The 72,089-nt window shown below is 39.5% G+C and overlaps 2 protein-coding genes across 6 annotated transcripts; both read right to left on the bottom strand.

The window, feature by feature from the left end:
* Positions 1–24,654: 24,654 nt before the first annotated feature.
* Positions 24,655–26,725, bottom strand: ppp1r3cb (protein phosphatase 1, regulatory subunit 3Cb). Of its 2 annotated transcripts, XM_059530695.1 has the most exons (3): positions 26,511–26,725; positions 25,153–25,663; positions 24,655–24,981 (listed from the first exon to the last, which is right to left on the bottom strand). In XM_059530695.1, the coding sequence occupies exons 1-3, from the start codon at positions 26,522–26,524 to the stop codon at positions 24,724–24,726; spliced, it is 783 nt and encodes a 260-aa protein (XP_059386678.1). In that variant the 5' UTR covers positions 26,525–26,725; the 3' UTR covers positions 24,655–24,723. The 2 variants fall into 2 exon arrangements, with proteins under 2 accessions (XP_059386678.1, XP_059386677.1); XM_059530694.1 differs by having other exon boundaries at positions 24,655–25,663; positions 26,511–26,724.
* A 5,613-nt stretch (positions 26,726–32,338) lies between these two features.
* On the bottom strand, positions 32,339–60,017 carry mpp3b (MAGUK p55 scaffold protein 3b). 4 transcript variants are annotated; one of them, XR_009426262.1, is made up of 21 exons: positions 59,868–60,017; positions 55,816–55,925; positions 55,351–55,469; positions 55,188–55,265; positions 54,576–54,656; positions 53,912–54,049; positions 53,700–53,781; positions 51,210–51,295; positions 51,030–51,104; positions 50,726–50,922; positions 50,097–50,161; positions 48,321–48,341; positions 41,012–41,053; positions 35,483–35,548; positions 35,009–35,170; positions 34,842–34,922; positions 34,538–34,631; positions 34,138–34,246; positions 33,805–33,933; positions 32,729–33,680; positions 32,339–32,698 (listed from the first exon to the last, which is right to left on the bottom strand). XR_009426262.1 is itself a non-coding variant. In XM_059530691.1 (20 exons), the coding sequence occupies exons 2-20, from the start codon at positions 55,838–55,840 to the stop codon at positions 33,501–33,503; spliced, it is 1,830 nt and encodes a 609-aa protein (XP_059386674.1). In that variant the 5' UTR covers positions 55,841–55,925; positions 59,868–60,017; the 3' UTR covers positions 32,722–33,500. The 4 variants fall into 4 exon arrangements, 1 of the variants encoding a protein (XP_059386674.1); XR_009426263.1 differs by lacking the exon at positions 35,483–35,548 and having other exon boundaries at positions 59,868–60,016; XM_059530691.1 differs by lacking the exon at positions 32,339–32,698 and having other exon boundaries at positions 32,722–33,680.
* Positions 60,018–72,089: the final 12,072 nt, after the last annotated feature.

Raw genomic sequence — 72,089 nt, 5'->3', positions numbered from 1 at the left:
TATAACGTTACACTTAATAAGGGGAAGTCGTGTTTAAGGGGAAGTCGTGGCCTAATGGTTAGAGATTTAAACTCATAATCCAAAGGATGCAAGTTCAAGTCTCAGGTCGGCAGGAATTGTAGGTGGGGGGAGTGAATGTACAGCGCTCTCTCCCACCTTCAATACCATGACTGAGGTGCCCTTGAGCAAGGCACTGAACCCCCAACTTCTCCCTGGGCGCCACAGCATAAATGGCTGGCCACTGCTCTGGGTGTGTGTTCACAGTGTGTGTGTGTGTTCACTGCTCTGTGTGTGGACTTTGAATGAGTAAAATGCAGAGCACAAATACTGAGTATGGGTCACCATAATTGGCTGTATGTCATGTCATTTTCACTTAATATATGCAATCTTATCTAAATTTATTATAAAAGCTGAGGATTGTTATTTACCAAAAAGTTAAATTTTAGATGGTGTCAATGATCAAATGTTGAATTTGGTTAGACTCAGCCCATTGCTTTACTTAAAGATATTATGTTTTCATTTTAAAGCTGCAGACTGAGGAAGTTCCTGAAACACACCAGCAAACCCTAAAACAGACAAGTTTACAAATGTTTTTTTATTGGCAGCAGAACTATGACTAATTTATTTTTTAATACTTTTATTACTTAATTACTTAATAATTTAAAATTGAAACAATTTTAAATTGGTTTTGTACATTTTACATTTTGTTTAATGTTATTAATAAAAAGAATGTTGTTAAATTGGAATGTTTTTGTGTTTTGCTTTGTTATCGAAAATGGTACAGAGAACCATGGATTTTCACTGGTATTGGTACAGAATACTGAAATGTTGGTACTGTGATAACACTATGGAGGACTATAATATGATAAGAGCTTGCTCAAGTACTGAGGTGCTAAACCATTCAGGGCTTTATAAGTAATTAGCAGGATTTTAAAATCTATACAATGTTTTAATAGGGAGCCAGTGCAGTTTGACAGAACCGGGCTAATATGATCATACTTCCTGGTTCTAGTAAGAACTCTAGCTGCTGCATTTTGGAACAAACTGGAGTTTGTTTATTAAGCATGCAGAACAACCACCCAATAAAGCATTACAATAATATAACCTTAAGGCCATGAACACATGAATTAGCATTTCTGCATTTGACAGAGAGCATAAGTCACAATTGAGTTATATTTTTTAGATGGAAAAATGTATTTTTACAAATGCTAAAAACGTGGATTTTGAAGGAAAGATTGCTATCAAATAACACACATAAGTGCCTAAATGATGATGAATAATTGACAGAGTAGCCATTAAGTGCTGTATAGTGTTCTAGGTTATTACATGCAGAGGTTTTAGGTTCATTAATTAACACCTCTGTTGTTGTTTTTTTTCTTCAGAATTTAGCAGTAAGAAATTACTTGTCATCTAGCTTTTTATATCGATTATGCTTTCTGTTAGTTTTTCATACTGGTATGTTTCGCTGGGCCACAAAGAAATATTGAGCTGAGTGTCATCAGCATAACAGTGAAAACTAACACAGTGTTTCCCATGATATCTCTTAAGGGTAACATGTAAAGCGTGGAAAGTAATGACCATAGTACTGAGCCTTGAGGTACTCTATACTGCACTTGTGATCGATATGAGACCCCTCCATTCACTGCTACGAATTGATGGTGGACAGATAAGTATGATTTGAATAATGAATATGCTCTTCCACTAATGCTAACAAAGTTTTCTTGTCAATTCAAAGAATGTTGTGGTTAATGGTGTAGAACGCAGCACTTAGATCCAGTAGCACTAAAAGAGAGATATAACCATGATCAGATGATAAGAGGAGGTTATTTGTAACGCTCAAGAGAGCAGTCTTGGTACTATGATATGGTCTAACTATTGACTAGAGATCCTCACAGATACCATTTGTCTATAAGAAGGAACATAATTGTGTGGATACTACCTTTTCTAGTATATTTGACAGAAATGGGAGGTTCGAGATCGGTCTGTAATTAACTAGATATTCGGGGTCAAGTTGTGTTTTTTTAACGAAAGGCTTAACAACATCCAGTTTAAAGGTTTTGGGGACATATCCATGACATGGATGAATTAATAATAGTCAGAAGAGGATCTATGACTTGTGGAAACACCTCTTCTAGGAGCTTAGATGGAATAGGGTCTAGCATACATGTTGTTGTTAAGAAGTTTTTAAAATTCTTCCTCTCCTATAGTAGAGAATGTGTGGAATTGTTCCTCTGGGGATCTATAGTGCACTGTCTGATGCAATACTGTAGCTGACGGTTGCATGGTTACAATTTTATCTCTAATAGTATCGATCTAGGAACGGATGGTGTATTGTTATTAATTGGGATGTGAGCCATACTCCTGTAATTAAACCATATATTTACTGTACATTAAGGCACCTTAATAATCTATAAACCTACCCCTTATTTATGTGCATTATAAGGAAACTATTATTATTCCATCTTGTGACAGAGGTTTAATGATTTTTCATCAGGGGATTCAGCTGCTCTGGTTTAATGGCTGAAATTTGGTTTGATGTGATGCTTCTAGGAGCCATGTACTGTATACTGCCATTCTCGTGTTCTTTTTCTTCTGAAACACAATTTGAATTACAGCATCACTTTCATTACCCTAAACACAATACCATGACTGTGAAATAATGCTTTGCTTATACAGCTCTGCAACATTTTTTTTTTTTGATTCCAAGAATGATAATATAATTGACAATAATACTCATCAGAGTGTGTACTGCCTGACATCACAGATTTTGCTGTGGGGGTTAATAAAGGCCTCCTGAAGTGAATCGATGTGTGTTTGTAAGAAAAATGTCCATATTTAAAACTCTATAAACCAGTGGTCGGCAACAGGCTCGCCAGCAATAATATCTGGCCCACGCCAACAGCCAGATTATTTTGATAGCAGTTGGTTCTGAAATAGATCTGTCATGACAGCAACAGTTACTTACAATCAGAGAATGTGAGTGGAGCGGTGTGATTTTGACTGGAGCGAGGAGCAGAGCGCCGTGGTATTCACTCACTCCCAGAGATGGGACCAAGTCACACATGTGCAAGTCTCAAGTAAGTCTCAAGTCTTAACCTTCAAGTCTCAAGTAAGTCCCAAGTATTTTTATCTTGGGCAAGTCAAGTCAAGTCAAGTCAAGTCACAAGCTATGTCAAGTCAAGTCAAGTCAAGTCAAGTCAAGTCCTGTAGTAAGTCAAGTCCAAGTCAAGTCACCTTAATATTGTTATTTTACCCTGCAGAATCTGATCTTAATAAAGTTAAAAGACAAGATATAAGTAACTGTAAGGAAATTAAAATAATTTGGATTTGCATTGTAAATACTCATGTTCGGTAAAATACATCATGGAATCAAACAAAATTGTAACTTCATAAAATTATTTATTTTTCACTTCTGCCAACAGTGTTAGAAAGGTTTTACATTTTCAACATTGAGTCCATAAAACAAATAACAGCTAAACATCCAACAGCTCCTCTCTGAACACGTCTCTCTCTCTCTCAAACACAGTTTAAATACAACATTAAACTTTGTTACATTTCTCCTCTCTCTCTCTCTCCCTCTCTCTCTCTCTCTCTCTCTCTCTCACACACACACACACACACACACACTCTCTCTCAAAGTATAGAATATGAATATGACGTTTTTTTTTCAGTTGTTTCACACTTTTTTGTTATGTACAGTACAGACCGAAAGTTTGGACACACCTTCTCATTCAAAGAGTTTCCTTTATTTTCATGACTATGAAAATTGTAGATTCACACTGAAGGCATCAAAACTATGAATTAACACATGTGGAATTATATATGGAATTATATACATAACAAAAAAGTGTGAAACAACTAAAAAAAATATGTCATATTCTAGGTTCTTCAAAGTAGCCACCTTTTGCTTTGATTACTGCTTTGCACACTCTTGTCATTCTCTTGATGAGCTTCAAGAGGTAGTCACCTGAAATGGTCTTCCAACAGTCTTGAAGGAGTTCCCCGAGAGATGCTTAGCACTTGTTGGCCCTTTTGCCTTCTGTCTGCGGTCCAGCTCACCCTTAAACCATCTCGATTGGGTTCAGGTCCGGTGACTGTGTCCCATCACTCTCCTTCTTGGTCAAATAGCCCTTGATGCCTTCAGTCATAGTCATGAAAATAAAGAAAACTCTTTGAATGAGAAGGTGTGTCCAAACTTTTGGTCTGTACGGTATATATATATATATATATATATATATATATATATATATATATATATATATATATAAAACTGTAATATGCACTTCTCATGATTAGGTAATCGTGGCAGCTGTAGTCTTATTCACATTTGTTTTTCTGATTAATTGTTTTGCTCTATGGGAAAGACAAGGTAACAAAATATTCGGGGCTTAAGCCTCCTTACCCCCAATTTCCACCAGATGCGTAACGGCTGCGTTACGGCTCCGGCACGGCGGCGGAGTCAACAGGTTTCCATTAAAGTCAATGAGTGTATTTCCACTGAATGCGTTACAGCTGCGTTCCGACTCCGGCGATCCGCAGCCCTCCGGAGCAGATACGCAGAGCTTCTATTTTTGCCGGATGCCGGAGCGCTCCGCAGCACTACAGGGCAGAATACGCAGGACAGGAAGTCGAGTGACAAAACAGAACAGCCAGAAACAAAATAAAAGATCCGTTTAATTTTTTTAAAATAAAATACACCGCGCTCATATTTCCCTACACTACACATTGAAAACGTCATAATGGGCGGAGACAGGCTTGTTGAAGTTTTAACCCCGTTGACACGATGGATGAAGAAATGAAAAGAGAAAAGAAAAGAGTTCTATCCTATACTCCTTCGGATGGAAAACTGTTCCTGGTTTGGTAGTTCTGTATAGAAACTACATATCGCACGATCACACCAGAATTCGCGAGATTACATGGGGCATCGTGACGTCAGCTGTCAGTCATGACCGCAGCCGTTCCGCAACAAATACGGACCTGGTGGGTATTGACGGACGACGGAACACGGAGCTGTCACACAGCGGAGCCGTTCCGCAGCCGTTACGCATCTGGTGGAAATTGGGGGTTAGCCCAGCCCTAGCGCCACCCCTGGAATGCGTTTTTTTGACGGCCTGCTAGCGGATCATTAGGGGCCGTTCACATATCTCGTCTTTTGCGCGCGCAAGTTCGTAATTTCGAATGTAGGCGCGCGGTATGCACACTCATAATGGAAGCAACGCTGTCGCGAGGGTCATGTGACAATAACTAAACATTCAGCTTCATCCTTTCCCATAACAATGTTGAAAGCTCAGCCAAGATGAAGGAACAGCTGATCATAGCTGTATATGGATTGCCATTTTGAAATAAATTTAGTAGCAGAGCTACTGCAAGCGATTTTTTGTGCTGCAAATCCATTTATCCTTTGCTGAAATTTCCGCGTCTCCATGGAGAGAGAGCACGTCATGGTTGCTTAGCAACGGCAGATGCCCCAGGGGCGCAACTGCCCGAGTGCTTTGGAAAGAAGGAGAAAGCGGCGCGCCTAGCGTTTTCCACGCATTTTTAGGCGCGAACTATTGAAGACAAAAGCGATGACCCTCGGTACCCCTCAGGCTGATGTTGATGTGATGTGATATCTGATCTAAGTGGGCGTGGTGTGCGTAAGGTAGAGAGGGCATGACTGATGATAGTGTCCTGATCCAGTCATGATAACGCTATTCCTATGCGCTATTTTCAGCCTGCGCTCCAGCTGAGTAATCAACATTATTTTTACAAATAATTTATATATTTTATATTCAAACTGAAAACATGATTTGATTAACACTCAGTCAGTCTCAAGTATTTTATTTTTTGCCAAGTCAAGTCACAAGTCATAAAAATAGCGACTCGAGTCGACTCGAGTCCAAGTCACCAAGTCACCAAGTCACAAGTCCCCATGTCTGCTCACTCCCAATCCCAAACTTACTTGCGACCCCTGCTATAAACCTTAATTTCTACATTCCGCTAACTGCTGTACGTGCATTCACTAGGACGTAGGCATAGCGTCAGCTCCAGTGAAAAATGACAAAGGAGGTGCGCAGAAGAGAGAGCAAAACAAAACAAAATACTGGTCACAAATTAAAAATCCAAAAGATTGATTTTTAAAGAAAAATGTCAGAGGATTTCGATATAAACCAAGAGGAGACTGGTTTTCCTTTGCTAAAAAATTAAACTTTGCTTCCTTTGCTCCTATGGTCGCCAACTAGTGAGTTGGCCGGTGACATGCCCCCACGGAAGAAAATTTTGAAAAATAACCCCTGAAATGATGACTTCTGGTGAATATTGTGGAAACTAATTGATACATCATACATGGCGCTAATGATGTTCGACTTTGCCAGTCAGAGATCACTAAAAATAACATTAAAGGTCCCATTTTTCGTGCTTTTTTGAAGCTTTGATTGTGTTTACAGTGTGCAATATAACATGTGTTCATGTTTCACGTGTAAAAAAACACAGTATTTTTCACACAATTCACCTATCTGTATACTGCTGTTATCACTGTCATAAAAACTGGCTGATGTCTTCCTTGTTCTATAAAGTCCCTCCTTCAGAAATACGTAACGAGTTCTGATTGTACCAGCGGTTCCTGTGTTGTGATTCGACACCAGCTTAGCACACGCAGCCCTCCTGGAAACGCGATTGGGCTAGTTTTGGAGTAGTTTTGAGAAGCAAGTGGGCAGGATTTGTTTGGAAAACCTGTCAATCCTGATCTGAACGCACGTGCTGGAGATGTACTTATAATCACAGGAGCGTTTTTACTGACGAGATGCACATGAAAATCACATTCGATTTTTTTGCACAGCCCTAACATCTAGTTAACAAAGCTAAACAGCGTTGCCCTTTGTGTAATAAGTTACAGAAAGCGTTAAATGCACCAACTTAAATAATAAAATACACTTACCAGTTGTGGTCCATAAACAACGCCTTCTCCAGACAAAGAGGGAGCTGCTCCATCTTTCAAGAATAATCTTTGTGCGAATCCGGCATTAAACTGATTGAGATTGAGGAAGCTGTCCTCAGCAAAATGTGCTGCACATAGTTTTACATGTGGATTATAATTTTCGGGAACCAAGTTAAACATAAATTGTAACCATTGATCTCCAAGTAAAGCGTCCCTAGGAAGGCCAAACAAAGGTGATTGGACAAAAACAGCGTTTCGACGACATGGCGACAAACACAAACGCAACTCTTCCTCTTCTCCGTCGGAGCGCAACAAGACCACACACCCTTTTTTGTGTATTACTGTGGGCGGAGGTTAGTCAAAAAACAGTTTTAGTGACGTCATTACTGCAGGAACTAGAGGGATGTAGTCAAAACGGGTCGTTCGTTGTAGGCGAATTCTGTTAAATAAAATATCTCGCTTGGCATTGAACTTTGAGCTTTAGAATTTTACAGATTATTTATACTCTAACAACAACATTACACACTAACTAAAGTTTAAAACATGGGATCACGAAGAACGGGACCTTTAAAGAGGTGTGTGAACTTGCAAGCACGATGTCAGACACTGTAATATTTTCTGGTCCCCTCCCTGCTTACCGTGGTGACGAGATGCATAGCAGATTGTCATCACTCAATGGGTGAATGTCTAAGTGGTGCCAGCAGAATAACATAGGTTTCATAGACAATTGGACGAGCTTTTGGGGCAGACCTGACCTGTTGAAAAGAGATGGTCTTCATCCCTGGGGGTAGCACTGCTCTTCTCTCTAGAAATATGGCACATAGTCTTAGAGTTTATACTTGACTAACTCGGGCCCAGGTCAGGAAGCAGACAGACTGGCTAAACCGACCGTCTGCTAGCTGCCTCATGTCACAGAGGTTAGTTAATTCTCAGCACATAGAGACTCTTTCACCTAGATATCACACTATAGAGACACTATAGTGTCTGTTTCCCGAACTAGAAAATACAAAAAACGTCCAAACCAATTTAAGACTAACAATTTAATTGAGGTTCAACTGCAATACGGATAAACAAATGATAAAGCTTAGCTTATTGAATATCAGATCCCTTTCTACTAAAGCACTTTTTGTAAATAATATGATCACTGATCATAATCTAGATGTGCTCTGCTTGACAGAAACCAGAAAACTAAAACCTGATGATTACATTATTTTAAATGAGTCCACCCCCCAAGATTACTGTTATAAACATGAGCCGCATCCAAAAGGCAAAGGGGGAGGTGTTGCTTCAATTTATAACAATGTTTTCAGGATTTATCAGAGGGCAGGCTTCAAGTATAACTTTGAAGTAATGGTGCTTCATATAACATTATCCAGAAAAAACAAATGTTAATGATAAATCCCCTGTGATGTTTGTACTGGCTACTGTATACAGGCCACCAGGGCACCATACAGACTTTATTAAAGAGTTTGCTGATTTTACATCCAAGTTAGCTCTGGCTGCAGATAAAGTTTTAATAGTTGGTTATTTTAATGTCCATGTTGATAATGAAAAAGATGCATTGGGATCAGCATTTATAGACATTCTGAACTCTATTGGGGTTAGACACGTCTCAGGACCTACTCATTGTCGAAATCATACTCTAGATTTAATAGTCATATGGAATTGATGTTGATGGTGTTGAAATTATGCAGCCAAGTGATGATATCGCAGATCATTATTTAGTTTTGTGTAAACTTCATATGGCCAAAATTGTAAATTCTACTTCTTGTTACGAGTATGGTAGAACCATCACTTCTACCACAAAACACTGCTTTGTTCTGCATGTGTTTACGTCCTCATTTAGTTAAAGGAAAGACGCTGAAATCACGCGCGCTTCCGTGTGTGTAATAGACAAAGCCGCGCTTCTGACACAGACACACAGAACGTGCAAGATTCATATTTAAATACACTTTTCTGGCTTAATATTTGCAGATATTAGTCCATATCACGATTTGATGAAAGTGCAATGACCTACTTTTGATTAATTCATTCAAAATTTGACAAATTCCGTCAAACTTTAAATTCCGTTTTTATGACTGGATTCCGCGATTCCGTCTGTGTGTTCTGCATCCCGGAAATCATAGGGCCCTATAGTAGACATCTGCCTGCTGTTCACCTACGCCTTAAAACAGAAGTATCTCCATATAATGGAGCCAGTTGTCCTTTTTTTAAGACCTTTTTTTGAGACTAGTTCTGTACACGCGAGGGGAGGGGGGACAAAATCAAGGAAGAGGGGGGCAAGCAAGCGGGGGTGAGCACAGCACAGAGAAGGCAAACAAGCAAAGTGGCAGAATCAGAATTAAATATAAACAATATATCGATATATACAATATGTCAAAATCCATATCGTGTTTAAAAAATATCCCGATTTTCTAGCATTTTAAATACAGTTGCTCCTTTACGCTTAAGGAAGGTTAAGGAAAACAGTCTGACACCATGGTATAATGAGCATACTCGCACCCTAAAGAGAGCAGCCCAAAAAATGGAGCGCAGCTGGAAAAAACAAAACTAGAGGTATTTCGTATTGCTTGGCGGGAAAGTAACCTATCTTACAGTAAAGCATTAAAAACTGCTAGATCCGATTACTTTTCTTCTCTTTTAGAAGAAAACAAACATAACCCCAGGTATTTATTCAATACAGTGGCTAAATTAAAGAAAAATAAGTCACCAACAAGTGTTGACATTTCCCAACATCACAGGACTAATGACTTTATGAACTACTTTACTTTTAAAATCTATACTATTAGAGATACAATTGTAACCGTTCAGCCATCAGCTACAGTATCGCATCAGACAGAGCACTACAGATCCCCTGAGGAACAGTTGCACTCATTCTCTACCACAGGAGAGGAAGAATTGTATAAACTTGTTAAATCATCTAAATCAACATGTATGTTAGACCCTATTTCATCTAAGCTCCTAAAAGAGGTGCTTACAGAAGTCATAGATCCTCTTCTGACTATTATGAATTCCTCATTGTCATTAGGATATGTCCCCAAAACCTTCAAACTGGCTGTTATTAAGCCTCTCATCAAAAAACCACAACTTGACCCCAAAGAACTAGTTAATTATAGACCAATATCAAATCTCCCTTTTCTGTCCAAGATCATATCATATCGATCACAAGTGTAGTATTGAGTACATCAAGGCTCAGTAATAGGGCCACTACTCTTCACACTTTACATGTTACCCTTGGGAGATATTATCAGGAAACATGGTGTTAGCTTTCACTGTCATGCTGATGATACTCAGCTCTACATTTCTTCGTGGCCCGGTGAAACACACCAGTTTGAAAAACGAATGAAATGCATAGTCGATATTAAAAAAATGTATGACGAGTAATTTCTTACTGCTAAATTCTGAAAAAAACAGAGGTGTTAATAATAGGACCTAAAAACTCTGCATGTAATAACCTAGAACACTGTCTAAGACTTGATGGCTGCTCTGTCAATTCTACGTCATCAGTTAGGAACCTAGGTGTGCTATTTGATAGCAATCTTTCCATAGAAACCCATGTTTCTAGCATTTGTAAAACTGCATTTTTCCATATCAAAAATATATCTAAATTACGGCCTATGCTCTCAAGGTCAATTGCAGAAATGTTCATTCATGCATTTATGACCTCAAGGTTAGATTATTGTAATGCTTTATTGGGTGGTTGTTCTGCACACTTAGTAAACAATCTACGGTTAGTCCAAAATGCAGCAGCAAGAGTTCTTACTAGAACCAGGAAGTATGACCATATTAGCCCGGTCCTGTCAACACTGCACTGGCTGCCTATCAAACATCATATAGATTTTAAAATATTGCTTATTACTTATTAAGTCCTGAATGGTTTAGCACCTCAGTATTTGAATGAGCTCTTGTTACATTATAGTCCTCCACAGAGTGAAATCCATGCGGGCCAAATGTGGGCCAGATCTGGGCCGAAACTGCTTGCTGTCTGGGTTGAGGCTTAATATAATTTAAATGGATAAGTTATTAAAAAAAATTCACTCCCCTCACAGTTGTCATGAAGGGTAAAATATGGAGTTAATTGGTATTAACTAAAGTTCGGGGCAGGGGCATGCCTCAAACAATCACCTGACTTCTAAGAACCTCCATATATACCGGGCCATGTCACACTGCACTGCTAGTCTCGTTCTCTCGATGTACAGATGTACTAGCCTGGTCTTAACGGTGCTCTGTTCGATTCAATGTCACTGGCGACACTCGACGATCACCTGCATCATCTGCAAACAATGATCTATTCATGCCATTAGTTACATTATTAAATCATTTATCATAACAGAAAAAGTTTAGGACTTAATAACACTCCCTTGTGGTGTTCCATTTTCCACTTTATGTTTATTTGAAATATCTGTTCCTATTTTAACTTGAATTGATCTTCCTTTTAAAAAATCTAAAATCCAATTAAAAACTTTACCTTAGTTTAATTTGGAAATGTGGGAAAAATGTGGAATATGTAGTTAAGAAAATACAGGAAGGAATACATAAGGTTGAAATGTGGGGAATGGAATGGGGTTTTAAATTTTCTGCTGAAAAATCAAAAGTGATGGTTTTCTGTGGAAAGAGAAATAAAGATATTATAAAGAAATTATATACGAATAATCTGGAAAGAGTTCAAGATTCAAGATTTTTATTCGTCACATACAAAATTATATATAGCATATATAACCAGCAGTGAAATGTGAGTCAGGACTGTCCGCTCCATGGACAGTGCAATTATAAAAAAAAAAACAACACAGATGAAAATATACATAAATACAGCTATGTAAAAATGAAATAAAAGTAAACAATAAAAATATAAGAATAAAATATAAAAAAGATGTATATTGTAGAATTAAATATAGAGCGCAAAATAATGTGCATCTAAGTAAACTGTAGTCTTAAATATTAAGATATGTCACGGGTGACAAAAACACTCAGCGAGCGGAACCCTCTTGACGAGTTTCCTGAGGGAACGATTTGTGTGCAACACATCCCACTCCGGTTCCGGGTGTGGCAGAAACATCGTCCGTCCTGATTAGTGCTAACGCACTGCAGGTGCGAGAGAGAGAGAGGAGCAGCGTTCACACAGGCTTCCTGCTTTACAAGCCAAAGATAAAAGGGCTATTCAGAGAAGTTTTGGCGTTGGGTTTTTGTGGAGCAGTGTTGGGCACAAGCTTGCTCTGGGAAGTTATTTGGGTTGGAAGGTTTCCTGTTGAGGTCTCCGGGGAAAAGGTTCTTTATTGAAGTTGTCTGCATTAGGAGTGTACTTGGCTGTGGTGAAGCCTTGTTGGGGTGAAAGCTGCCCATTGAAGTCTGCTGGAACAGAGTGTGTCTGTGGGAATCTGCTGGACTGATTTATCAATTGGATATGCGCTGTGAAGGGAGAGAGAAAGATAAGTGAATTGATTTCATCTTACAAACATTTGAAAAGTTTGAAGAGGATGCAGTGAATGCAAATCTGACTGTTGGGGAAGCTATGTATTTCAGAGTGTGCTGAAGAGGAATTGAGGATTGAATATCCCCCACGGGAGTGTAACGAATGGATTGAGACCTCTGATCAGCCTTACCGTGTGAGTGAATTGCAGTGCTTTTGCCTTATTGTTCATTGATTCATTGCTGTGGATTTGTGGTAAACACGAGTGTGGTGTGCTTTGGCTGAGAAGCGGTCCCAACCCCTGCTTACACGTTTGTGAAGTTATGATACCTGCTCTCCATTAGAATCCCAGAGTGCTACAGCTGAGCTGGTGAGGTATCTTGTGTTATCCTCTCTTGGACCGTGTGAGCTCGGAGTACTATACTGCCTCGCTGAAATCTCCTCTTAAACCACTCTCTCTGTTTGTGAGCTCTAGGAAGGAACATTGTTGTGGGGAAAATCCTTGCCTTCTTACTCACCGTTTGAGTCCTGGAAGCATGCAACTTCGCTTACTTAAAAGTAAGCTTTTAAACCACTGTCTCATTTAGGTGCACTGACACAAGTATTCTGTACTGAGAAGACTTCTTGTCTCCCTACTGACCGCCGAAGCGGCCATAGAAAGTGTTTAGCTCGTCAGCCAGCGACGGATCTGCTCTCACCTCTGCAGATGATTTAAGTCCAAAGGTACAGATGGTCCTTAGTCCTTGCCACATGCGCCGGGAGTCATTTGGCTGGAAATGTGACTATGCGTTCCCTGTATCTGTGTTTGGCGGCTCTTACTGCACGTCGGAGAGCATAGCACGATGCTTTGTACTCGCTCATGTTTCCTGACAGAAGACCGGCATTGTAAGCAGCAGTGCGTTTGTTTAGTGCTGCACGGATTGATCTGTCCATCCACGGTTTCTGATTTGAGAATGTCCTTATAGTTATTGTATCCGTAGCTTGTTCGGCTAGCGTGTTTACAAAGCTTAATGCTACATCCATGAACTCGCTGACGTCAGATGAACTTGCGCAAAACATGTCCCAGTCTACGTCATCAAGAGCAGCCTGTAGCGTTGCTTCTGATTGGGTGGACCATCGCGTCACCACCCTCTGCACCGGGGGATCTTGAACGAGCCTTTGTTTATATTCCGGTCTGAGGAAAATGGCGGCATGGTCCGATTTGCCGAAAGCTGGTAGTGAGCGAGCTTTGTAGGCATTTTTAAACTGAGTGTAGCAATGATCCAGTGTATTCGGTCCTCTGGTTGGACAGGATACATGTTGATAAAAATTAGGCATAACTTGCCTGAGTTTGGCTTTATTAAAGTCCCCAGTGATGATAATAGCAGCATCAGGATGTTTGTTGATGTTACCGCTGAGCGCATCGTGAAGCTCAGACAAAGCCAAACCGGTGTCTGCTTGTAGTGGGATGTAAACCGCAGTTATGATGATCGATGAAAACTCCCGTGGCAGATAGAATGGGCGGCAAATAATGGATAAATGTTCCAGATGAGGCGAGCAGGAGCGCGACAGAGTGGAGATATTCCTGGGGTCACACCATTTCTTGTTAATCATGAAACACACTCCTCCGCCTTTGGATTTGCTGGCCTTGGCTGTCCTAAGTTTTCAGACTGCGTTACAGCAGCGTCCGGGACCAAGGGCGTGAGCCATGTTTCAGACAAACAAAGGATGTTACAGTCCCTAATGTCCCGTTGGAAACTTATCCTGGCTCTAAGATTGTCCATCTTATTCTCCTGAGACTGGACATTGGCGAGCAGAATGCTCAGTAGAGGAGGGCTGTGTGCTCTTTTCCTCAGTCTGTTGTGAATCCCAGCACGTTTCCCACGGTGTTTATTGATCCGTCGCCTTGGGTGGTTATTCAGGTGGCCATTGTTCATTTCTGCGTTCCGGACAATCTCAGATGGCCACGATGGGTTGGAGGATAAAGTGTCCTGAAACAGGTCAGTGAAGCGGTGTCCAATGTCCAAAAGTGTTTCTTTGTCGTATATGATCAGTGCAGAGGTTATGTGTGTAAAAAGAGAAAGCAAAAGTAGGTAAAGTAAATAAAAACATACTCTAAGTGGAGCGACCTGGATGGTGACCATCTTGGTATCTGTTGAGAGTTTCAATAATAAGATCTAGGTTGGATTATGGGAGTCAGGCATTTGGATCAGCAGCAAAGTCAGTATTAGGGAGGCTGGACCATATTCAGGCACAGGCATTGAGATAATGTCTCAAAGCCATGAGAACATCACCAGTGTGCTCATTGCAGGTAGAAACAGGTGAAATGCCTTTGAGTCTAAGACGGTAGTGATGGCCGATTTGTGAACGAATCGTTCAATTTAACCGGCTCTTCTTAGTGAACCGGTTGAACCAGTTCACCAAATCGAACTGAATCGTTTGAAACGGTTCACGTCTCCAATAAGCATTAATCCACAAATTAAGATGTTAACTTTTTTAACGTGACTGACACTCCCTCTGAGTCAGAATAAACCAATATCCCGGAGTAATTCATTTACTCAAACAGTACACTGACTGAACTGCTGTGTAGACCGAACTGAAGATGAACACCGAGCCGAGCCAGATGACGAACGAACACGTCCTCTGCTGGAGCAGTTCTCGTTCTCGAGTCAAGAACCGGTTGCATCGGTGTTCGGATCACCAGTACACTGAACTGAGAATCGATTCTTTCGGACGCGTCCGATTTGAGAACTGATGCTACTGCGCATGCGTGTAAAGTATTTCGGTAAGTGTGATAAAAGATCTATATTTTTGTTATTATTATTATTTTTTTTTTAAGATGAATGTTTCTAATCTGTATATTGTAGATTATGAATAGGCCAGAGGGGGTTTCAGGGAAGTTGGACAATAATTAAGAACTCTAAAGACTATATGTTTAATAGGAATAAGGGATGATTTATGAAATATGTGTACTGTGTTTATAGTTAATGATGACACATTCACAAATTGAGTTTGTAGTAAACAGAACATGAACACGAGTAGAGCCGCTGATTATACTGAACTGCAGCACGTGCCGGTTAGAGTGATTCTCGTTCTCGAGTCAAGAACCGGTTGCATCGGTTTTCGGATCATCAGTACACTGAACCAAAACCGTTTCTTTCGGACGTGCCCGTTTTGAGAACAGAGGAGCTGATGATACTGCGCATGTGTGATTCAGCGTGAAGCCGACTGACTCACAGCACGTCTGAACCGAACTGATTCTTTTGGTATTTGATTCTGAACTGATTCTGTGCTAATGTTATGAGCGCGGGTAAACCGAGGGCTTGAATGAAGGGGCAATCTGGCGAAACGTAAGTTCATTTAATAACAAATACATCGCAATGGTTTATGTATAGTGGTTTCTGCGCTGATGACACCTAATTTATTTACTTTATATCTTCAAGACTTAAATCCTCATATGCACATTATTGCTGTTACTGTATTTGGGTGCGTTGTTGCAAAACTTAATTGTAAACTTTTCATGATTATGAGGTTTTTAACTGACTAAAGTTATGATTACTGACTTTATACATTTGAATGTTTGATAGACGTGACGCCATTACGTCATCGCCAATGACGTCATTACGCCGAGCGTAAAAGAACCGGTGAACCGGTTTTTTCAACCGGTTTATTGAATCGAACCGTCCGAAAGAACCGGTTCGCGGAAAAGAATCGAACTTCCCATCACTATAAGACTGAAGCAACTGATTGTAAATTACTGGATTAGTTTGAGGGGACAAATAGATAGCCACCCAACCAAAAGAGTGTTGCAAGACTATTAGGAAAGGGGAATGGGGAAAAATGTAGTTTTGGTTGGACAGGAGATGATGCTGCACATGATCTGGGAGTATATTGAAAGGAGTTTTGTAAAACTGTGGTATGGCCCAGTATCCCTATGTGGAAGTATGATACTCCAAAAGTGGATTTGAAGGTATTACAGAGTAAAATAGTAAATAATCAACAGTGTTGGGGAGTAACTAGTTACATGTAACGGCGTTACGTAATTTAATTACAAAATTATTGTAACTGTAATTACAGTTAGTAAGAAAAAATGAGTAATTAAATTAGTTACTTATGAAATTTTTTACGATTACAAAGGGGATTACATTTGAATATTTACACACATCCACATACAGATATAACCGATTTATTTCCCAAATTGCACTGACTATTCTGAGACATACCGCCCTAATAATTCCCGGGATGCGGAAACACAGTCTGGTTCGTAGAATCCAGTCATAAAAACGAAATGCCTAACACGGACGGAATATGCCACATTTTGGATGACTAAATCAAAAGTAGGTCAGTAAACTTGAATCAAAACATGACATAGACTAGTGTCTGTGAATATAAAGCCCCCAAAATGCAATATATGACTTGCACATTCTGCGTGTCTGTGGAAATCAGGCGCGGACTGGACACCGGGAGAACCGGGACAATTCCCGATGGCCTGGCAGCCGATTTGGCCCGCTATTTCATATCATTATTGTATAATTGCCTGCCGAGTGTACTAAAGCGATCATTTGCGAATCCATTTGATGATTAAATCTCTAAGTCATGAAGTGTTAGTCATGACTCGCGCGCTCTCCGCGCCTCCGCCAAACGGTTTGGATCAGACTCCGAGTAATCAGTGTGTGTGTGTGTGTGTGAGAGAGAGAGAGAGAGCGTGTAGACTGCTGGAGCAGAGAAGCAGAACTACTGTTCAGGGTTTCAGGTCAGTTTCATCTAAGATGCTTTTTTTTTGTCTTTGTTTTTTTATTTATTTAATCAAGCAGCAGCACGTTGCTCACCAGTCATCACTCAAAATACTATATAAAGGACATCATTAATATCTGTTGTAATGTTACAGTAGTAATTTAGCTGAAAAAAAATCCGTTTTTTTTTTTTTTTTTTTTTTTTTTTATAGATTTAGGGGGAGCTACGACAGACAACAACACAACCCTTACGAAAATTAACATTTTAATATTTAACTATAAATCCAGAGAAAATGGTTACTATTGTTTAACTGTGATAACCAAAAATGTAAAATTATTTTACAAATGTATTTATTTAAAAATAAATACAAAGCCATTTGCAAAAAAAAAAAAACAAGGTTATTTTACTTTTATATAGGCTAATAAAAGCATGGTAATTTTTTGTAAGGGAAAAACATGACTCGTGTACAGTATTAGGATTTTTAGTATTGTAAAGTATAGTTTTGTTCAATCGTGAGCATTAAAGTCATGAGAGAGATGGATAACAGGGCAAAATAAAGAGACTGAAGAGAAAAATGGAAGTGAAGGTGCTAAGGAGAAAACTTTTAATAATTTTGCATGTCCCCAAATTAAAGATTTAAACCTTTTTTTATGTCCGGTCCATACAAAAAAATATTTTTGTCCATGAATTTGTTTGTATGAGTTTGAATTTTCCAGTCTGATTTTTTTTTTTTTTCCCAGTCCGCCCCTCCTGTAAATTAATGGCAAAGACATTGTTTCATTTACTACACATAAGCCTACTGAAGCTCGCAGTGTTTTCAACCTCTGCCGCCTCAATATAGGAGTACACGAGCACATAAACATAATTTCTAGAACTGCTCTGTCACTTCATGTGCATTTTACTTATTTTGAGAAAACTATCATCATATACAAAGAGACAGCAGTTTCAAAAAAACACCAATGTTTCAGGAGTTTATTACACAGAATACGACACATGCTTATTAGATAACTGTATTTAAGTTGATGTATATGCTTTTATTTATTATTCTTTAATTTTCACAAATTTACAAAAGTAATCAAAAAGTACTCAAAAGTAATTAGTTACATTACTTTAATAAAGTAATTGAAAAAGTTACACTACTATTACATTTTAAACAGGGTAACTTGTAATCTGTAACCTATTACATTTCCAAAGTAACCTTCCCAACACTGATAATCAAGTTGATTTGGTGAGTGAATTTTATAGACATGTGAACCAAAAATATGTTAATTTTAAGCAAGTTTTTTACAGATCTAAAGACCCGATAACAGGAGTTACAGGTGGTGCAATTTTAATTCCCAGCCAGAAGAGTGAGATGAGCAAGAGAACATCAGATCACCTAAGTGTATATGCTGTTGAGATGTTTGCCATTTTGATGGCATTAGAATGGATTGAATACACTGTCAAGTCAACTCACCTTTATTTATATAGCGCTTTAAACAAAATACATTGCGTTAAATCAACTGAACAACATTCATTAGGAAAAGAGTGTGTCTAATGCAAAATGACAGTTAAAGGCAGTTCATTATTGAATTCAGTGATGTCATCTCTGTTCAGTTTAAATAGCGTCTGTGCATTCATTTGCAATCAAGTCAACGATATCACTGTAAATGAAGTGACCCCAACTAAGCAAGCCGGAGGCGACAGCGGCAAGGAACCAAAACTCCATCAGTGATAGAATGGAGAAAAAAACCTTGGGAGAAACCAGGCTCAGCTGTCTGACCAGACGAAACCAGCATTTCAATTCCAGGCTGCAGCAAAGTCAGGTTGTGCAGAATAATCATCTGTTTCCTGTGGTCTTGTCCTGGTGGTTCTTTCTGAGACAGGGTCTTTACAGGGGGTCTGTATCTGGGGCTATAGTTGTCCTGGTCTCCGCTGTCTTTCAGGGCTGTAGAGGTCCTCTCTAGGTGCCGATCCACCATCTGGTCTTGATATGTACTGGATCCAGGGGACTGCAGTGACCCTCTGATCTGGATACATACTGGATCTGGTGGCTACGGTGACCTCAGAATAAGAGAGAAAAAGACTAATGTTAGCGTAGATGCCATTCTTCTAATGATGTAGCAAGTATATCAGGTGTTATGGGAAGTGTTCCCGGTTCCGGTTTACCTAATTAATGCAGCCTAAAAATCCTTTAAAGGTCCTGTTTTTCGCTTTTTTTTTTTTTAAGCTTTGATTGTGTTTACAATGTGCAATATAACGTGTTCATGTTTCGCGTGGGAAAAAAATCAGTATTTTTCACACAATTCACCTATCTGTATACCACTGTTTTCACTGTCATAAAAACGGGCTGATGACTTCCTTGTACTATAAAGTCCCTCCTTCAGAAATACGTAACGAGTTCTGATTGTGCCAGCGGTTCCGGTGTTGTGATTCGACACCAGCTGAGTGCGCGCTGCCCTCCTGGAAACGTCATTGGGCTAGTTTTTAGAAGCAAGTGGGCAGGAGCATGTGCTGGAGATGTACTTCTAATCAAAGGAGCATTTTTACTGACGAGATGCGCATGAAAATCGCATTAGTTTTTTTTACACAAACTTAAATAATAAAATACACTTACCGGTTGTGGTCCATAAACAACGCCTTCTCCAGACAAAGAGGGAACTGCTCCATCTTTCAAGAATAATCTTTGTGCGAATCCAGCATTAAACTGATTGAGATTGAGGAAGTTGTCCTCAGCAAAATGTGCTGCACATAGTTTTACATGTGGATTATAATTTTCGGGAACAGAGTTAAACATAAATTGTAACCATTAATCTCCAAGTACAGGGTCCCTGGGAAGGCCAAACAAAGATGATTGGACTCCGAGATGAAAATAACAGTGTTTCGACGACATGGCGACAAACACAATCGCAGATCTTCCTCTTCTCCGTCGGAGCGCACCAAGGCCACGCCCCCCTGTTTGTGTATTCATGTGGACGGAGGTTAGTCAAAATACTGTTTTAGTGACGTCATTCCTGCAGGAACTAGAGGGATGTAGTCCAAACAGGTCGTTTTTTGTAGGCAAATTCTGTTAAATAAAATATCTTGCTTAGCATTGAACTTTGAGCTTTAGAATTTTACAGATATTATTTATAGTCTGACAACAACATTACACACTAACTAAAGTTTAAAACATGGGATCACGAAGAATGGGACCTTTAACGGATTTGGATATTAGAAGCATATTAGTGTGTTATGTGTAAGCCAGGTTAAAGAGATGGGTGTTTAATCTAGATTTAAACTGCAAGAGTGTGTCTGCCTCCCGAACAATGTTAGGTAGGTTATTCCAGAGTTTAGGTGCCAAATAGGAAAAGGATCTGCCGCCTGCAGTTGATTTTGATATTCTGGGTATTATCAAATTGCCTGAGTTTTGAGAATGTAGCGGACGTGGAGAATTATAATGTAACAACAGCTCATTCAAATACTGAGGTGCTAAACCATTCAGGGCTTTATAAGAAATAAGCAATATTTTAAAATCTATACGATGTTTGAAAGGGAGCCAGTGCATTGTTGACAGGACCAGGCTAATATGGTCATACTTCCTGGTTCTAGTAAGAACTCTTGCTGCTGCATTTTGGACTAGCTGTAGTTTGTTTACTAAGCGTGCAGAACAACCACCCAATAAAGCATTACAATAATCTAACCTTGAGGTCATAAATGCATGGATTAACATTTCTGCCTTTGACATTGAGAGCATAGGCCGTAATTTAGATATATTTTTGAGATGAAAAAATGCAATGCAATGACTAACACAAACAGAACTTTAATTTGCAGCGACTCTGTCTCTGTACTGCAGTCTCTCAAAACCGGTATGGTTAAGAATCATTAGGAGGATTTTTATGATACTATGTCTGCCTATTTAAGAATAAAATAAAGGATATGATGTTATATTTATATGGGTCCCAGCACATATGGGTATTATAGAAAATGAAAAGGTAGACAAAATAGCTAAGACAGCACATCAAAAAGATAGTATAGAAGCAGTTATCAGCCTTTCAAAATCAGAAGAAAAGAGTATAGTGTGGGAAAAAAAATTAATGTAATGCAGTAATGCAATGTCAAGGATGCAAGCTGCCGTTAAAACCCAAAGAAGAAGAAGACGCAATGCAAAGATGGCGATGGACCGCTCTGTACACTTTTGGCGTCAAAAACGCTCTTCAGAAACCTATAGGTGACATCACGGACGCTACGTCCATGTTTTTATAAACAAACCATCATTCATGTGAGACAAGCATATGCTTAACGGACCTTACGCTATGCCTATGTAATTCGCTGGAACACGACTCTTTTGTGTATGTGTGTATGACAGTTAGCGGAAGCAAGAGGTTATGTTTTATAAAGTTTAAAATATGGATATTTTTCTTACAAAAATGCATCGGTTCGCTTCAGGAGGCCTTTATCAACCTACTGTTGTACTATTGAATATTACAACATATTTACTGCCATTATAAAACTTGTAAGAGCCAGGACATTTTTAAACATAACTCAGATTGTATTCGTCTGAAATGTCCTACATTACTGTACAGTCGTGGCCAAAAGTTTTGAGAGTTACATAAATATTGGAAAAGTTGCTGCTTAAGTTTTTATAATAGCAATTTGCATATACTCCAGAATGTTATGAAGAGTGATCCGATGAATTGCATAGTCCTTCTTTGCCTTGAAAATTAACTTAATCCCAAAAAAACCTTTCCACTGCATTTCATTGCTGTCATTAAAGGACCTGCTGAGATCATTTCAGTAGTCGTCTTGTTAACTCAGGTGAGAATGTTGACGAGCACAATGCTGGAGATCATTATTTCAGGCTGATTGGGTTAGAATGGCAGACTTGACATGTTAAAAGGAGGGTGATGCTTGAAATCATTGTTCTTCCATTGTTAACCATGGTGACCTGCAAAGAAACGCATGCAGCCATCATTGCGTTGCATAAAAATGGCTTCACAGGCAAGGATATTGTGGCTACTAAGATTGCACCTAAATCAACAATTTATAGGATCATCAAGAACTTCAAGGAAAGAGGTTCAATTCTTGTAAAGAAGGCTTCAGGGCGTCCAAGAAAGTCCAGCAAGCGCCAGGATCGTCTCCTAAAGAGGATTCAGCTGTGGGATCGGAGTGCCACCAGTGCAGAGCTTGCTCAGGAATGGCAGCAGGCAGGTGTGAGCGCATCTGCATGCACAGTGAGGCGAAGGCCTGGTGTCAAGAAGGACAGCAAAGAAGCCACTTCTCTCCAAAAAAAAAACATCAGGGACAGATAGATCTTCTGCAGAAAGTATAGTGAATGGACTGCAGAGGAGCAAAGTCATATTCTCCGATGAAGCCCCTTTCCGATTGTTTGGGGCATCTGGAAAAAGGCTTGTCCGGAGAAGAAAAGGTGAGCGCTACCATCAGTCCTGTGTCTTGCCAACAGTAAAGCATCCTGACACCATTCATGTGTGGGGTTGCTTCTCATCCAAGGGAGTGGGCTCACTCACAATTCTGCCCAAAAAGACAGCCATGAATAAAGAATGGTACCAAAACACCCTCCAACAGCAACTTCTTCCAACAATCCAGCAACAGTTTGGTGAAGAACAATGCATTTTCCAGCACGATGGAGCACCGTGCCATAACGCAAAAGTGATAACTAAGTGGCTCGGGGACCAGAATGTTGAAATTTTGGGTCCATGGCCTGGAAACTCCCCAGATCTTAATCCCATTGAGAACTTGTGGTCAATCCTCAAGAGGCTGGTGGACAAACAAAAACCCACTAATTCTGACAAACTCCAAGAAGTGATTATGAAAGAATGGGTTGCTATCAGTCAGGATTTGGCCCAGAAGTTGATTGAAAGCATGCCCAGTCGAATAGCAGAGGTCCTGAAAAAGAAGGGCCAACACTGCAAATACTGACTCTTTGCATAAATGTCATGTAATTGTTGATAAAAGCCTTTGGAACGTATGAAGTGCTTGTAATTATATTTCAGTACATCACAGAAACAACTGAAACAAAGATCTAAAAGCAGTTTAGCAGCAAACTTTTTGAAAACTGATATTTATGTAATTCTCAAAACTTTTGGCCACGACTGTGGATCTAGGATGTCTGGAGATGAGTAAATAATGAGGAAAATTTAATTTTCAAATAATGTGAAGCAGTGGAAGTAAAACATGACATGCTCATAATAAAACGGAGAAATATTAGTTTTTATTTCTAACAGGAACACAGTATAGTACAACATTCTTTCAAACAAACAACTTTCTTTGCAGTAGAAAAATATGTAGGCATACACTGTGGCTTGTGTAGGCCCCTTTTTACATTCAACCTACATGATCCCTCTCCGCAATTACAGCAGCTCGCCATTCATCACAGTCCACAATCACCTTTGTTTAAGGCCTCAACCTGTTTTACTATTGCAGCAGAAAGGGGAAAAACAGTCTCAATTCAATATTATCCCTCACCTTAGCAACGCTTCCTGACTTACTACTACCTTCTTAGTTACATCCAAATTCCCCATCTTCTATCCTCCAAATAACACTAGAGAGCTTCCACACACTACGGGTCATAAATCACATTGCAACACACAAACCACAAACAATACCATAGCAGCAAAAATGATGTAGGAAAGATATTGTTGTAGGAAAGTGCAGCTTTAAAAAGGTAGAACAGACAGGAAAAAAAAATCAGAAGTGCAACAGCTGGGATTTAGCACTTAATGGGCATTATTATCTCTCATGGACTTCCTTATAATGTGTCACGCTTAGTGCATTCACTATAAAGTGACAGATAAACTGGTACTATCAAATGAGATGCAAAACTTCAATATGAAGCAATCTTATATTGTACCAGATTATTCCATAATGTGAAAATTACACACATTTTTCTGCAGTGCAGGTCCACCTGTTCTAAAAGGGAAAATTAACAACAAATTGAAAATTTTGTCATCGTTTACTCACCCTCATGCGGTTTTAAACCTGTACAACTTACTGTACAACAAGAGAAGATCATTTGAACAACTGTTTTGTCCATACAATGAAATAACATGTTTCGAAGGCTTAACAGAGCTTTCATTTTTGGGTAAATTATCTATTTAAACATGACTTAAATTATTGCATATAAACATCCAGTCACATATCATAAGTAGGATTCTCAAAATGCAGTGACTTTAGATGGAGTTACAAAATTATTACCCTTCAAGGTAACAAAATAAGTACACTGAAGAATCTATTTCAGAGCAAATGCTAGTTGTTCACTTCATACAAGGACAAGTCCAAAACAATGCCATTATATTACATTTTTTCACAAAATAACACAAAGGAAGGCATCTATGTTATGTAAATTATTGGTTTATCCCATGTCAGATCTACAAAATAGTGTATGTAGTGTGCTGAAAAATTAGAAACTAACATAAACCAACATTTTTCATTATGAGTAACTGCCATTATGGTTAACATGGTTGGTCTCAACTTTGCATAATTTTAGAGCCCAGACATCTTGCATTAAGCTGAATGTGTATCTCAAAAACATACACCAACACTGAATTCATTTGGATAGTATCAAAGACACACATGGCCAAAAGGGTTTTCTTTTGAGGTCATCATTGCTAATTTCTAATTTTCAGACTTTTCAAAATTCAATTCTGAAACTATTTGCATTTGTCCTTGTTACAGCATTTACTTCAAGTTTATCGGGGGTCTTGACCAGTCACCAGTAAGGGGTGTTGTTCTCAATATGACCCCAACTCTGCCACTCAGGGAAGAATCCAGTAGATGTTCTTGGGCTCCCGAATTCATCAAATTCCATCTCTGGCCGTTTGCCTTGATTCTTGAAATCTGTTGTCATCTTTTGGATTACACTGTTCTGGCTGGAATTGTTCTCTGCATGTACCAGCTTGTAATTTTTTCCATCATTATTGTCCCAGTATGTGGTATTGTGAGTTTTGTAGGATATGCAGAACTCCACCTGCTCGTGTGGGGGCACATAACTTGGAAGGTCAATGGAAAACGAAAAGGTGTCAACGTCCTCACATCCATAAACATTATTCATGTATGTACAAGGAATGTCAACATAGCTTTTCCATGACTCAAATGTTATTCGCACATATACCATTTTCTCAAAGCTTATATTGCTTACTTTGACTGTGCCAGTGAGTAATCTCTCTTGAATTATACAGTTTTCCAAGGATACCAGGTTCTTCTTTAGATGGTTCCGGAAGTCCAAATAGTCTGCAGCAGGCTGAGGGAAATCCAAGATCAAATTTTTCTCGTTCTCTGCTTTCAGGCCCACAATGGCATCATCCAGGTCTGATAATTCAAACTGCAGGTCTAACATGGGGTCTTCTTCAAATTCTTTGAACACATGGACTGCTGTCAGAGACATGCCTTTGGAGTCAGCAAAAACCACTTTCTTTTTAGCTTTGGTCTCAGGACTCTTCCATCCTAGGTTATCTGTGTTCACATCTGTCTTGGAGCTGATGCAGGATCTCAGAGGTTTGTATTGGTTGACTAGGCTCCTGGACTTGCAGTCCTTATATGAACTGAGGAAACTGTGAAGAGGCGGCGAGTGTGCCAGACAAATTCTCATTGCCACATCCACAGGCATAATTGGACTTGGCATTGGCCTGGGGTTTAGTATCTGCAGAACCCTGTCATGAAGGCAATAATGAAGAATACTACAGTGACCAATTATGCAGGAGATGCAAAAGACTTTCTTCAGAATTCAGAGATTAAGTTGGTTAACAAAACTATAGTTGCAGCCAGTTAGAGCTATTTTACAGTATTATTATTACAGTGCCACAGCTGATGGTTTAAGCTTTTCAAATTATAATTATAAGTTTTCATGAATAATATTTATACTTCCATATTATATTGGGATAAATCTAAAAGCTACAAATTATAAAATATCTATTCCAGTATTTTTAGAACAACATTCACCTTATTAGACTCATTAGACACATTTCAGTTGTTACTAGAATTTTTTTTTTTTTTGTATTACTACTAAGTTTTAACCTATAAATTAAGCAGGCCGTATATATGTAATAAATGGCTAGTGATTACATACAGTATGACAAGTAAAACATAAAAAAAAGATATAAATATATAAAGATAAAAAATAATATTAAAGCTATAACAGAGACAAGTAACAACAGAATTAGTACCAGTTCCATTTACTAGAACAGTTACTAGTAGAAACCACAGACCCAAAAATAATTAATCGGCAAATAAATAAATGAACAAAATTAGCTGTTGAATTACCAGCTGTTAAAAATTCAGTACTAGTAACCTAAATAGATAAAAGTAAAAAAAGATAGAAAGAAAAAAAAGTTGAAACAGCTTGATATTGTCAATGTTCAAATAGTATATATATATATATATATATATATATATATATATATTACAATTAATCTAAATCATTAGTCATTTAGAGATCATCTTACTTCCTGCGCAGTGATAAACACCCTCGATACACTGTGACGCACCCTGTATTCTTACCTAGTGCAATTCATTGAAACCCGATGTTTGTTTCCAAAACGGCAGCCACAGTTTGCTCTGGTATACTCTGAACAAGTACAGTTCTCCCCTACGTGATTTTAAACTTCATTTAACAACGTGTCGACCACCATGACTACAAAACCCCTGACGAACCGTCGATTGCTGCAGCACGCCCCCTTCGCGCTCCAGCTGTACTGCAAAAGTCAAGAGCGTTCAGCCAGTACACCAAGCCTCTGCGCGCATTGGTTCACATGATGCCATACTGACAGCCAATGGGAGAGCACGAGCGAAGCGCTCGAGCAATCAGTACACAGGAAAGAACCATTCGGGGCGCGCGTGCATGCAGATCGGAGTCGGCAAAGCAGTGAGCAGAGAGAGAGGCGGGAGAAAAGCGTCCAACTAAATTAGATTGCCTGTAGACCACTGACGAATCTGTGACGTGTTGAGAGTAATTTATTTTCTGCATTTATTTGTCGTTAAAAATAATACAGACATTTTTTTTTTTGGGGGGTGTTGTGGCTGTTTATTTATTTATAGCTTAATGATTTCAACACTTTCTAATTGTGCTAGTAATTGCTATGTGAGTTCAATCACTTTGAATTGATTAAAACATAATGAATATCTGCATGAAAGCATGGAAGATCATTGGTCAAAATGAGTAGGAACACTGTTCATAACTGCAAGATCAAGTCATTGCCGCAGATTATTCTTGCCAATTGCAAGCTGTCATTTGTGCGTGTTAAACATTTATGAAGCTGTCATGCTCTGTTCGTGTTACAATGAATAGACGGTCAAAATGCCATATGTTGCAATGACAGCAGCCTATTGAGTAATGTGACCTACATTAGCAAGATCCCTATTGCAACATTTTACAAAATGTTTAATGTATTTATGATCTTCACAGAACACAGAAAATACTTGAACCATATTTCATGACGGTGATAAGGTCATTTCAAAAACTTGCATATAGTTTTAGAAGGCTATATATATCTAGAAAATATTTATTGCATAGTGAATTTTTTATTTTTATTTTTTGTTAAAGATAAATGTATATCTTTCAGATTAGTTCAGAATCCAGAAAAATACAAAGCATACTCATATAAAGCATACTCATGAACACGCTCTCAGCATATTCAAAATAATAGTTTTTCCTTTTAATAAGGTCTTCTATTCCGTTTGTTTTGGTGAAGTCTATTCTAAACACTTTAGTCTGTATCTCAAGAGTGGAAACGTCAAGCATCTATTGGTCCATTAACCACAATTTACTACAGCTGGCCATCAATAATGCAAAATACACTAATCAAATCACATTCTGTTTACATCATTAATGGCAATGGTCTGTGATAGTCAGTGAGAATTCATTTACCCCTATAATTTAGAACCAAGGAAAGTGCTTGATTTTCATTAAACCAGGTGTTTTGCAAAATTCAAATTGTTAGTGCAATTACAGATTGCAGTAATATATGCAGTTTAACATAAACAGGACAATATTATATTTACAATGTTAGGTGTTGTGTTAAACACTTTCAGTATTGGATTGACTTTAGACATACTGTAGGATTATTGTTTTCACAGTTAGTGCTTTTGGTCGGTTAAACAATGCAGGGTGTGATTGCTTGATATCAGCAGTCATGCAAATGTATTAAAAGAAAGAGTACAGAACAAGACATAACTTGCAAGGATTTCATAATTTCTCTGTGTGACTTTTTTGAGTATGACACACAACTGTGTTACGGTCTAAGGTTTTTATGTGTCACTTCCTCAGTTACCTGAAGTAGACCTGATTTTGACCAGCTTAAATGTGGGCAGTTCTGCATAGTGTGGCAATATTTACAGAACTATTTCAAGAATATCAGTATTAAGAGAATCAACCAGTGAAATCAGATGAGAATGTGCTGCAGTCCATGAGCCCAAAATGTTAGACATTAATTCTAAATGGTATTTTATGCTTATAAATGTTGGTTTCATATGATCTCGCTAATATCAGTTCCGATAGAACAATCCCTCTTATTCATGGACAGAAGAAAATTTGGTATCTTTGAAAAAATAAAACTTCCTCAACAATTAAAAAAGGGTAGGCCTATGTAAAATGGTTCTTTTTACCTCATTCTGCCTGATTTGTTTTAGGAGGTTTAAAAATAGAACTAAAAAGCCTGTTACTACCATCTGCTGCTGGGTGGCTGTATTACCAGTCTCCAGTGTTGGGAAGGTTACTTTGGAAATGTAATAGGTTACAGATTACAAGTTACCCTGTTTAAAATGTAATAGTAGTGTAACTTTTTCAATTACTTTATTAAAGTAATGTAACTAATTACTTTTGAGTACTTTTTGATTACTTTTGTAAATTTGTGAAAATTAAAGAATAATAAATAAAAGCATATACATCAACTTAAATACAGTTATCTAATAAGCATGTGACGTATTCTGTGTAATAAAATCCTAAACATTGGTGTTTCTTTTAAACTGCTGTCTCTTTGTATATGATGATAGTTTTCTCAAAATAAGTAAAATGCACATGAAGTGACACAGAGCAGTTCTAGAAATTATGTTTATGTGCTCGTTTACTCCTATATTGAGGCGGCAGAGGTTGCCATTAATTTCAGGAGGGGCGGACTGGGAAAAAAAATCAGACTGGAAAATTCAAACTCATACAAACAAATTCATGGACAAAACTATTTTTTGTATTGACCTGACATAAAAAAGGTTTAAATTTTTCATTTGGGGACATGCAAAATAATTAAAAGTTGTCTCCTGAACTGCATCTTCACTTCTATTTTTCTCTTCAGTCTTTTTATTATGCCCTGTTATGCATCTCTCTCTTGACTTTAATACTCAAGATTGAACAAAACTATACTTTACAATACAATACTCTACAATACTACAATATCTTTATAGAAAAATCCTAATACTGTACACGAGTCATGTTTTTCCCTTACAAAAAATTACCATGCTTTTATTAGCCTATATAAAAGTAAAATAACCTTGTTTTTTTTTTTTTGCAAATGGATTTGTATTTATTTTTTAAATAAATACATTTGTAAAATAATTTTACATTTTTGGTTACCACAGTTAAATAATAGTAACCATTTTCTCTGGATTTATAGTTAAATATTAAATGTTAATTTTCGTAAGGGTTGTGTTGTTGTCTGTCGTAGCTCTATTCTATTCTATTCTATTCTATTCTATTCTCTCTCTCTCTCTCTCTCTCTCTCTCGCATTAATTACTCGGAGTCTGATCCAAACCGTTTGGCGGAGGCGCGGAGAGCGCGCGAGTCATGACTAACAATTCATGATTTATTAGAGATTTAATTATCAAATGGCGGATTCGCAAATGATCGCTTTAGTACATTCGGCAGGCAATTATACAATAATGATATTAAATAGTGGGGCAAAATCGGCTGCCAGGCCACCGGGAATTGTCCCGGTTCTCCCGGTGTCCAGTCCGCGCCTGATTTCCACAGACAGCAGAATGTGCAAGTCATATATTGCATTTTTGGGGCTTAATATTCACAGACACTATAGTCGAGGTCATGTTTTGATTCAAGTGTACTGACCTACTTTTGATTTAGTCATCCAAAATGTGGCATATTCCGTCCGCGTTAGGCATTCCATTTTTATGACTGGATTCTACGAACCAGACTGTATTTCCGCATCCCGGAAATTATTAGGGCGGTATGTCTCAGAATAGTCGGTGCAATTTGGGAAAGAAATAAGTTAAATCTGTATGTGGATATGTGTAAATATTCAAATGTAATCCCCTTTGTAATCGTAAAAAATTTCATAAGTAACTGTAATTTAATTACTCATTTTTTCTTAGTAACTGTAACTAATTACAGTTACAATAATTTTGTAATTAAATTACGTAACGCCGTTACATGTAACTAGTTACTCCCCAACACTGCCAGTCTCTGAAAATTCGTCTAGAGCACTTGATGTAATGCTCAAGGTTTGTTGGCTCAAACATTCAAAGTTATAGCAGCAATATGTGTGTATATATCGTATAAATGTTAAATATTAAAATATTTATGTTATCTCTAATAAAACAGAAATCTAAAAGAAAGAGATACAGTCTGTAATTTTTATTATAACAATTAACATTCAAAAATACTCCATATAAACTAAAAGGGTACACATTCATAACATTTTGAACAGTACTATATGGCCATAAAGATGTTAACATGCCTTTTGCTCTTTGACTATAATGTAGAATTTGTCTAATAAACTACACAGACATAGTCAACAGTTTGATTCAAAAACTTTGACAATTACATGTACAACTAAATTATGACAGGTTGTGAAGAAATACGAAATTTTATTTGACACAAGTATAAACACTTAAGTTGTTTGCAAATAAACAATATGATATTTTACATCATTCCCATTTACATTTGACTAAATATACACTGCCAGCATAAGCTGAAGATAACAAAACAAGAGACTTTCACACTAGATGGTTTGCCTAGCAGAAACCAGCTTTGACACAGTGAGAGAAACGTCTTGGAAGGTATGTAATGTAACCCTCGTTCCCTGAAGGAGGGAATGGAGACGTTACGAATGGGATCTCGTCCGAGAGCCCAATCACCTTCGAATGGTACAAAAGAAGCCAATGGTACACAAAGTACCTTGGTCTGCAGAATTTGCATCACGAGCTCCGCCCCACAGAGCGTGTATATAAGGAGCAGCGCGAGCAACTAGCATTCAAGTCTTCACTGAGGTGCCGAGCCAGTGACCTGGCCTTTCAGCGGAACAGCAATGTGGCAAGGGGATGTAGGAACGAGGGTTACATACGTAACCAAGACGTTCCCTTTCAGCCGATCACGTTCGACGTTACGAATGGGGTCCCTTACAATACGCCACATGACTGTCTTCCAGCGACCCGTGTGAGTGACAAGCCAATGGTACCCTGTCGTGAGGCCATCACGAGTGAGGGCCTATAGTTTACACAGAATACACTGGGTAGCTTATTCCAGCTGGACGTATGTAGGGTGGAAGTTTCAATGACAGAGCTGGCAAGGGGCTTGCCAAGGGAAAGACACATGCTGCGGAGAGACTTACTGTGGACATACGCATGTGGGATTGCCCAGCAAGGGGGAATCACAACACATGGAGGCATCTAGTCCCACACAGGGCTGACCGAAGAGGCCAGGCCTCATGTCTGCCAGGTTCAGCCATAGGTGGTGCTCCTGGACCACCAAAATGGACATCACCTGACCCAAGGAGAGTGCAGTGACCTTCGTCGCCCGGAGAGCGAGGTCGGTAGCAGTGCGTGCCTCCTGCAAAACCCCTGGGTCAGCACTGCCCTCGTGCAGCTGCCGGAGCAGCTTGGCCTGATAGACCTGAAGGGAGGCCATGGCATGCAGGGCTGAAGCGGCCTGACCCACAGCTCTGTAAGCCTTGGCCACAAGCGTGGATGAGAACTTACAGGCCTTGGAGGGCAGCTTGGGACCACCATGTCAAGCGGAGGCGCTCTGCGGACACAGTTGCATCGCAACTGAATGCTCCACCGGGGGAATCCCAGCATACCCCTTGGCTGCCCCGCCATCGAGGGCAGTGAAGGCGGAGGAAGTACCAGAACGGTTTCGGGCAGTTAAAGGTGCCTTCCATGAACTGGTTACTTCCTGGTGCACTTCCGGGAAGAAAGGAACCAGAGAGGGGTGCTGGCGATCCGCATGAGCAGCCCCCAGGAACCAATCATTTAGCCTCGAGCACTCGGGTCAGGGCAGAGGATTCCACTCAAGCTCGATGCTCTCCGCTGCCCGGGAAAGCACGGCCGCCAGCTTGTGATCGGACAATGCTGGCATTCCCGAGGGAGGCAACGCAGCCGAATCCTCATCTGCTGAGGACTCAAGCCCGCCTTGTGATGCGGCGATCGACTTACGGTCCTCTTCACGAGCCCCAAATGAGATGTCATGAGCCTGAGAGGGTCCAGCAAACTCATCCGGAAACTCAACCGGCTGTGCCGTATGTGAGGGGGGTGTGGCCTGAGGAGGTTGGCTCGTCGGGGAAGCACACACGGTAACCCTCAGATCACCCTGGCCACCAGCCGAAGTAGCCCTCTTACGAGAAGAAGAGCTAGAACAGGGTGTGGCAGAGGGGACTCTATACCTTTTAAGGTAACTGAGTCTCAATCTGAATGCCGAGATGGTCATGTCCCCGCAATGAGAACATGAGCCATCCATAAATGCAGTCTCAGTGTGCTGGAAGCCCAGACATGTGACACAGCAATCGTGGCCATCACGAGGAGCGATGTATCGACCGCACCCAGAAACACACGGGCGAAATGACATCTTTAAAAAGACGCAAATCAGCCTGTACTCTTTTGTGAAAGGAAGTAGCTCTTTCAGAGGTGTTGAAGCACTCAGGGGAATGCGGGAGCTGTCGCAGGAAACCCAGACGAGCCGCTGAATCGTGCCGTCACACCAACACCAGTGACTCTTGCTTGAAACACACGGGTGAAAGCAGCAAGCGATGTGCTTGGCTCCGAAGCGAAATTGCGAGTTGCTCGGGCTGCTCCTTTTATACCCGCTATATACCTTTGTACCACTCGAAGGTGATTGGGCTCTCGGGCGAGATCCCATTTGTAACGTCGCATGTGACCGACTGAAAGGGAACCTGAGTCAGTGTTTGTCCTCTCATTCAAGTGATCCTTTCCTCATCTGATGTTTTTTTTTTTTTTGCAGCTCACTCGACAGAACTAAGGACAACCATTTTTTTCCACAGAAAACTAATTCTTTCAGCTATTAATGATACATTTCTTCTTGTCAATGCTACTTTCATGCAAAGTCTTTTGAACAGAAATCTTCAACACTATTGCAGTACAACAGACCCAGTTTCAACAAGTCAGCTGACATTTGTATTTTGCTTTTGTATTACTTCAGTCGAACAGGATGAAACGGAAACTGGCAGCAGAGTGAGAAAGAGGCAGAGAGGTTCAATACATGTTTTCATTAAACCATATGTGAGCATTTGAATTTAAGGAAGGAGGGAGGATCAAGAGCGGACCCAGCTGACAGGCACCCACTGCGGCTCTCTCTCGAGTCGTTCCAGAATATTCCTCAGCTCTACACAGGCACTGGCAGAGTCTTCCTTTACCAGTACCCTGTCCACTAGGTGGCCATATTGCTGGTCCATCTGCTCGGCAGAGTGTCTCATGTCCTGCAGGTCTTCATCCTTTTCACAAGAGAGAGAAAGAGAAAGATTTTGTTGACTTTACATTGACTGTACAATATAAGAGTTAAATAACAGGGATTTACTAGCTGCATTAGAGTAGTATGGTGATATAAATCAGGCTTACTGTGATGTGTCCATTGTCACCCCTTCCTGGTGATGTGGGAGAGCTACGTTGCCGACAAATCTCAGGGATGCGTGGCCTTATAAAAATCACATAGGGCTTAAACTCTGCTGTACGGAGAATTTTCAGAGCCTGAGAATTATAGTAAAAAATATATAAATAATAGCATTGGTTTCTAATTATGTGCTCAACAAAAATCAAGAGCAGTGTCTCTACTGATGTCATTGTAGATTTTTTTTGTATTACTTCACATCACATATGACCAGAGCTCAGAATCAGATATATTGAGAAAAACTGATACTGACAATAATTACAATGGCAAAATGTTCTATTTACCTCAGGTTGAACATCTACTAGGCACACTTTACTTCTCGCCAGGACACTCCGGATTGACTCCAGACTTGTCCCATATTGGTTATTCTTATATTCACCATGTTCAATAAACCTGGGCATACACAATAAATGTTTTGTGTCAATACAAATAACAGCAAAATTTAATTTAATATCTCTATTAAAGGGATAATTTTGTCATCATTTACACACCCTCATGTTGTTCCAAACCTGTATAATTTTGATTCTTTCTCAGAACACATAAGAAGAAAATTGCCATGCAGTTACAACAGATGGTAATTTAGGTTTTCGTGGTGAACTATGCCTTTAATAAAATGGCAAACAGATGTGTTACATTATTGACCAAAAGTGCACCCAACATAGTTATTAAAATAATTTGATATACTTATTCGATTGGATGTCAGCCTCAAAGGCTTGCTTGGAGATGAAGTGGTATTCTACACCTTCCTTCTCATGGCTCTTCCTGGGTCTTGTTGTGTCTGTTAGAAATATTATTAATATTAGTTATTAGAATAAATACAATATTATATATTATACAAAAAAATTAGAAGCCTTAGCTTTAGCTTTAGGTCATCAATCTGAACCAAAAGTAGGTTCTACTTTGATTCAGCTTCTTGATGTACAGTAACAGCCAGGACCTCCCACAGTCACAGTCTCTAATGTTGGACTAATGGAAAAATGAAACTCACGTGGCACAGCAACACCGTACCGATGAGGATTCTCAGCAATCACCTTCTGCTTCAGCTCATTGATTCGAGCACCAAGAGATCCTGCAGAGAAAAAAAAGGAGATGAGATTGTGAAGGCCAATAAAAGAATGACTCATTTAGAAAGTACTGACATCCATTGAATCTTACCTATCAGCACCACAAGTCTTGGTTTGTCTTGGGGTCTCATCTGATATAGTGTCACCTCTTCATATATGAAAAACTCACTCTCTGTGGACTCCGCTGGACGAGACTCTTTGGTCGAACCCTGATGATCCTTGCGACTTAGTCTGAAGCTTCTCCTTAGACCAGCTGTGAGAGCAGAAATATTTTCCAATAGATCAACATAGATAAAGTACATATAAAACATAGAGAAGATCAAAAATAGACTTGACTGAATTTCACGAACACAAAGATTAGACAAAAAGACAAGGATGGAAAGAGGTGCATCTTCCAGACTTAAAATATTATGTCTCTCACACTGCTGCTGATTCTATGTAACAGCTGCATCTCAGGGGAAAACAGAAACATGCTATTCATCTGCTTTGTAAAATTGTATATGCAGTGAATATGTAAAAGCAGCAATGCATCTATTCACCTTACAAGTATGAAAAAACATGGTACCTGAGTAAAACTCCCAGGAAAAGGCCTGACCACAGGACGGTGCCACCGCCTTACACTTTGGAGAAACTACAACTAATGTTAGACCATCACACATCCAGGACAGTTCTACAGAGACTATCACGAGCTATCAACCATGCCAAAGCTTGTGTGAGCCATTAGCCCAAAGCAATAGTTCCCTGGCAATAGCAGTGCACTTGTTGTTCATACTTATAGGGAAAAGTTCTCCAAAAATGTCATACGTACATAAGTTCCGTGCCTGTGAAAGCCCATTTCCACTACAAAAGGAAAAAATAATGCATTGCTATTATGAGATTAATATACAGCCATGGTCAGAATTATTGCCAACCTTGGTAAATATGATCAAAGAAGGTTTGGGAAATTAAATCTGGACTGTTAATAATTTAGATCTTTTATTTTTAAAAATTACATAAATCTAGTCTTCACTGGAGAATAAGAATTTTAAATGGAGGGAAATATAAAGACATTAATGTTTTTCTCTAATACACATTGGACACAACTAACGATACCCTTTTATTCAGTGCTTTTTGACAACTCCATTTGGCATAATGACAGCTCTGAGTTTTCTCCTATAATGCCTGATGAGGTTATAGAGAGCACCTGACAAGAGATCAGAGACAATTGTTTCATCCAGAATCTCCCCAGACCCTTCATATTCCCAGCTCCATGATGGCGCTTCTCTTCAGTTCACCACACTAATTTTCTATAGGGCTGAGGTCAGGGAACTGGAATGGCTATAGCAGAAGCTTTTTGCTTTGTGCCATGTGACCCATTTAAGAGTTGTTTTTAAGGTTTGTTTTTGGATTATTGTCCAGTTGGAAGATCCAAACATTTCCCATTATAAGAATTTCACTTTTTGATTTTTTTTATCTGTTGGTATATATAATTAAAGATGGCATGTATCTAAAGATGTCCAGAATCTTCAGCAGAAATATAGACCCACAACATCAAAAATACAGCAGTATTCTGTATTTCATTGTACACATGGGGTACTTTTTATTCCTGTGTAAAAAGCAAATTTTTTAGTTACATCTGACCATATAAGCCAGTTCCATCTGAATTTCCAGTTGTGTCTGACAACAGAATAAGCTGGGGATTTATTTATTTTATTTTTTTTATTTTTTTTGGACAAGAACATTGTGGTGTAGGTGCTGTGTGATTAATTTTTTTTTTTAAGGTTTTCTGTCCCTGAGACTCAAGCTGTGGTCCTTGGAGAATCTTTAGACACTCAAACTCTCCTCCTCAACTTGCATTAGGATGATATAGACACACGTCCTCTCCCAGGCAGATTTGTAACATTTTAATAATCGTATTTATTACCCTGATGGTGGATACTGCAATTCAATTATCTTTTGCTGCACATCAGAAATATATTCTTTGGTTTTTATTGTGATGGATGATTAAGGGAATTTGGCCTTTGTTTTCCCTACTATTTATATTTATATGAAACAGGAAGCCATGGCTGGATAATTTCATGTTCATAATCACACTGGTTTACTTAAAAATGTAAATATAAATTGGAATATAATTCAAATTATGTCATTATGTCATTACTATGACTTTTATCTCATAATTTTGACTTTTTATGTCATAATTCTAACTTTAGATTTTTTCTTATGTTGTTGAAATGAACTTCCACACCTTCGTTCCACCTTGTTGTTGTTTTTTTGCCATAAAATCAACGATGAATAGGGACTTGGGATGTCAAGAAATAAATGCCAATGTGTCAGATTTATGTGAATATAACATGACAAATAATTGAAATTTGAATATGCTGAGGTCTACATTGAGATAAAATTCATCTCAATGTCTATTCCTTGTACAAATCTACTGTATGACTTCAGAATGCTTGTATATGTTTGCACAGGTTGTCATTAACTTTCATTATAAGGAGAAAAAAATCTTTTTTTCTCAGAATACTGAACCCTTTTTAAATCACATAGTGTAACTGCACGGCCATTGGAAGGTGCAGTGTATTAAAAACTAACCAATGGCTCGGCAGCGGAGCAGCATTAGCCTAAGGCATCACAGCCCACCAGAGCCTGCCAATATGGGCGGGGCATCTGGCTATATAAGTGTGCACTAAGCCATACGATCTTCAGATTACCTGAGCCTCCAAGACCCTTTCAAAAAGCAAACAACTAGGCTGTTTATACCAACCGACAGGCCAGCTATAGGAGCATGTGAAGCTGCTACGGCTGCTAAATAGACCTTGAGCGTGGAAGGGGAATGGCCCTTGTCCAGCAGCTCCTGTAGGAAGGACAATATCGGAGATATTAGAGATCTTCACATTATGAGAGAGATCCGATTTAATTCGGTGGAAGTGAGTGTGACGCCATGGACGACTGCGTCTCTGGCTGCCTCAGATGAGGAGGAGTTGGTGGGCTTGTCTTTCGACTCCGCCCCCTGCTGTCTGCAGAGCCCAGTGCTGCCAGCTGCATGGATGGACGCCAAAGTTTTCTGTATCCAGGTTTTTGCAACAGCTGAATTTTGACTGGTCTCAGCCAGTGGACTCCATCTGTTGCTGCCTGTAGCACGCTTTTCCATTCTTTCCAGAAGTCCATGAAGAGATCACAAATTTTTGCAACGCCCCCTAACTCGGCCCACATGTATGCCTCCTCTTTGTCTCCCCTCACTACAGTATACTGTACCAAAGAAAAGGGGTATGATAAACTGCCAACCCTGGATGAGTCAGTGGCCGCACATCTCTGCCCACCCACGGCCATCGGCTGGAAGCAAAAGGATGCCCACCCATCCATGCCGTGCAGGACGACTTTAGGATGCTGGAAGGGCCTACTTGTCTGCTGAACAAGCGGCCTCAGCACTTCATTCCATGGCGATCCTCCAGGTCCCCAAGTTCTCCAGAAAAGGGACGAGTCTGTACCAGACGGGACCGGCTTTCAAAGAGCTATGAAGCGCAACCAACCTGGCTTTTCATGGCACTAAGATGATGGCTTAGGCAATCAATAGATCCATGACCAGTCTTGTAGTGCTGGAACACCACCTATGGTTGACCTTCACAGAGATCAAGGATGTGGATAAGGTCCCCTTCCCTGACTCTCTGGTCTCCCCCTCTGGCCAGTTTTGACCTGCGGTTGAAGGGTTTGCAGAATGCTTCACTGCTGCACAGAAGTCGTCCCAGGGAATGTAACACTTCTTGCCAAAATGCTCCATACTCTGTGACTGCAGCCAGTCACCCCAAGATGGCATTGACTCTGCAGCCTGCAAAGCCCCGCTTATCAGCTGCACCACTGGTCTCTAAGCATGAGCCCCGGCATCACTCACGCTCAGATAGACACCACCATAGATAGGTTTTTGAAACATATTTCAAAACCTTAATTTTACATGGCTTTCTAAACATGTGGCTCTGTTGTGCGAAACACGAATGCAATGGTAATAGAAGATATCCCTCTCTATACATTCGTGAAATATGCGTTCTGTGTGAATGGCTTGGTTTCAGTTTTGACGTAAACAAGATCTTCTCCAAATTCTATTTTTCCGCAATATTTTGAATGAACATCGCAGCAGCGCTGCATCTAGTTGCTTCATCTGTATAGGTTAACAAAAACATTATAATGCAGTGACACTTACATTGTCATCGCATCTCGTGCACCACTAATAAACTGCCAAAGTATAATTTAACCACCCGCATCCACGCACTGTCCGCATAATGTAATTATCGCCACCAAGGGGGTTCGCGGACAGCCAATTTTGCATTCGAATGTGGATTTTTATTTTAAATTCGACAAATATTAGAAAAAAAATTGACAGCCCTAGTACCCAGGGGACTGGTTCTTTTCAATGGATCTGAAAGATGCCTACTTTTACATCCAGATAGCCCCCCACCATAGGCTATTCTTGAGATTTGTCTTCGAGGGAATGGCATATCAGTACACAATCCTACCCTTTGGACTGTCCCTAGCTCCCCGCACTATTACAAAGTGCATGGATGCGGCTCTTTCCCTGCTCAGACAGATGGGAATACACATCCTGAATTATCTCGATGATAATTGGCTCATCTTGGCCCAGTCGGAGAATGAGCTATCATACCACAGATTCCTAATCCTCAGCCACTTGGAGTGCCTGGGACTCAGGGTCAAATTTGCCAAGAACGTGCTGTCCCCCAGCAAACGGATATCATTCCTTGGAATGGCCATTGGTCGAAGGAGGAGAGTCGGCTTCACATCAACTGCCTGGAAATGATGGCAGTATGTTTGGGACTTTGCTCCTTTCTGCCAGACCTAAGGAAACACCACGTGCTAGTCCGCTCAGACAGCATGACAGTGGTGTCATATGTGACCCTGGACCACAAAACCGATCTTTATTCGCTGGAAATTTTTCGAATAGTTTCAAACTAGAATATTTTTAAATAGTTGTACTGTATCTCGGCCAAATATCTCTGCTAAGAGCAGCACATGTTCCGGGTAGGTTGAACCAGGGAGCAGACATGCTGTTCCGCAGCAATATCCCCTTAGAAGAGTGAATGGTCAACCCGCATATGGTTCAGAGAATCTGTGAGATGTTCAGCATGCAGAGGTCGACCTCTTTGCCTCGGAAGGTAACTCTTACTGCCCATTTTGACTTTTCAAATGGCAAGGATGTGTTGGCCTATGACAGGCCCAACCTCCTCCTTTATGTCTTTCCCCCTATTGCCCTGATTACACAGGTAATCAGGCGAATCAAGGAGTGGAGACACAAGCTTCTGTTGGTGGCCCCCCATCTGGAGTGCTCTGGAACACTGGTTCACAGAGCTATCTCAACTGCAATTAGCAGCCCTTTGGCCCATTCCCCTGAGACGAGACCTCCTCTCTCATCCTAACAGATGGGAGCCAGTGGATCTTCCCAAGAGTGTGCTAAACACAATTTCTCAAGCTAGAGCACCCTCCACGAGGCTGCTCTAGAACCTGGGGATCCTATGGCAAAATGCACGCTTATATAGCCAGTTGTCCTGCCTGTATTGGTGGGATCTGGTGGGTGTGCTACCATAGGTTTGTGCAGCTCCGCTGCTGAGCCATTGGCTCGTTTTTAATACACTGCATGAACCAATGGCCATGCAGTAACATTGCGTGATTGAAAAAGGCTTTAGTATTCTGAGAAAAAGGAGTTTTAAGAAAGAAGAAAATCATATAGGCTCAAGTGAATAACATGAGACTGAGTAATTTACAGAATTTTCATTTTTGTTGAACTGTCCCTTTAAGCAGTATGCAACACAAACAGTAAGTGCATCAATATGGCAATCTTTCTCCTAACAAAAAGCACACACTAAAAACCACTGAGACTAAAACTCAAAGAGGGAGTTGTCCGAAGCCGGCAGCAGAGCAGTGGGCTCAAGATGTGACCAATGGCTGGGGACTTAGGATGTGCCAAGCGCATAAGCTCTGTGCTGAAGTGTGCTGAAGAACTCACAACAAAACCAGATGATATGTAAAGTGCACCACACCACAGAAAAAAGCATCATCCAAAGCCAAAGCCATGTGGAGTGCATTCAGTGTGTAAGGTGTCAGCTCTCACCTATGTGCTGTCCACTGACACTGCCCTCACTGTCACAGTCCTCTGGAGGGTGGGTGGTTCAGGAGAACAAAATAGATGAAAGGGTACAGGCAGGAGAGGAGAATCAGTGGGGATCACACTTTACAAGGACATTTCATAGGAAAGAGTTATTGGAGAGGCCAAGAGAACCACAACAGCAAAATAAAGCAGCAACCACTGAGCGCATTTTAAAGTTACAAATTTTAAAGAGTTCTTATAATTGCTTAGACATAAATATTAGTAACAAATACCTGAAATACCCATTTTATAGATTTATTAATTCATTTAAAAATAATTAACAAATATTTAGATTTCATTAGGTAACACTTTATATTAAGGTGTCATTGTTACAGTACAAATAAGTACTGAGTAATATTAATTAACAACACATGTTTACTATAGAGTAAGGGTTTATGGCAGGGGTACCCAAACTCTGTCCTGGAGGGCCGGTGTCCTGCAGAGCTTAGATCCATCCCAAATTAAACACACCTGAACCAGCTAATCAAGCTCTTACTAGGCATACTAGAAACCTCCAACAGGTGGCGATATAATCTCAACCATAAAGCCATGTTGGCCAATCAGAAGCCTGGAAACATTTCCAGTATGTGGAGATAACAGTGTAGGCTCTTTGAGTTCACAAGCCCAAAACTCAGATTTTGCCATCTAAATGATAATACTGCAACCAGAGTTTTTGAAAATCTTCACCATTGCAGGCGTTTTCAAAAATGTTCGGTTTCAGTGACCTTGTGCTGCGTTTGCGTGTGGGCGCATGGCCAAACCCTGTAGAAAAAGCTGAGGTTTTAAAAATAACCTAAATCCAAACAGAACATATCTGAACGTTACGTTACGTTACATTATGTTATGTTATGTGAAGAATATTGGTAACCAACAGTTGCTGGTAGCTATTGACTTGGTTGATGGCTACCATCAACAGTTTGCTTACCAACATTCTTCAAAATATTGTTTTTGTGTTCAAAAGAATAAAGAAGCTCTTACAGGTTTGGAACAAGTTGTGGGAGAGTAAATAAGGTCAGATTTTTTTTTTAAATGTTCGTGTGAACTATCCCTATAAGTTTGATAAGTGGTAAGCCATGATCCATCTTTGCTTGCAAACACTGAGACTTTGGTGGATGCTTTTTATACCCAATCATGATTCATGATACCCTCACATATTACCAATTCATCTGATTTATAATATTTTCGCTTTTATTTTGCATATGTCCCAATATTTTTGAATTTGTTGGAGCCACCAAAATCTAAATTTGTTTATATTAAAGGGGTGGTTGATTGTGATTTCACTTTTTTATATAATGTAATGTAATTTGTTATGTTACTGTTTGAGCAAAAAAAAAATATATATATATATATATTCTGGCAGTTTAATGACTACAACAAGTTACTTCCCGGGTTCGTGACTTAACAAACCCAGATAAACCCCGCCCTCAGGAAAAGGCAGCAAAGAAGGCGAGGCCATGCTGCTCTGCTTTAGAGAAGAGGAAGAGGAAACTAGAGGTGCATGTAAAATCTAATCGCGATTCTGTCTTCTAATGATTCTAATGGATTCACAAGTTTCAAAATCAATGTTCTAAAGCAGCGTTCCTTGCGTCCCCCTGCTCTGCACACGCTCTTCATCTCTCTCTCTTTCTCTCTCTCTGTCAATTAGCTCAACACCAATAATGAACTGCTCCAATTATACATTTATTTTCACATAGCTATTGTCAGCATTTGACCTCCTGTAGTTTGTCTCCGTGCCTCTAGAGGTCCCCTGTGTTCCCTTCTGTCTTAGTTCTTCTTTGTCTACCCTTGTTAGCGTTATCCAGGTCACCTGTGCCTTGTTTCTCTTAGAGTATTTAGCTGAGTCTTTCCCTTTGTTTGACACTTGGTTTTTGAGTCCAGGCTGCGTGCTACCAGCTCTGTATTTACAAGTCCTTCCAAGTCTTTCCATGCTTCCTCAAGTAAGGTGTTCCTAGTTATTTGATTGTTCACATGCTCTAGTTTTGTTTTCTCCCCTCGTGGAGTTTTTATTTTCCCTTGTGGTTTTGTTTTCCCATTATCTCTAATGTTATTAATTCCTCTGTCTGAGAAGAACTTTTGTTGGATTTTTTGGCTTGCGAAGTCCTTTATTTCTAATAAACCAATATTGCTTGGAGTAGTGCCTTGAGTATTTCAATTGGGTCCAACACCTCAGCCTCTGTGGCCTAGTGGCAGATCTCTCAACCACCACACCAGAGACCCGAGTTCTAGCACGGCTTGTGACAGAAAAACCAAGTCACTCATGGACCCAGAAACACTCAGTTCCAAGGACCTATTGGCAGTGATTGCTCAACATGAGGCATCCTTTCAGCGCCACGAAGCCGTTCTCAGTCGACAGGAAGAGCTAATGACCAAACATTCTCAACTCCTGGCCGATGTGATGAGCTCCATCTGCCAGCTTTTCGAACGCCTCCCGGGTTCTTCACCTCCCTCTGCATCACCTCAGAGTAGCGTCAGGCCTTCTCCTGTGGCAGAACCCCGACTACTGCCTCCTAAGCCCTTTGCTGGAGATCCCAGTTCCTGCCAGGGTTTCCTCACCCAGTGCTCTCTCACTTTCGAGCTCCAACTATCAAGCTTCCCCACGGATCGCTCTAAGATTGCTTACATTATCACCCTTCTCTCAGACAAAGCACTCTCTTGGGCCTCAGCAGTGTGGCAATCCCAGGACGCCTGTTGTAGGTCTTACATGTCATTCGTGGAAGAGTTCAAGCGAGTGTTTGATCATCCTGTCAGTGGTTGGGAGGCTTCTAAGCACCTACTCACTCTCCGTCAGGGTCCCCGAAGCACTGCAGATTTTGCCATTGAGTTTCGGACCATAGCTGCAAAAAGTGGATGGAACGATGAGGCACTGAGGATCTGCTTTCAGGGAGGGTTGTCTGAGCCCCTTCAAGATGAGTTAGACACTCGAGAAATGCCTGAAGATCTTGAGTCCCTCATAGCAATGGCCATCCGCCTAGACAATCGCCTGAGAGAGCGTAGGACTGCCCGTCCCAAGGAGTCTCAGTCCCAAGTTACTCTGAGGAGGTTCGGTTCTCCAGTTTGTGCTCCTTCCTCCAGAAATTCCCCAGTTCCTGAACAGCTCCATGATTCCTCAGAGGAAATGCAATTGGGCCGTTCCAGGCTTTCTCCAAACGAGAGGGAACGTCGCATGAGGGAGCGTCGTTGCCTCTACTGCGGTGCTTCCGGCCACTTCCGTTCCTCTTGCCCCGAGCTCTTGGGAAACGCCTGTCCCCATATAGCAACAGGAGGGCTGTGATGGGGAAAATTAGAGCTCCTCCTGCTAATGCTAGCAGTTCCAGTTATGTTGTCCGGGGAGGGCCACCAGTGTCAGGTCCAGGCTATGATTGATTCTGGGGCCGCAGGCGACTTTCTAGACCTTACCTTGGCGAATAAACTTAATATACCTACCCAACTTCTTCCTCACCCCCAGGCAGTTACTGCTTTGGATGGCAGACCTCTGGAACCGGGCAAAGTAACAGAGGCCACCCAATCCCTGCAACTTACCATCTTTCAACACCAGCAGGAGGAGACCCTCTATCTTATTGACTCCCCTGAGTACCCTGTTATCTTGGGTCACCCTTGGCTGTGCAGACATAATCCCCATATTGACTGGCCCACTGGCACTATCCTAAGCTGGGGTCCTACTTGCCAACTCTCCTGCCAACTTCAGAGTTCCCCAGCCCCTTGTCCTGAGTTTCAAGAGTCTATCGATCTGTCTCGAGTCCCCAGAGTTTATCATAAGTTTAAGTCAGTGTTCAGCAAGTCCCGGGCCACCTCCTTATCACCTCACCGCGCTTACGACTGTGCTATTGAATTACTCCCTGGCTCTTGCCCTCCCAGGGGTCGGATTTTCTCCTTGTCTCCCCCAGAGCGCTCAGCTATGGATCTCTACATTAAGGAGTCCTTGGCAGCCGGTATCATCCGTGCCTCAACCTCCCCAGCTGAGGCAGGTTTCTTCTTTGTTCAGAAGAAAGACGGGGGTCTTAGGCCTTGTATTGATTACCGGGGCCTCAACAAGATCACAGTTCGTAATCGATAACATCTACCTCTCATGGCCACAGCCTTTGAACTGCTTCAAGGAGCCTCTGTTTTCACTAAACTGGATCTCCACAATGCTTACCATCTTGTGCAGATCCGGCAGGGAGACGAATGGAAGACTGCCTTCAACACCCCCACAGGCCACTATGAGTATCTTGTTAAGCCGTTCGGACTCACCAATGCCCCCGCAGTATTCCAAGCACTAATTAATGATGTCCTCCGGGACCTTCTTAATCAATTCGTCTTTGTATACCTTGACGATATTCTAATTTTCTCAAAGTCACTGGAGGAGCATGAGGGGCATGTTAGCAGGGTTCTCCAGAGACTCCTTGACAATCACCTCTACGTAAAGCCAGAGAAGTGTGAATTTCATGTTACCCAGGCTCAGTTTCTCGGATTCATTGTCACTCCTGGCCACCTGGAAATGGACCCTAAGAAGGTAGAGGCGATCCACAACTGGCCCATACCTACGAATGTCAAGGAGGTACAACGTTTCAATGGCTTCGCAAACTTCTATAGAAAGTTCATTAAGAATTTCAGCTCTGTTGTGGCTCCCTTGACAGCACTTACTAAGGGAGGAGGAACCAAGGTTCAGTGGGGTCCGGAGGCAGCGGGGGCCTTTGAAGATCTCAAGCGCCGCTTCACTTCCGCTCCTATTCTTCTGATCCCTGACCCAGACAGACCTTTTGTGGTGGAGGTGGATGCCTCAGAGGTGGGGGTTGGGGCCATCCTGTCGCAGAGAGGTGACGATGGAAAATTACACCCATGAGCCTTCATGTCTCGTCGCCTGTCGGATGCCGAGCGCAACTACCACGTGGGGGATCGTGAGTTGCTCGCAGTAAAACTGGCCTTGGAGGAGTGGCGCCACTGGCTCGAGGGGGCCCAGCACCCTTTCCAGGTTCTCACGGACCACAAAAGCCTGGAGTATCTCCAGCAGGCTAAGCAATTGAATCCTCTGCAAGCTAGATGGTCACTGTTTTTTAATTGATTCCAGTTTCTCCTATCTTACAGACCTGGCACCAAGAACGTCAAGCCAGATGCCCTGTCTCGAGCCTACTCTCCTGAGACACAAGAGAAGCCTTTGACACCAATAATTCCTAGGTCTAGTATCGTCGCGCCCTTTCAGTGGGAACTGGAAAGAGTGGTGCGAGAGGCCCTTGCCCATGAGCCTGATCCAGGTGGTGGTCCCCCTTGACGCCTGTTCGTTCCTCAAGCTGCCCGATCCCGGGTCTTGCAGTGGGCTCATGAGTCTCCCTTGACTTGCCATCCAGGAAGTGCCCACACCCTTGACTTTCTCCAGCGGCGGTTTTGGTGGCCATCCATCAAGAAGGATGTTAAAGTCTATGTGGAGGCTTGCTCTGTATGCAACCAAGGAAAGTCTGCACATCAGCGGCCTCAGCGACTGCTCCATCCCTTACCTATTCCCCGCAGGCCATGGTCACATCTCTCTCTGGACTTTGTTACCGGGCTTCCGCCATCCAAGGGCAATACAGTCATCCTGGTGGTTGTAGACCGGTTCTCCAAAGTGGCCCGGTTCATTCCCCTGCCCAAGCTGCCTTCAGCCAAGGAGACTGCGGAGCTCCTCATGAACCATGTCTTCCGCATATTTGGTATTCCCCTGGACATTGTCTCTGACCGAGGTCCCCAGTTCTCGTCCCGGTTCTGGAGAGCCTTCTGCAGGCTTATTGGGGCAACGGCCAGTCTATCGTCTGGGTTCCATCCGGAGTCTAATGGCCAGACAGAATGTATTAATCAGGACCTGGAGACCACCCTACGGTGTATGGCGGCTAACAATCCCACGTCTTGGGCCACCTATATTATTTGGGCTGAATATGCCCACAACACCCTCCAGTCCTCGGCCACTGGACTATCCCCCTTTGAATGCCAGTTTGGATATACCCCTCCATTATTCCCAGAGAAAGAGGCGCAAGTTGGTGTTCCCTCGGCCCAACGCTTTGTCCAACGCTGTCGGCTTACGTGGAGGAAGGCCAGACGTACCCTGCTTCGGACTTCCCAGAGATACCAAGTTCAGGCTAATCATCGCCGTCGGACAACCCCCAACTTTCGATTTACAAAGCACCTGCCCATCCGGGTCGAATCCAAGAAACTCTCCCAGAAATACATCGGCCCTTTTCGCATAGCAAGGAAAGTTAACCCTGTTTCTTATCGTTTGTTTCTCCCTCGTTCCCTTAGAATTAATTGTTCACATGCTCTAGTTTTGTTTTCTCCCCTCGTTGAGTTTTTATTTTCCCTTGTGGTTTTGTTTACCCATTATCTCTCTTGTTATTAATTCCTCTGTCTGAGAAGAACTTTTGTTGGATTTTTTGGCTTGCGAAGTCCTTTATTTCTTATAAACCAATATTGCTTGGAGTAGCGCGTTGAGTATTTCAATTGGGTCCAACACCTCAGCCTCTGTGGCCTAGTGGCAGATCTCTCAACCACCACACCAGAGACTGGAGTTCTAGCCTGGCTCGTGACAGCTATGAGAAGTGTTAAACATGGAAGCACGTGAAGTTGCTGTACTGTATTAAAGCTTTACTCAGGATAAAACTGTATATTAAAAGCTAACATAAGCAGTAGCATTTACAAATAACAGTGTATCTAAAAGTAAGAGACAACAACAAACTGTAAACATAGGTCTACCATTAAAACCAGTATTTGCACAGCTTCTGCATGATTATCTTCAATAATATCCTTTGCTTCTAGGGGAGGGACGTTTAGACGCACACTAGAGGTGGTTTAGTCAATCACAACACACTGGGCTAGCTAACCAATCAGAGAAAATCGCCTATTTCTGAAGGAGGGTCTTCATCAAAACAGGAAATGATCAGCGCGTTTCTCAAAGAAAGGGTAGAGCAGTGTGTAATAAAGTTAAATTATGTGAATAATTTTAAATGAAGCATTAACACGTAAGACTGCACCCCATAAACACTATCAAGCCTAGAAAAAAAAACACCCCTTTATTAACAAAATACAATTAAGTTGGTCAGTGAAGACATTTTTAGTTCTTATGTTAATAGCTTTGTCAGTTAAATATAGGTGAAAGAGAATTAACAATTCACACAATTCACATTTGCTTTTTTTCTGGAAATGGGTTAGTAATTATGCATAACTTATTATTACTACTATACTAACTTTGTGTAATAGGATACTATAATATAAAATGTTACCTTCTATTTATTTCATAGGTAAATATTTTTTTTTTACAAAAATCACCTACCTTTTTCACAAGTTTGGTCACCTGAGGTAAGCAGAATAAGGAAACAAACACAATTGCTGAAACATGAATAAAGCAAATAAATACGGAATCTTGAAAGTAATGTCATTTGTGATAGGTCTGGGTAAAATATGTACAGTGGACATCAAAAAAGTTTCAGGTAACTGGAATGGGAAGTCGTGGCCTAATGGTTAGAGAGTCGGACTCGTAATCGAAGGGTTGTGAGTTCGAGTCTCAGGCTGGCAGGAATTGTGGGCGGGGGGAGTGCATGTACAGTGCTCTCTCCACCCTCAATACCACGACTTAGGTGCCCTTGTGCAAGGCATCAAACCCCCAACTGCTCCCCGGGAGCCGCAGCATAAATGGCTGCCCACTGCTCTGGGTATGTGTTCACTGCTCTGTGTGAGTTCACTTCGGATGGGTTAAATGCAGAACATGAATTCTGAGTATGGGTCACCATACTTGGCTGAATTTCACTTCACTTAGCTATAACTTTGTCACCAAGGATTTCTCAGAGATTTTAAATTGGGTTTAGATCAGCATTCTGCATTATTTCCTTATTTCAGTGTTCTTAGCTTGATGGAACCTGTTTTGAGTGCTACAGGGGCATTGTCTTATAGGAAAATTGCAGGCTGATTGAGAGATTCTTACAGGGAATGCACCACATGTTGCTGAAGGAGTTTCGGATAAACATATGCATTCACCCTGCCACGTATCTATTTAAGAGGCCCAACTCCTGTTGAAGAAAACATCCCGCAAACCATGAAACTTCCTCCTCCACTTTTCACAGACTTCTTTACACACTCGTGTTCAGTCTTTCAACAGTTTGATCCCGAACAAAATGTTCCATTTGACCCCAAAAATGTAACCTCCTCTTATCACTGAAGTGAACTTTTGGACCTGCTCTCCTCTGTCCACACAAGATTCTCCTTACCAAGGGTTAGTCTAGCCTTTTGATTCTTTCTGCTGATGAGTGGCTTCAGCACTGCAGAGTGCACTTTCAGTCCGACTTCTCTTAAATGTGGCGAAACAGATCCTTATAAGCAAAGCAAGCAAAGCATATCCAGCTGTGTTGCCCAGATTCCCCATTCCCCATTGAGAGTCTCTGCCTTACCCTGTTTTCTCGTACATTTGTCTTACATGGCACACCAGCCTTTTAGGTTTTTTTATTTATTAATTTTTGTAATTGTAAAGCAACAATATTCAAGGAATCACAGATTTGGAACATCCAACTGCTCTTGCGATGGCTGAAAGGGTCCTTCATTTGACCTTTATCTGGACAACTTGCTATTGCAGGGTTTCAGTCAACTTAGAGCAGGCTACCATCTTGTAATCTCAGTGAAAATTAGAGGAATGCTGCCAGTTAAATAAGGTTTGTCATATAATTAAGTAAATTAGCACCAGGCATCTGTAATTCTCAAATTTTGATCAGCGTTCAAACATCTTAATTAAGTTTTTATATTGTGTTTTAATTAATTTATGAAATATGCTTTAAAAACTGCCCTTCTACTCCTGTTAGGATAACTTTAAATATAAGCAGTGACCTTGAAATTTAGGAAATTGTAGGTTGTTCCCTAATTTTGATCTCCACTGTACATTGGCCATCTTTGTTTATCCTATACCGATATTCTTATATTCACTGTGAGATATTTAGCTGTCTGCTAAATAATTTCTGCATTTACAGAGTGTTTGTTTAAATATTTCCAAGAAGATCATGTATTTAGATAAGTAGTAAGTACCGTATTTCTATTAGCTACCTAGTAGCTGCCGAGAACTTACATGGTGATGCTCTGGGTGACTTAGGGCTCTGGTTCGTCCCCATTTTCATCCTATACAATAGTCGTCTGCAGATTTGGGACAAAAAGTCAAAATATAATTACAATAAGGAGAAATCAAACACTTTGTTTCAAAAGACCTATAGTGGTGGATTGTCACAGGGAGACAAGGCTGAGCCGCTTAAAAATGTATTCAAAATGAAATTATTATTTTACCTACAGACATTCCTAACTCTGATGCTTTTTATTATTATTATTATTATTCCTTTAATATGTCAGCCCATTAAACACTGCAGAAAGAGGCTAATTTGATAAAAAAGGGAAAAAAAATACAGATCAGAATGGATATTAAAATAATGCAACATAATTTTGATCAAGAATTTATTTCCTTCTCCTTTACTAGCCAATTAATATAACCAATTTCATTTACATTTTAATTTGTCATCAAACATTTGTGTAATTTACATAAAATGAGTAAAGAAACTTAATATTAATGTACACAAACAAAAGCAAATTAATGTACACAAACAAAAGCAAATTACTGAAGAATCAGCCTCCCCTTATTAACCACCACTGGATATTTGAGACATCTGGTGTATATGGTAATAACAAGGGTAAAGTTATGTTGTGTACCTCTCCTGGAACTGTCTTGAAGGAATGAGTCCAGCACGCAGGTTGCTATCTCCCACTCTTTTGGCCTGCCACCATGTTGGGTCATCTTGGCTTACTACCTGCAGGATGTCCCCACGTGTGAAAGGCAGTCCTGCCTCCTGACAGGGTGTAGCCTTGTCTTCAAATGGTGTGTAATCAAACAGGGCTCTTAAATAGACCTTAAAGACAGAAACAAAATAAAATAACATATAACATTGCACACATATTATGAAGCAGCTGCTATGTGTTCTGTCCTATGACATTCAAATAAAGTGATTAAATTTACCTTACTCTCCTTGAATCTATCCTCCTCCTTAATGGCAGGGATTATCTTCAAAGTGATCGAGCCCTGAGACTGAGACTGCAGCCCAATAAACAATAAAGGACACTAAATCAGGTAAGTGCATTTTCAGATAAGGAATTTTATGGGAATGACTCCACTTTAGTAAAGGAAGAGTGAACACACCAGAATCTGGCTGATCTCCTCAGGACGTTTGTGTATAATTAGATTTCCATTGACCTCCCTCAACTCATCTCCAACATGTACCAGACCTGAAGAAGAATTCAGCGAACAGTCATCATGGTGCATTCAAAATACAGGGAGTTCCTAAAGTGAAAATACTTCTATTTCATACACTTTTATTAATATTGCATTTTACATGACAAGTTATCGTCATAATATTATACTATACAATACTCTATATATTTTAAAAGAATATTGATAAAAAATGTGTATATATATAGATCTTTTGCTAAATCAACAACAACTGTGCTCTCATTGAAAACAAACAATTGCAAACACATCAAAAACAAATATATGTTGTTAAATATATATGAAGAGTTTGGTTCCCAAACGCAATAAATCCATTTAGATTAATTTTAGTGAAAGTAGTTTTCTTTACCAAGAAAGTGGCAAGATGAAAAACAATATTTTCTGTTTCAAACCTTCACATAGCATTTTTGATTTTCAAAGATTTATTATAAAATGTTATTATTTTATTCCCTTACATTTAACTTCCAAAAGTGCATTCATATTTGCCATGTTACTTTCATTTAAATTAAATTAAATTAAATTACATTTAATTTAACTAAATTACATTTAGTTGACTAGTGCTATGTGCTGTATTAATAAAAACATAAATTGCATTAATAAAAACACTGGCATTCATAATCAAATGTGATTCATTTAATGAACGCAATATAGCGCAGCTTGTCAGTGATCTACGGCTTTGTGTATTAAATGTCGCTCCATCTAAAAGCCCGTGATGGAGATTTACCGGTACTATTAATCACAGAACCAGCTTTACTGATTAGATGCGCATGACAATCACATGCGAGTTATAGTGCAGCCCTTGTTTTTTGATCACAAAGTACAAAGTAGAGGAATAAAACTAAGATGAGCAGTTTATTCAAAGCGCCGCCATTACTCTCTAGAGTGCGTGGAATGGTGCACTGTGATTGGTTGTTACTGTCTAGAGTGTGTGGAATTGTGCGCTGTGATTGGTTGAGCGGATATATTGCATTCTGCAAAAGAGGGAGACTGGTGCTTGTCGCGGTTTGGAAAAACGTCCTAATAACTCGAATAACGCATTTTGCTTAAAATTACCAGAAACCAAACTGTTTTTTGCGGACACTCATTTTTGTTTAAAAAATGGCATTTATCGCGTTTTGGAAACAATTATTGACACCCTTTTAGTCAGTAATTTGTGCTGCCTCCTTTTGCCAAGATAACAGCACTCTGCCTTCTCCTATAATGGCTGATGATGTTGGAGAATATGTTTAATGTAGTATTTTTTTTTCCATATGGCATCTCTCTGTGTGCGCCAAACCCACCTCTGGTGTTTATTGCCAAAAAGCTCTATTTTGGTTTCATCTACAGACTATAGAACCACATCTTATTTGAAGTTCCAGTAAAGTCTGCCAAAGTGAAGAAGACACTTGACTTTGTTTTTGGATGAAAGTAGAGGCTATTTTCTTGAAAACCTTCCAATTTGTGGTGATGTAGATGACTTTCAGACCCCCAAACCCAACTCACTTTTACAATTCTCCAGCTGATATTCTTGGAGATTTTTTGGTCACTCAAACCATCCTTTATTGTTGGAACAAGATAGACACACAGCTGATTCATAACACTTCCAGTTAACTGGAAATTCTTAATTATTGCCCTGATGGTGGGAATGTTTTTTTTTTTTTTTTTAGATTATCTGAATCTTTGGTATTGTTTTAGTAAATTGAGGGTTTTTCTCAATTGCACTGATCATACATTTTATTCCCCCTGATTATCTTGTACTTTTTCTTCAACACGGTTTTCTGATAAAACACATTTTAAGCTTAAACTGCATACTAATGTCATTATACAATAGAACAACCAAGCTTGCATGGTACACGTCATATTTCAACAGAATTTCCATGGCAACCATAAAATCTGCTCTGTATATTTCCAGTATAATCTATAATCCCCAAAGCAAAGCATAATCTCAAGGATTTTAGTCAATATTTTGCTTGTGATAAGAAAAATCTACTGCTCAGAATGCTATTAATATAAATAAATAATGATTCTACTGTGATTACAGTCTCCCCTTGTTGCTGTTGTATAATTTACAAAATGTCATTTTGGATCTCTTAACAGGAGAGATTCTCAGTAATTTATTTGTATAACATTTGAATAAATGGTTATTCAATTCCCTCTCTTTATCTCTCTATTGAGAACTGAGTTGTATGTCATAGGTTTTATAGATTCAACAATTTATTTATTTATTTTTTTACTTAGATGGCTCCTGATTGCATCATCACAGATTATGTTACATCAAATCTGCTGAGAGAGATTTTGTTGTTGTCCATCCACAGTGTAAAAAAAACAACAACAACAACAAAAAAAAACAAATCCCTTTGCACAAAGAAAAAAACAAACAACAAATTTTATGCTGACAAGGGGGAGGACTAGGATGCCACTCACCACTGCGGTCTGCTGCCCCGCCCCTCATTATCCTAGCAACCACTACCGCCCCAGTTACTTCATCTCTGCGGATGGTTGCACCCTAAAGAGACAAATTAATTGCACAAATTAAATACAACCCTATATTTTGCAAGGCCTAATGATGATGGACAGTACATCAAGAATATTATTCCATTTTTTTTTTGTTGACAAAACTCAATCCTAAAACTCACAAGAGGCTCCTTGTTCTTCACCAAACGCACAATCTTCACTGATTCCTCCTCTAGCTCATCATCTAGATCATCCGGCAAAGGGGGGAGCACAGGCTCAAAGTTCTTCTGCGCCACTATGTCATGTACTGTTAGAACTGCCTGATGGGTCATGGAGAAAATATTCACAACAAAATTTTATGAGAGCGAGAGATAGAGAGAGAATTTGCATGCATAGATAGGTTGACAGAGAATGGAAATAAAAAAAGAGAAGAGGAATGCCTGGGGCACATGATGGAAATGAGCAAGTCTAATTAGAAGGCAGTAAAATGTCATCTGATTATATTTTGTCATGCTGCACACTATCAAACTGAAATTAATTAAGCTTAATCACTTTAGATTTCTTTTAAATACTGATTTAACAGGAATTATTATGTCAGCATCATATCTGATATAGAATTTACATTCTGATGCTGCTGCTTTCAAATTGACAGATTATTAGGATCTAAAGGGGCAAGTGTTAATGTGCATCTGAATTTATTTCTAAAAATATCATAAAATGTATTTTAGGGACAAATTTATCATCAGTGGAAGATTTATTAGAAAATTCACCACAAAGACATGAACTAGGAAAATCGACAGTTAAGAAAATCTCTAAAATACAAGTGCACAAGTGTGGGTGTTGCACCTTCACATGTGGAGCAGTAAGAAGTGTTAATAGTTCTCTCTCATCTTCTTCCAGTGGTCCGTTCTGTAGCTCCTCTGTGACCTTTCAATTCAAACCAAACCAATGTCATCAAAAATGTGAAACATTTCTTAGTACAGCTAAAATAATAAAAAAAGAAAAATAATAATTATATATATATATATATATATATATATATATATATATATATATATATATATAAGAAATGTTTCTTGTGCTCCAAATAAGCATATTCAAACTATTTCTGAAGGCTCACATGACACTGAAGAATGGAGTAAAGACTGCTGAAAATTCTACTTTGTCATTAGAGGAATGAATTACATAAAAAGTATATATATTGCAATAGAAAACAGTTCTTTTAAATAATAAGAAATTATATTTTACAATATTACTGTATTTTTGTTACATGTTACATTTTTGTTTCATAAAGTAAATGCAGTCTTGGTCAGCAAAATTGAAATATTTCAGAAACATAAAAAAAAAAAAAACTTTTGAAGGGCTTTTGAATGGATGTATATATATTATAGTATTAAGTCATAAGATATAGAATGAAGATTTTTGATTGTTTGCCATTGAGGAAGAGATACCACTTACATCTTCGGCAAGGCAGGATGCGCTGTGGAGCACTGGGGTCGGGCTCTGGAGCTGGAACTGCCTGAGTCGTTCATGGATCTGCATGAAAGGTCAGTACATATGGAAAATCATTCACCAAAACAATATTAGGATGATGTTAGACATTATCATTTGCTTTACACACTTTCATAAGATAGCTGAGGCTCCTCTCACTGAAGACCTCCCTGAGGAAAACCATGTCCTCTTTATGATTAGCATCTGGATGAAGCTGGGAAGTGAGGAGGGCTAGCATCTCATGTAAACCTGCAAGATAAAATTATACAAAATTATTATATTATAAAATCATACTTTAAAATTTAACAGTTTGTACAGTTATTCCTTATCTGTATACTTAAAAAAAAAAAAAAAAACATAATATAATGATGTTACGTTGACCAACACATCAGGACTTACTGACACCTATTAGTGCAAATGTGGATGCACATAAAAACAAAGATTTTAATTTGCCAATAGTACTGAAAAAGGCTTTTCATAAACTTTTCGTAAACTTCTTTACATGTACTTTGTTTTTAATGAGGAAGAAATTACTGTTCTTTATTATGATTATCAAGTGAGTTAAATTTACAATCACATCTACTTAATGATGTACCTGTGGTAGGTGAGAGAACAGGCATGGCTGCTCATGAAACAGACAGAGATGCAAGAAAATTGTTCTCCTCTTCTCTCAGGTCACTCAAAATATGGGCTCATCTGAAAAACCTGATAGAGAAAAATGGCACAAGCCAGCTTTAGGAAACCCTTAACATTAGTATGTTATAACAGTTCCCTTCTACAGATTGCATGGTAAATAGCTGTTCAATAATGATTTGGCACATCAGATCAATGAGGCAAATCCTGTATGACACAGTTAGAAGGTAATAATATTTTATGCTCATTTGATCATTTCATTTGAAATGGCTTTAAATATCAATGCTGTTTGCATGGTGAGGTTTGCTGTGTTGTGAAGTACAACCCGAATTCCGGAAAAGTTGGGACGTTTTTTAAATTTGAATAAAATGAAAACTGAAAGACTTTCAAATCACATGAGCCAATATTTTATTCCCAATAGAACATAGATAACATAGCAAATGTTTGAACTGAGAAAGTTTACAATTTTATGCACAAAATGAGCTCATTTCAATTTTGATTTCTGCTACAGGTCTCAAAATAGTTGGGACGGGGCATGTTTACCATGGTGTAGCATCTCCTTTTCTTTTCAAAACAGTTTGAAGACGTCTGGGCATTGAGGCTATGAGTTGCTGGAGTTTTGCTGTTGGAATTTGGTCCCATTCTTGCCTTATATAGATTTCCAGCTGCTGAAGAGTTCGTGGTCATCTTTGATGTATTTTTCGTTTAATGATGCGCCAAATGTTCTCTATAGGTGAAAGATCTGGACTGCAGGCAGGCCAGGTTAGCACCCGGACTCTTCTACGACGAAGCCATGCTGTTGTTATAGCTGCAGTATGTGTTTTTGCATTGTCCTGCTGAAATAAACAAGGCCTTCCCTGAAATAGACGTTGTTTGGAGGGAAGCATATGTTGCTCTAAAACCTTTATATACCTTTCAGCATTCACAGAGCCTTCCAAAACATGCAAGCTGCCCATACCGTATGCACTTATGCACCCCCATACCATCAGAGATGCTGGCTTTTGAACTGAATGCTGATAACATTCTGGAAGGTCTCCTCTTTAGCCCGGAGGACACGGCGTCCGTGATTTCCAACAAGAATGTCAAATTTGGACTCGTCTGACCATAAAACACTATTCCACTTTGAAATAGTCCATTTTAAATGAGCCTTGGCCCACAGGACACGACGGCGCTTCTGGACCATGTTCACTTATGGCTTCCTTTTTGCATGATAGAGCTTTAGTTGGCATCTGCTGATGGCACGGCGGATTGTGTTTACCGACAGTGGTTTCTGAAAGTATTCCTGGGCCCATTTAGTAATGTCATTGACACAATCATGCTGATGAGTGATGCAGTGTCGTCTGAGAGCCCGAAGACCACAGGCATCCAATAAAGGTCTCCGGCCTTGTCCCTTACGCACAGAGATTTCTCCAGTTTCTCTGAATCTTTTGATGATGTTATGCACTGTAGATGATGAGATTTGCAAAGCCTTTGCAATTTGACGTTGAGGACCATTGTTTTTAAAGTTTTCCACAATTTTTTTACGCAGTCTTTCACAGATTGGAGAGCCTCTGCCCATCTTTACTTCTGAGAGACTCTGCTTCTCTAAGACAAAGCTTTTATAGCTAATCATGTTACAGACCTGGTATCAATTAACTTAATTAATCACTAGATGTTCTCCCAGCTGAATCTTTTCTAAACTGCTTGCTTTTTTAGCCATTTGTTGCCCCCGTGCCAACTTTTTTGAGACCTGTAGCAGGCATTAAATTTTAAATGAGCTAATTAAGTAGATAAAAGTGTACAATTTCTCAGTTTAAACATTTGCTACGTTATCTATGTTCTATTGTGAATAAAATATTGGCTCATGTGATTTGAAATTCCTTTAGTTTTCATTTTATTAAAATTTAAAAAACGTCCCAACTTTTCCGGAATTCGGGTTGTAGCAAACTCTATCATGGTGGAATTTTGCCTATTTTGTTTAAAACACAAACAAAAAGATGAGATAAAAATGTACGCAGTTAACAAAACAAGGAGAAAGAAAGAGAAGAGGGAGGGAGAATGAAAGCTTTATCAATAGTCATTAGACATGGCAATAAATTAAATTACACTTAGTCATCTCAGTTTAATCAGGATAGAGTCTAGATAAGCATCTCTCTTTAGAGAGGATAGATTCTGGTGGTCTGCACAGTTCACAGTAAATGAGTGAAGTAAGTAGAAATATGATCACTTCACTCGAAAACGAGTCTCTCAGGAAATAATCCCCATGGCAACAACAATCAATACTTTACCACTGCTTTTCATCTGGAGAGACATCACAAGAAATAGTATACTCTGCACTAAAGAAAGAAGTTCCCTTTAACCTAGTCTAAAAATGCTGGATTTTAGTCTGATTGCAAGCATAGTGTATTGCTAAATCATTTAGCCAGGCTACAAATCAAACAAAATAGCCTTAAACACTTAATGCAATGAGAGATATTCTGAATGTTGTATATTTCACATACAGGAGCCTAAACCCTCAGTACAAGAGAAGATATATTGAGGGGTGTCATGATCTGAAATTTTGGTACGGCTTGTACCAGACCAGCTGTAACCTTACTACGGACTTTTGATTTTCTGAAAGCCCTCTAATCCATGCTGATTCTCTCAAAGGCCCAGAAGTATCTTTCTCTGCCCCTTTTGCTCTGATTATGATGTGCGTGATGGAAAGATTACGCTGCTCTGTGTCTCCCTCCTTCTTCCTCACATGCTGCAACTGCATTGAGAAGATTCTCACTAGACATATGCTCAAATCAGAGTCATCTTACTAATACTTTACAGCCCAGTTTACCATTTGAAAATACAATTGGCGAAATAGAAAGTGCAACCCCACCTCAATCCAAAACACAAAACCTGGATGGTACAAATGCTAAATTGCCAATGGTCTCTTTTGGTTTGCAGTTTGAAGACCTTGGGCCTGCTCTGTCTGACCTTTTATCATTCTTTCTTTCTCCAGAGGAACAGTGGTTCTTTTGCCCAATTCTCGCCCTTACAGAATGATTAATGTAAGGCTGAAAACGTGCCCTGTTGGGGGACAAGGTCATTCAGCCACCCTTCTGCCACCATCTGTCTCTTTCACTATCACGCACTGATAAAAGGCTGACAGCTCTAGCTCTCTTTTGGTATGTGTATGTGTGTGCACATAATATTTAAATGCTTGTACAAGCAAACACATCAAATTAAATCTCTTTGGAGCAGATTATCGTAAATGACATCAGCAGGAGTCAATGAGACCTATGGGATAGAGCCTAATTCATTCAAATTCAGCAGATTATCAGAAAACAGCCTGTCCATCAAATCAAAAACACATCACAATATTGCATATGCACCCGAAAAACATGGTACAAGCAGATTCATTAGTTGACAGGTTGCATATGATTTTGCCTGTACATACACACACATGCTGTAGACTTTTCATTGACTTCTAGTGGTTTTATGCAGAAAAGATATATATTTTCTATCCCCTACATCTTATATAAACCATTTTGCATTTTTATGTTGTCACTAAGTCATTATTTGGTATGTTTATTGAGTCATTTTCCTTCTTAAAACCCATAATGTGGGTAACAACTGATCCACACACAACAGTCATGACAATACAAATCACAGATGCAAGGGAATACCTTCAAAATGGCACAAAATTATCTAAAAGCAGAAGCTTAGGATGAAAAAAATAGGAAACACTAAATACAACATTTAAATCACTATTTTTCAATTCACGTAATTCAGTAAGGCTCTTTGAATGCATTTACTGTGATAAACTAAAGGGAATCCTAGAAATATTAAGGTATACCCAGCATCCCTTTACCTCATTCCAGCAGATATGCATCCCAGAGTCTCTCCGAAACTGTCCATCACAAAATGTGGCCAGTGAAAAATGCATCACTGGATATTGAGATCCTTTTAAGTGCTGAATCCTTTCTCCCTGCTGTTCACTCTGTCTACAGAGAGGATTATACACCCAGCATGCAAAAGGGAGAACGCCCCCGTATGTCTTACCTTTCATCACCCATGCGTGCGTGAGCACGTTTACGCTTTCATGGAAAGACCCTCGGCATCTCTTTGCCGATTCCTGCTACACTGGCTCAGTGTGTCTCGGTTCTTCGTTACCTCCCCCTCCCTCGTTCTCTGTCACATACAGTCTTCAGCCCACCCTTCTTCAATCTCTTGCTCTATCACCATCCCCCCACTGGTCCTCTTCCTCTCTCTCTCCTCTAATGATGCTCGCTGTGATATGGCAAGAGCTGATCGGCAGCACCGCTGAATCTGGACGGTGTTTAGTACTTATTCCTTCCAAACCTTGGTGTTTGTCATTTTTCACAATAAAATTCATAGTACACATGCAGAAAACTAGAATAGCAACAAAAATTGACATTTTAGCATGTTATTTCTGACAAGTGAGTCAAGTGGATAATTTGAAATTGCAGATTATGCTCATTGGGATATGGGTCATTATTTTCTTCCCCATTACCATTTAGTTGTCCTTTTATTAGATCATACTATATCCCCCTGTGGCATTTACAAACCCTATTCCAAAAAAGCTGGGACACTGTACAAATTGTGAATAAAAACAGAATACAATGATGTGGAAGTTTCAAAATTCAATATTTTATTCAGAATATAACATAGATGACATATCAAATGTTTAAACTGAGAAAATTTATAATTTTAAGAGAAAAATAAGTAGATTTTACATTTCATGGCATCAATACATCTCAAAAAAGTTGGGACAAGACCATGTTTACCACTGTGTGGCATCCCCTCTTCTTTTTATAACAGTCTGCAAACATCTGGGAACTGAGGAGACAAGTTGCTCAAGTTTAGGAATAGGAATGTTGTCCCATTCTTGTCTAATACAGGCTTCTAGTTGCTCAACTGTCTTAGGTCTTCTTTGTCGTATCTTCCTTTATAAGCGCCACCAAATGTTTTCTATGGATGAAAGATCTGGACTGCAGGGTGGCCATTTCAGTACCCGGATCCTTCTTCTATGTAGCCATGATGTTGTAATTGATGCAGTATGTGGTCTGGCATCGTCATGTTGGAAAATGCAAGGTATTCCCTGAAAGAGACGACGTCTGGATGAGAGCATGTGTTGTTCTAGAACCTGTATCAGCATTGATGGTGCCTTTCCGGATGTGTCAGCTGCCCATGCCACATGCACTCATGCAACCCCATACCATCAGAGATGCAGGCTTCTGAACTGAGCGCTGATAACAACTTGGGTTGTCCTTGTCCTCTTTAGTCCGGATGACATGGTATCCCAGTTTTCCAAAAAGAACTTCAAATTTTGATTCGTCTGACCACAGAACAGTTATCCACTTTGCCACAGTCCATTTTAAATGAGCCTTGGCCCAGAGAAAATGCCTGCGCTTCTGGATCATGTTTAGATATGGCTTCTTTTTTGACCTATAGAGTTTTAGCCGGCAACGGCGAATGGCACGGTGGATTGTGTTCACCGACAATGTTTTCTGGAAGTATTCCTGAGCCCATGTTGTGATTTCCATTACAGTAGGATTCCTGTATGTGATGCAGTGCAATTAAGGGCCCGAAGATCATGGGCATCCAGTATGGTTTTCCTGCCTTGACCCTTACGCACAGAAATTGTTCCAGATTCTCTGAATATTTTGATGATATTATGCATTGTAGATGATGATAACTTCAAACTCTTTGCAATTTTTCTCTGTGAAACTCCTTTCTGATATTGCTTCACTATTTTTCGCTGCAGCATCGGGGGAATTGGTGATCCTCTGCCCATCTTGACTTCTGAGAGACATTGCCACTCTGAGAGGCTCTTTTTATACCAGGTCATGTTGTCAATTGACCTAATAAGTTGCAAATTTGTCCTCCAGCTGTTCCTTATATGTACATTTAACTTTTCCGGCCTCTTATTGCTACCTGTCCCAACTTTTTTGGAATGTGTAGTTCTCATGAAATCCAAAATGAGCCAATATTTGGCATGACATTTAAAAATGTCTCACTTTCAACATTTGATATGTTATCTATATTCTATTGTGAATAAAATCTAAGTTTATGATATTTGTAAATTATTCCATTCATTTTTTACTCACAATTTGTACAGTGTTCCAACTTTTTTGGAATCGGGTTTGTAGATATTAAGAACTACAATGCTAGTTTTTTTTTTTGTAAGAAATTAATACTCTAATTCAACAATTTAATGCATTCAGTTGATCAAAGGTGACAGTGAAATACATAAAATATATTTTAATTTGCTCTTTTGAAATATCTATCATTCAATGAATCCTGAAAAAAAAGCTAAAAAAGAAAATGTTGAGTTTTAAGCATTTTTAATAATGAGAATTTTTTTTTGAGCACCAAATTATTATATTAGAATGATTCTGAAGGATCATGTGACACTGAAAACTGGAGTAATGCTTTGCCAAAATACATTTTAATTTATATTTAAATGTTTCACAATATAACTTTTCTTTTACGTATTTTTAATGCAACCTGAGATACCCCTCTCAAACAGATCTTACCAGCTTTTAAATGATAACACAAGAAATGTGTATCAGGTGTCTTCAATTTTAGTCAACTTTGGACACCTCAACTCAAATTTAGAAGAGGTACAGTAGCAAAGAGGAAGCAGAGGAACATTTCAATTTTACTTGAAACACTACAGTATATATCATCTTCCAAGTTGTTAGGTGCCTTTCGTTTCTGCTGATGTGGGAAAATCATGTCACATTATGGAGGGAATGATAAGTGAGCAGGAACTAAGCATAAATAGAATTAATCTGCATTTAAATCAATCTCTTCACAGGTCTCGAAGGAGCAAATCAAGATAGATCTGTGTCACAGCTGTATTTTAAGCATCTGAGGGCCTGACCTTTCATTAGTCTATTTCAAATAAAGCATGTTGCGCTAATTTTGAGATACTCAGTAACAGTTCCTGCCTCACTTGCTTAACAATGCAGTATATTACTTTTAAATAGTACATCCTATTATGAGAATGCTTTGATAGCTGTTCAAATTTTAATTCAAAAGTATCATGTTCATAGAAAACAACCATAGCAAATGTATCATATCATATTCATTTTAATAAATATATAAATATAGATTTGTTGTCAAACCATTTGCTATTTTTAAAATACATTATAATATTATTTTAAAATTATATATGTACATATAATTTTAATGTAATACACTTACAAATAATACAATAATAGTTACAATAATACAGGTCAAAAGTTTTGAATACATATATGTAGGAATACAGTAAAATATTGTGAAATACTATTATAATTCAAAATAACTGTTTTCTAATTGAATATATTTTCAAATGTAATTTACACTCACCTAAAGGATTATTAGGAACACCTGTTCAATTTCTCATTAATGCAATTATCTAATCAACCAATCACATGGCAGTTGCTTCAATGCATTTAGGGGTGCGGTCCTGGTCAAGACAATCTCCTGAACTCCAAACTGAATGTCAGAATGGGAAAGAAAGGTGATTTAAGCAATTTTGAACGTGGCATGGTTGTTGGTGCCAGACGGGCCAGTCTGAGTATTTAACAATCTGCTCAGTTACTGGGATTTTCACACACAACCATTTCTAGTGTTTTTCAAAGAATGGTGTGAAAAGGGAAAAACATCCAGTATGTGGCAGTCCTGTGGGCGAAAATGCCTTGTTGATGCTAGAGGTCAGAGGAGAATGGGCCGACTGATTCAAGCTGATAGAAGAGCAACTTTGACTGAAATAACCACTCGTTACAACCGAGGTATGCAGCAAAGCATTTGTGAAGCCACAACACGCACAACCTTGAGATGGATGGGCTACAACAGCTGAAGACCACACCGGGTACCACTCATCTCCACTACAAATAGGAAAAAGAGGCTACAGTTTGCACGAGCTCAGCAAAATTGGACAGTTGAAAACTGGAAAAATGTTGCCTGGTCTGATGAGTCTCGATTTCTGTTGAGACATTCAGATGGTAGAGTCAGAATTTGGCGTAAACAGAATGAGAACATGGATCCATCATGCCTTGTTAACACTGTGCAGGCTGCTGCTGGTGGTGTTATGGTGTGGGGGATGTTTTCTTGGCACACTTTAGGCCCTTTAGTGCCAATTGGACATCATTTAAATGCCACGGCCTACCTGAGCATTGTTTCTGACCATGTCCATCCCTTTATGACCACCATGTACCCATCCTCTGATGGCTACTTCCAGCAGGATAATGCACCATGTCACAAAGCTTGAATCATTTCAAATTGGTTTCTTGAACATGACAATGAGTTCACTTTGAGCAGCATAAGGAGAGTGGGGATGTCAACAGTGTTGGCTGTGTGCTTACATCTGTGAAAGAGAAATATATTACCGTTAAAACATATCCTCTCATTCATCAAAATGAAACTAAATCATGGTATTTACACAAACCCATACACAGTCCCTCACTGAACTCAGTATTTAGCTCTTTCTACCACCATATACAAGGAATTGTCGAACATCATGCATATTCACAGCTCTGTAGCTGTGAAGTATTAACCTATATACAAAAGGATCAAGAAATTAAGACACAATTTAATGATAGACATGATAAGAAATGACTGGTATAACAGGTTCAACCAAATCACAGATATATCTTTATTAAATGCTGTGAGGTATGAAGGTCACCTGTGGGTTTGTGGTGTTTCTTATTGATTATTATTATTACTCTAACTCCTCTGTCCTTCTCTCCCACATAACGCATATCTTTCTTCCTGTCACATCTTCAGAATGACTCCTGGTGTGTGGGTGTGTTTAGGGTGTTTTTTGCTACAGTGTTTGCATGGCAGCACTATACTGATAATGCTCAAACATTATGTTTATTTTAAACCCCAGGACTTTTTCCCAATTTACAAACCTGAAGCCAAATCTTACCTAAAAGTTTACCACTATTTATTTTAGAGATGTAATTGCAAAAATCATGAAAAAAATTAAATTCATTGCGCTCAACTTTAGTCTTTAGTGTGTAGATCAATCAGAAACATAATATTCTAGTAAGAGATCTGCACTCGCTTAATATTCTAAATCACTTTCAGTTTATTTTAATTTTGCAACAGAACAAACAACAATCAGACGTTTCAGCAGCTAGCCTTCTTCAGTGAATCATATAGTGACGATTCCCACAAGAGTTTTTAAAAAAAGATGTGAAGTCCAAAGATCACTCGTTGAAAAGCCACATAACAGATGCTACTAACCACAAACTTAATTGACCTATCAATCAAGCGATTTCAGGACAAACAAACAAAGATAATTCCAAAACACTCAACATGTTAAAATAACATAACAATACAGACACAAAAGGAAAGAAATTATAACAAAAATTATAACAAGATATTGGAATATTCTTTAATCTGACCCCTCTTTAGGTGACACTTTAAAAAATCTCCTTTGTTTATTTATAAAATATCAAATAATATAGCTAACTGACTTTTATACTGACAAAACTTAAACATTTATAAAAGGTTGTTTTCCCTGTAGGAGTTGGCTGCTCATCGATAACAAAAAATAATCAATTCAGTGATGTACATTCTGATAGAACATGTTCTATTAAATCATTAATTACCTGCTCTACATCTAATGTGATTTAGATGTTAAAATGTCCATGTCCATTTATTTACATTAGAAAAACAAGTCGCCAGCTAAAAATTTGTATTAGTTAACATAAATCTGCTATTAGGAGACGTGATGTGAATTCACGAATAGCAAGACATTTTCATGATTGTAGTCATAACATTAAGGATTTAAATTTAATATACAGTAGGTATCGTAAACGTAACAATTTCCAGAAAAAGAAGTAACAAAGGAAAAACTTTTACAAAAAGAAGCTTATCGGATGTATCTTTCTTGTTTTCTTTAAGAATTAATACGTTGTTTATTGTTTTGTTACAGTGGGTGATACGATACGGACTAATGAATGGCTTGTGGCCTGATGTGTCGTCTTGTTCCTCACTTTGTTTTATGGTGAAGTTTTGATGTAGATTTTTTGTATTTTTGATGTATTATTTGTGATATACATTATGCTTTCCTTTTGTGTCTGTATTATGCTGTTATTTTAATGTATTGAGTGTTTTGGAATTATTTTTGGTTGTTTGTCCTGAAATTGCTTGATTAATAGGTCAAGTAACATCTGTTTTGTTGCTTTTCACTTGGTGGTCTTTGGACTTCACTTCTTTAAAAAAAAAAAAAAAAACTCTTGTGGGAAGCAAAGAAGGCTCACTGAAGAAAGCTAGCTGCCCAAACATTTTTGTTTGCTCTGCTGAAAAATTTTAATAAATTGAAAGTGATAAAGAAGATTAAGCAAGTGTGGATCCCTAACTAGAGATGTAACTGTATAAACATTTGTACCCACATTTCTTGCACACTGCATCTGCGGAACTTCTGTGTGTGCAGAATGGATTTTTGATGTTTGATGTTTGATGTCGCAGACACATCTGATAAATAGCAAATGACACTGTGCAAAATGTACATTATCCTAAACATTATCCTAAACATGAGATAAACTTGATATTAAAGGGACAGTTAACCCAAAAATGTAAAATTCTGCCATAATTTACTCATCTTCTATTTTTTTTTTTAAATGAAATCTGAGATGTTTCTGTCCCAAGTAACCAGAAGATCCAGAAAGTTCATAAAGGCATCATACAATTAGTCTATTTTAATCAAGCAGTTTAATCCAAGTCTCATGATGGGCGGCAGTGGCTCAGTGGTTCATGTAGGTTGTCCACAAACTGGAAGGTTGGTGGTTCAATCCCCGGCTCCACCTGACCAAGTGTCGAGGTGACCTTGAGCAAGACACCTAACCCCAGCTGCTCCCGACGAGCTGGATGGTGCCTTGAATGGCTAACACCGCAGTCGGTGTGTGAATGAGCGTGTGAATGGGTGAATGTGAGGCAAATTGTAAAGCACTTTGGATGGCCATGTGGTCTGTTGAAAGTGCTATATAAATGCAGTCCATTTACAATTTACCATGTGATATAATCACTTTATATGATGAACAAATTAGGCTAATTTAGGCAATTTTAGCACATCACATTGTAAACATGGAAGAATGTCTGTGTCACATGCTAGAACAAACCTTCCGTATCCCACATAAACTTTTGAGCCTCCTTGTTTACCATATAATATGTGATATGCTCTTTGTATCTGTGTTGATAAGTATTTAGAGGTAAATAAAAGCCTAAATCTGTTGGATCTTATGGGTTTGGAATTGCATGAAGATGAGTAAATGATAACAGAAATTTAATTTTAGGGTGAAATATCCCTTTAAAGGGATTCCAAACATTGTTTTCATAAAGTGAGGCACAACATTATGTTAAAAAACAACGCTTCATACAATATCATTCATGTAGCATTTTATTGTTATTTCAGACCATTGAAATACCATGTCTTACATGTGTTAGATTGACTGGTTCACCAGTTGTATGTATCCTATTTTTTGTTCACATTCGTATACAATTAGCTTTCTTGCTGTTAACAGGATGTTCACTAGCTAGTACCACGCCACAAACACGTTATGAAACTGTTAGTTGAACAGAGTGTTGGGGCAGAGTAGAAAGAGGATGAAGGTGTCGAGGAAATGGGGTGATAGTCAAGTCGATCAGGGCATCTAGGATTGATGGCTCAGATAGACTCAGGCTGGAGATACCATCTCTATCATATATTTAGGCCAGATAATTAGGACCCCCCCCCCCCCCCCTCCCCAATACAACCTGAAAGAAAGAGAATGTGGAATAAGGTTGTCTGAATGGATGAAAAAGGGAGGGAAGGGTGGGTTCGAGAGAAAGAAACAAACAGTACGGTATGAGGTGGCCGAATATAGAGAGGTTTCGGGAAGTCAAGTGATTGTTTGGGGCATGCCCCTGCTCCTGAACATCTGTTAACCAATTAACTCCATATCACTAACTAGGACCATGCCATGAACAAGCTATGAAACTGTTAGTTGAACAGAGTGTTAGGGAAGAGTAGAAAGAGGATGAAGGAGTCGAAGGAATGGGATGATGGTCAGGTTCATCATGGCATTTAGAATTGATGGCTCAGAGAGAGGTTGGGGGTACCATCTCTACCATATATTTAGGCCAGACAATTAGGACCCCCAAAGTGGGAAAGAGCTCAGCTAAGCCTGAGCTTGGAATGCCTGATCATACGCAGAGGATGCAGAGGCTAAATAGTTCAGGCATTCAATGTTTAACGCAGGTTCTTGTTTTCATAAGCCTTTATTAGTACAAATGTGTGAGAATGAGAGAAAGCTTGGGTATCAGTGGTTATTCATAAGAGTAGTTGATCCCTGACGAGTAGGTTTAGAAGCGCACATGTGGATCTTAGGAAGGAATGAGCTTAATATATTAAGTTGAGAATGGACGGCGGTTCGGTTGAATGGAAAGGAAGCTTTGAGACAGTTCCAGCCGGAGAGGTATTCGGGAAATCTGAAGAGGTATTCTGGATTGTGGGAACTGAACTTCGGAGGCTGTTCGGAATCAACACAGCAGCCACCATATTAACTTCTGAAGTCTATTTAGGGTGTTGCATCAGTGTTTAGATGGATGCAGCCGGGATGAGAGATATAGACATTATGTAAAAGAAATGTTGTTCCATGATGATGAGAGGTGTTGTTGCCGGAGGAAAAATTCCATTGCATGCTTATCTAATGTGACTGTAGTCTGTCGTAGGAGAAGGGATGGTTGCAGCTTTTGACAGAATGTTTGACGTAAAGGATTTCCCTTGAGGAATTATCTGGATGGCATTGTTAAAGGAACACTCCGACTTTTTGGGACTTTAGCTTATTCACAGTATCCCCCAGAGTTAGATAAGTCCATACATACCTTTTTCATTTCTGTGAGTTCTGTAAGTGTTATTTGATGCACCCACCGCTAGCCTAGCTTAGCACAAAGACTGGATGTAAATGGATAATGGTAGCATAGTAATCCCAATAAGTGAAAAAATAATGCAAACATTTTCCTATTTACATGTTGTGATCTGTATAGTCACAGCGTGTACATATAACAACGCTATATGAGACAGAGACCATTTTTTATTGTATAAATACTGGGAACTATATTCTCACTAGGCGTAGGAGCACAGCTAACGTTACTTAGGCGGAGTGGCTACTTATGCGGAGTGATTAGCGCAGCACCCGAGACGCGCCGTGGTGAGGAGCAGAGAGTTCGCTCAGAGTTGGAGCAATAGAGTCAGCAATTACTAGATAGTAAATTTATAGTTTACAATCATGGGTGTTTGCTGTATTGTAAAGAGCTGTGACAATAAACAGGGGAGACCAGGTAATACTATGATGTTTCATAGAATTCCAAACAAAAACGCTGACCTGATGAATCGATGGCTACTTGTTCTGGGTATAGATCCAAACACACCTGTAAACACCATCACGAAGTATTTCGTTTGCTCTTAACATTTTACTGTAGACGACTATTTTGAAAAACATGCAAGTTGCCACACGGACCATGAAACGTGTGCTAAAGGATACAGCCATCCCATCGATAATAAAGACAGGACAAATTGGATCACCTGTTGCTGCGGTAAGTGTTCCGTTATGTTTTGAGATGACTAACATTTTGTCTTACAGCTTCCAAAGTTTGTAACTCCTCGTCTGTGTATTATGTCTCAAAACTATATGGTTCTGGATCTTGGTTTGACACACAGTAAAATAGAGAACGCACAGAAATGAAAAAGGTATGTATGGACTTATCTAACTCTGGGGGATACTGTGAATAAGCTAAAGTCCCAAAAAGTCAGAGTGTTCCTTTAAGGTGGCCTAGAAGTCCTGGTAGCTGACGCTTAACACATATGTCTAGCTCAGATGAAGTTTGAGGCTCTGAAGTTTCTACTCTAATAATGGAAGGCAGTGTTCAGTGGAAACATATATTACTGTGGAAATCCTAATTATAGTGGTGCAGATGAAGGTGCAACAAACTATAGTCTTCGATGAGGTAAGGAATGTAAAGGAGTCTTTGGTTGTTAGTAAGAATCCATCGTAGCTTCGGAAAGAGAGTCTAAAATCCTAGGGCTGCTTCAGCAATAGAATGTGGCTTACGGTTAAGTAATCCCACATGGAAAGAACCTATATGCAGAGGTGGGTAGAGTACCCAAAAACTGTATTCAAGTAAAAGTAAAATACTTCTAGAAATATTTACTCAAGTAAAAGTAAAAGTTCTAGTCTGAATAGTTACTTGAGTAAGAGTAAAAAAGTATCGGATAAAAAATCTACTCAAGTAGTTAGTAACTAGTTACTTTGGGTCATATATACTGAGCCTATTTTTATTTATATATATATAAAATGTATGTAATGTATGTGTGTGTGTATAAATGTATATATTTCATCAGCCTTTACTCCAATTTATGTAATTGATTACAAAACCCTGTCTGATTACTTAAGTTACAGATATAGATGTCATGCCATAACATATTTTTAATACGACTGACTTTATTTTAAATGTGAATTTAACATTGAAAGTTAATGTGATATAAAAATTGCTAGTAATCTTTCATTGTTCAGAAAGAGAGCAAATAAAATTTACATTATTAAAGAACATTTTCACTGACAGTCTAGAGTTCAATCACTCTCAGAAACTCCCATTAAAATCACTGAAACTGTTAACACTGTGAAATCAATATCTTAATTATAGATTCGTACACACATTTGCACTTTGTTGTTTCTGATGAGAGAATTCACCAGAAAGAGGTCTCCAGTCAGTGAGCCTAGCTATGACTCATCTGAACGCCTCTGATTGGCCATTGCATTCAAAAGCTCAACAGAATCTTGTGTGATTGGTTATAATGCGCAGTGCTGTAAAAAGGCATCTATCTCTGGCTCAGCGCCAGCAAGCGATCTGTTACATCCTTTGTTATTTGTTTAGAGTCCCCCCCCCTCCTTTTCTCTCTGTATTTTCACCTCTAGCAGGACAATGCGGCTACCTGATTGGTTTATTCACCTGTCCATCATCGTAATGCCTGGTGACGATTCAACGTGGCTCCACCAATGAGGGGGCGCCATGTGCCTTTAAAGAGCGCACCTGCGTGGGAAACAAGAGTTTGGTGGTGAGCGGCATTCGGATGGCGGCGAATTCAAAAAATGCAAAGTAGAGATCTCGTGGAAATCGAACTGGGAATGGATCAGAGACTTTGGGGATACAGGGGAAGGGGAGGATGATATGGAAGTAGGGTGGACACGGATAGAGAGCAGAACAAGTAGGAAGGGATCTAAAAAGAGGAAAAAAGGTAAGGAGGAAGGATTAGATAGTAGTTCATTAACTAGTGAGGAAGATAAGGACGATAGAAATGAGGTTAAGAAAGATTTACGGATAATATTAAAATTTAAAGAAGAGGTAGGTGTTTCAGGAATGAATCCATTGGCGTTGACTCATGAGTTGAAGAGATTGTTAGGCGAGATAGCATTTGCAAAAGTGCTACAGGATGGGGCTTTACTGATAGCTTGTAAAAATGAAGAGCAGAAAAACAAAGCTATAAAAGTAAAAAGTGTGAGAAAGCAGACGGTGTTGGGCTTTAGGATTGTAGGACAGAAATCGTGGACTTATGGTGTGATATATGGAGTACCGATAGGAGTTACTATGGAGGACTTAAAAATGAATCTTGAGGGAGGAAAGATCATAGATGCAGTCTGTTTACAGATGAATAGGGAAGGGAGGAAAGTGGATAGTTTATCAGTACGTCTAAAGTTTGAAGGTAAATATCTGCCAGAACGAATTAAGATGGGTTTTATCAGCTATCCGATAAGGAAGTATAATGCTCCTCCACTGAGATGTTACAATTGCCAAAGATATGGACATACCGCGTCGGTGTGTAGAGCTAAAATAAGATGCGCAAGATGTGGAGGGGAGCATGAGTTTGGGAAGTGCGGTGAAGGAGTAGAATTGAAATGCTGTAATTGTGGAGGCGGACTTAATGCTGCTTATGGAGGGTGTGAGGTGAGAAAAAGGGCAATAGAGGTACAGGAGGTAAAGGTAAAGAAAAATGTAACGTATGCTAAAGCTGTGAAGGTAGTGAATGCTAGGAGTAAGCCAAGAGGAAAGGAAAGTAGGGAGTATGGGAGAAGAGAGGAAGATATAGGAAGAGCTGATGGTAGGGGGGTTAAGGACGATACAATGTTGGTAAATAAGAAAAGTTTTGTGCTTTTTACGTACTGGATCCGGGTGACTGCAGTGACCCTCTGATCTGGACACAGACTGGATCTGGTGGCCACGGTG

Source organism: Carassius carassius, chromosome 39, assembly GCF_963082965.1.
Source record: "Carassius carassius chromosome 39, fCarCar2.1, whole genome shotgun sequence".
Taxonomy (NCBI): Eukaryota; Metazoa; Chordata; class Actinopteri; order Cypriniformes; family Cyprinidae; genus Carassius; species Carassius carassius.
The sequence above is the reverse complement of the archived record's forward strand: the minus strand, read 5'-3'. Positions and strand labels throughout refer to the sequence as shown.

Excerpts from the sequence above, each read along its gene's own strand:
- mpp3b (XM_059530691.1), bottom strand. The coding sequence starts at position 55,840 with ATGCCTGTTCTCTCACCTACCACAG. Across the intron at positions 48,342-50,096 it reads GTCACCCAGAGCATCACCAT|GTGACCAAACTTGTGAAAAA; the intron begins GTAAGTTCTCGG and ends TGCTTACCTCAG. Across the intron at positions 34,632-34,841 it reads GTACGGTGTTGCTGTGCCAC|ACACAACAAGACCCAGGAAG; the intron begins GTGAGTTTCATT and ends TATTTCTAACAG.